The 65,991-nt window shown below is 39.9% G+C and overlaps 1 protein-coding gene and 1 non-coding gene across 7 annotated transcripts; one reads left to right on the forward strand and one right to left on the reverse strand.

Annotated features, from left to right (window-relative positions):
- Positions 1-9,362: 9,362 nt before the first annotated feature.
- Positions 9,363-54,841, reverse strand: axin1 (axin 1). Of its 6 annotated transcripts, none has more exons than XM_033645813.2 (12): positions 54,774-54,841; positions 47,471-47,656; positions 39,198-40,169; positions 28,607-28,747; positions 27,400-27,496; positions 26,101-26,238; positions 20,101-20,630; positions 19,841-20,005; positions 17,962-18,156; positions 17,688-17,795; positions 15,733-15,882; positions 9,363-14,196 (listed from the first exon to the last, which is right to left on the reverse strand). In XM_033645813.2, the coding sequence occupies exons 3-12, from the start codon at positions 40,091-40,093 to the stop codon at positions 14,070-14,072; spliced, it is 2,547 nt and encodes an 848-aa protein (XP_033501704.1). In that variant the 5' UTR covers positions 40,094-40,169; positions 47,471-47,656; positions 54,774-54,841; the 3' UTR covers positions 9,363-14,069. The 6 variants fall into 6 exon arrangements, with proteins under 6 accessions (XP_033501704.1, XP_033501703.1, XP_033501705.1 ...); XM_033645812.2 differs by lacking the exon at positions 54,774-54,841 and adding an exon at positions 53,862-54,155; XM_033645814.2 differs by lacking the exon at positions 54,774-54,841 and adding an exon at positions 53,850-54,155.
- Positions 54,842-60,021: 5,180 nt separating this feature from the next.
- On the forward strand, positions 60,022-60,093 carry trnat-cgu (transfer RNA threonine (anticodon CGU)). Its single transcript has one exon. It is a non-coding gene; the product is annotated as a tRNA-Thr (tRNA).
- Positions 60,094-65,991: the final 5,898 nt, after the last annotated feature.

Below are 65,991 nucleotides of genomic sequence, written 5' to 3' on the forward strand. Positions count from 1 at the left end.
TATTTTCAAGTAAAAAAAAACCCACTGAGCTATTTAACATGAGTTAACAACCTGTTCTTCTTTCTCTCCGTAAGATAACTGTTCATGATGGGACAGTTTTCATCGATCCCCGAAGGCTACAAACAACTGAAACGTATGGAAGAAGGAAGCTTTGGTTTTTCGGTCCGATGCATCAAAAAGGACACCAAAGAGACTGTTGATCTGAGGATCCCATTCCCATGCAGCGTGGACACTGAAGTAGGTCCCTTTAATCATTGGCATGGTTATATGGGTTTTAACTAAATATCAAAAATGGTTTCCTGCCTTTAGTGCATGTAAACATGTCAGCTGTGTGTCAACAACTAAGCATCAAACTTGTCATGTATTTTGTTGTCTCCAGTTGCCTCTCATGACTTTTTTCAAGAAGAAAAACCTGGACAAGTGTAACATTGTCAGGTTCATTGAACCTGTCACATTACCAGACAACCGCACCGCTCTGGTCTATGAGTCACTGGATGTGACTCTACGAGACTACATCAGCACCAACGCCAGACTGAATGTGCATGAAGTCAGGAGTGTGGTCCAACAGGTAAGGTTACAGTATTATCAGACACAACGCTAAAGTCAAAGAGCTGTCGGTGTTGCTCAATTGTCTGACTGTCATCGTTGATCTTTGCACTCACAGTTGGCCACAGCATTAAACGCCCTGGAGAACATCAAAGTGATCCACTCAGACATAAAGTTGGAAAACATCATGCTGGTGGATGGTTACACGCAGCCCCTCAGGGTGAAGCTTAGTAACTTTGGGAGGGCTCTTCCATCCAGATTGGCAAAGCAGGGACGAGTTTGCCAAGCAGTGAACTACAGGTGAGCTACACGAATCACAATTCTACTAGTTTGTAGGAAATTTCTGCCATCTGCACAAATATGACAATGTGCCTAATTCTGTGTCCACATTTGTTTCATATTCAGGGCTCTGGAAATATTTTTGGGACTGCCATTTTCAGAGTCCATCGACATGTGGTCTCTGGGAGTTATGATGGCAAGACTTGTGCTTGGTTATTCCCTCTTCCCTGGACATGTTGACTATGATGTAGTAAGTCACTAACTGCTTTCTTGTTTCTGTCCTTCTAAAAGATCTAGTACTGCTTCACTCATCACTTTGTGATCTAAAGAATGATTGGCTCTAGATCTTAAAGATGCCCTGTGAAGTTTTCTTGGAGCTAAACACAGTTTTAATTCATATTTGTTTCAGTTAATTTACTGCTTCAGAAAACATTTACAAAGCTGTCTGTTTAAATATTTAGAATCCTGCATTGTTTACATTTACACTAGATGAAATCCTGATAGTGAAACAAATCATTTTGCAGGGGTTGTGATGCTCAAATTTTTTTTAATTTGATTTACAGACGTCTCATTTCCAATGTAAGTCTATGGGGAAAAGTCTGGCATCATGTGACAGACCCTGTCGTTGTAACTTCACTTTTGGCCACAATATACAATTAGCTTCAGAGCCCGACACACTTCCTGGGAGCTTGATACCAGGAGCATATCACTACCAAAGTGAGCGCTGTGTCCGCATACTAGGCGTTTTCAGTGGGTGTTGGCCTCTACCAGGGTTGTCCCTTGTCACTGATCCTGTTTGTGATTCAGGGGGAAGGAAGGGGTCTGGTTTGGGACCTCAGAATTGCATCTCTGCTTTATGCAGATGATGTAGTTCTGTTGGTGTGACACTGTGACCTCCAGCATGCACTGGGGCGGTTTGCAGCTGAGTGTAAAGCAGTTGGGATGAGGGTCAGCACCGCCAAATCTGAGGCCATAGTCCTCTGCCGGAACCCTTCTGGATTGGGGGAGAGTTACTGCCCCAAGCGAGAGAGTATCTCGGGGTCTTGTTCACGAGTGAGGGTAGAATGGAGCACGAGATGGATCAACTTCTGCAGTGAGGCAGGCACTGAGCCAGTCCGTCGTGATGAAGAGGGAGGTGAGCTAGAAGGCGAAGCTTTCGCTTTACTGGTCCAGCTTTCGTTTTACTGGAGGTGTTTCGGGCACGTCCCACTGGTAGGAGGCCCCGAGGTAGACCCAGAGCACACTGGAGGGATTACATATCTCATCTGGCCTGGGAACGCTTTGGGGTCCCCCAGGAGGAGCTGCAAAGTGTTGCTGGGGAGAGGGACGTCTGGGGTGCTTTGCTCGGCCTGTTGCCCCTGCGACCCGGCCTTGGCTAAATGGATGGATGGATGGATGGATGGATGGATGGATGGTACAAACAAAAAAAAGACTTAAAAAACAATGCTCCAATGTGCAGGGAGGACTTGGTTTCATTAGAAATGTTTAACACTAGTGCAGATACACCACCTCACATCTGGTACCAAAATGATTTTTGTGATACCCTACTTAAAGCTATAGTTGGTAATGTTGGAGAGCTAGCAAGATTTGAAAGCGGCACCTCCTCTCAGCTCCACCCCCTCCACCCCCTCCTCCCCCTCCCGTCAGTGCTCCGTCCAAAGCCACGGCCCCACAAACTTGAACGCGCATCCTGCACTGCAGTAGGAGTCAGCAGAGCAGAGGAGAGCTGAGTAAAATAACAAATCCCCCCTAAGCAAACAAATAATTACCTGTCCAACAGAAAGACAGCAACCTCTGCATCACTTTTCAGGCCCTTCAGATCCCTCAGTTGTCTCCACTGTTCAAAAGCTGGACTGCTGTTGATGTTTGGTTTGTCCTCTCGCTTTATCCAAAGCCTTTTTTGTCACAGTCTTTTCTGCCTCCGACTTTCTTTTCTCAGCCTGTTTAGCGGGCCGAGCCGTTACAAGTAACACTGGAAGTGGTACTTTTGGCTGCATTTTCTCTGCCATTGTTCAGCAAACTCCTGCTAACTCGGTATTTCTGCTGAGGAGTGTGCTGAATATTTCCGGCAACGGTGACAAGTGATGAGTGCACAGGGAGGAGGGAGGAGTGAGGGAGGGGGGCTCGGGCAGGACGAGACATGAAGGCATCTGATTGGTTCTTTTTCGCACCGAATGGCAGGGATTGGTCAGAGTTTTTACAGGCCTGCAGCTGCCACAGAGGTCGGATTTTTTTCATTCTTTTTTCTGAACACATTATGTATTGACTACTCTAAGGATGGAAGGACCATTTCACCCAGTATAATAAGAAGTGTTTCTGAACAGGATTACCAACTATAGCTTTAAGGAAATATAAAAGCAAACTTCCTAAATGAGACACAGTCTAAAAAAATTTTGATTCTAAGTGCTACAGACATTTCAGCAACAAAATATATAAGGGTTTGATACCCAGCGGAAGCTCCACAGGGTATTTTTAAAAAACACAGTGAAATTGACACTTCCTGGAAAACAGTTAATCACAGAGTAGGTGTGGACATAAGATCTAACCAGTCATAAACTTTTAGGTAATCCTGTATTGCATGAAGCAGCATTTGGTGTGCTGTTAATGTTTTGGCCGCATTTGTGTCAGATGTAATTTGTACTTTGAGAGATGCTGTACAACATACAGAGTTTATTACAAATACTACTTTGACAGTTGGACAGCCATGAAGAGATTAGAAGCATCCTGTTGCATATATTGATGTGATGCTGTGTTTTTCTTCCAGCTGAGACAAATATTGGATCTCCTGGGTTATCCCCCGCACCATCTTCTTGAAGCTGGGATGCACTTAAACAGATACTTTGCGCAAAGATGTAACGGCAGATGGAGAATGAAGGTACGACAAGATTAGAGTCATTTCATCCACAACACTGTCTTATGTAGTTAAGATGATACTTTATAACATTTTTCACATCTCGATCAGATAATGTGATGAAGAAGTTCCTGACATATTTTTAATCTTCTTTTAGACATTTAAGGAGTTTGGGTATCATTGGACTGTTGCCAACAAATGGTACTCCAGAATCAGCAACCTGGACAGTCTGGACACGGTAGGAGGTTACTTGGATTGTGCTGTAGCTGCTGAAGATGGACTTTAATTGATTCTCTTTTCATGAATCATAAAGTTTACTGGATTTGCTTTTGTTTCCCACATTAGTTGCAAATAGAGTTAAGGGACATGATGGAGCCGGCTGAGAGGATAGAATACACAGATCTGCTGAAGGCAATGCTTCGGATGGATTCAAGCGAGAGGATTACCCCCAGTCAAGTCCTCGCCCATCCATTCATCACGAGAGGCACCCTTCAACCTAGCTCTGAGTAAGTGTCTGCGTTTGCACAAAATCCAACACAGATTAATACTATTAATTGCATTTATTATCTTTTGTGAGTTCTTTATTTCAATTTAATTGTGCCTTTTAAATAACTGCTGCCCATCTTCATTCAGCAGCATACATGAAGCCTTGGCTCAACCTCCACAAACGCCCTCCGTCAGCACATCGTTGGAGTGTAATAACTGGTAAGACTATTCTCCTCATTTCAGACATGTCTATTTTTTTTAAACATTAAATGTTGGATACGTTCTCAGTCAGCTGTTTGTTTAACTCCGTGTGCCTTAATTCAACAGGTTGGGTTCTGACAGTGAGTGTCATGAATCTGATTCAGCACAAATACCTCCAGGTGTTATCTTGGTGCAGCCTGCACCACCTGAATGCCGCCTGGCGTTGGTGCAGGACAGCAGGCAGAGTGAAGGAGCTTGGTAAGAGAATTTGTACATGAGTTACAATGAGTTTGGAAGGTGATGCAGCTAAAACAAGAAAGCATTTATGTATTTTTTGCCTTTCCAAAACCCAAAACACAAAAGCAAAAGTGTAAAGAATGGGTCAGACAGTGTTTATCTGCTCTAACAGTAGCCCGTAGAGTTAACATGTTTGGCTTAGTAGCTTAATATCTACAGAAACCACACACACACACACACACACACACACACACACACACACATTTGTTGCTTTTTAAACTAGTTATGATCATTATCAAAATCCAACACTGATTAATACTATTAATTGCATTTATTATCTTTTGTGAGTTCTTTATTTCAATTTAATTGTGCCTTTTAAATAACTGCTGCCCATCTTCATTCAGCAGCATACATGAAGCCTTGGCTCAACCTCCACAAATGCCCTCCGTCAGCACATCGTTGGAGTGTAAAAATTGGTAAGACTCTTCTCCTCATTTCAGACATGTCTATTTTTTAAACATTAAATGTTGGATACGTTCTCAGTCAGCTGTTTGTTCAACTCCATGTGCCTTAATTCAACAGGTGGGATTCTGACAGTGAGTGTCATGAATCTGATTCAGCACAAAGTGTACCTCCAGGTGTTATCTTGGTGTAGCCTGCACCACCTGAATGCCGCCTGGCGTTGGTGGAGGACAGCAGGCAGAGCGAAGGAGCTTGGTAAGAGAATTTTCTCTGGACATGTCATTCAGAAGATATGGAGTTAGGCCATCAGTAGAGCAGATTAGTGATAAAATATTAACTCTGTGTTTGTGTGTTTGTGTAGCCCATTGGATTTTCTGGAGGAACTATTTGAAAATAGTTCAACTGAGAGCTCTGACATGCCACAGGAGGACACAGAATCCAGCGACACCACATCTGGTAGGAAATGCTAACCTCCACTTGTGTCTGACGTGTTCGGGTCTTTCACATTGTTGATTCTACCAAGGACAGCTGAGTCATTAATGTCCTTTTGATTTCCATCATCATTGTGCCCCAGAAGAAGCAAAAGAGGAAGAAGAAGAACCGCTTCCAGCGACTCTGGGACTGGACCAAGGCGACCTTCACCTGCCATGGATGTTGAGTCTTAAGAATACCTCATGAAGGTGTGTTTTCACATGCATACACACTATTGACACATCTGTGTGAAACTGATGTCAGCTGTCAGGAGTTGTGTAGTTACTACTGCTAATATTATTAGTCATACTGATGCTATTATAATGCACATATGATTATTATTAATGTCACATACAGATACTATTATATGATAATATATACATGTAAAATACACTGATCTGCCAAAACATTAAAACCACATAAAAGTAATTCACCTCACCTGTCAGTGGTTTTAATGTTTTGGCCGATGAGTGTATATACTATCATACCACTATTATTATTATTATTATTATTTGTATTATTGTTCATATATCTATTAGTATTGTTAACTTCTCTCTCTCCCTCTCCCTCTCCCTGTAGGTATTTTGTCCTGTAGGACATCCAGGCTACCGTACCACTCAAAGGTTTGGACACACTTTCCCATTGACTTGAATGAAAAAGTGTGTCCAAACTTTTGACCGGTACGGTACATAGGACATCTATTGCACGTCTGTCCGTCCTGGAAGAGGGATCCCTCCTCAGTTGCTCTTCCTGAGGTTTCTTCCATTTCTCTCCCTGTTAAAGGGGATTTTTTTGGGAGTTTTCCTCATCCGATGTGAGGGTCAAAGGACAGAGAGATGTCTTATATTGTAAAGCCCACTGAGGCAAATCGAATCCAATTGAATACAAGTGAATTGAATTGGATTTGATTGAATTGAATTGAATACAAATGAATTGGATTGAACAGAATAGAATCAAAATTTAAATTGGAAAAAAAAACAAAAAACAAAAAAACAAAAATCACAAATCTGTGTCATGACTTCTGAATATGCAAGGGGAAACACTACTACATTATTCTGTGTATCTGTCTATTGGTGAGGAATCATTGAAATGTAGACGAGGTTGTAACTTATCACACAAAACAAGACACTGCATCTTTTCTTTTTTTAAAAAAAAGAAAGGAATTTATGTTATATTATTTGCCAACATCCACCAAAAACTCTGGTGACATTTAAGAAAGATGATATTTTATTAATTTCAGATTCAAAATAAAAGTATTCACACAAACATGTTTTGAGTAAAAAAAAACAAAAAAAACAAAGAAAATAAAAACAAAAAGGATAAAAAAAATAAAAAACAAACAAACAGTGGCATTTCCCACCGCCACTTCACTGTTACTGTGGTTACCGGGAAACATCCCATTCATCAAAAAAAGGTAATTATTTATAGAAAAAGGAGGAATAAGCACACATTAATAGAACAGAGTGACAAACGACTGGCAGTACTGACAGTGGTACTAAGAGTGGTACGACTACTTGTTGTAGTACTTAGCTGTTGAGCTAGAGGTTACCTGTTGATGCGCAACTAAACTAAACAGCAGATGTGTTACGAACCTGTAACACGGAGAGAGAAACAGAGAGACAGAGAAAGACACCCCAGAGTCCAAAATAAATCTCTGTCACCGACCACAGTGATAAATATACATCTGCTTCTTCTTTGTTTCCAGCCAATATAATTATATAAATATACCACAGTACTTGTGGAAGTGATAACCAATCTGAAGTACTATACCGGTATGTTGGAGTTCATTTCACTGGTGCCCACTTTCAAGCCATATTCCAGAGATACTCTGTTAAATGAATCTTAGTAATGCAGGTTAATTCATACAACAATTGTCAAAGCATATTGCCATTTCTCATTTTCCTTGCCCACAGTCCCCCTGATGGAGGTAACGTCAGTGGTGAAGTTCAGTCAAAAGCCCCAAAACCCCACATGCACCTTAACCCGTAAATGTTCCAGCAGGATTTCCATGTCTGCAGCATGTGGGAACAGGAGTCAATTTTCCATGCAAGGTTTTAGGAGGTCCTTTAGCTACAGGTCTTTGAGGGAATCAAAGCAGCAATGTTTCAATGTAAAATGCTTGAAAGTTATGACATAGAGCGAGCAAGCTGACCACAAGAGACTCAGAGGGTTTGTGCTGATTGGGATTCAGCCCCTGGAAAGCACTACGTTTACTACCTTCCTTTAGTCTGGATATCACACTGCAAGGCAAACAAAATGCATTTTGTATTGAGAATGAGATTAAAAATGTCATCTGCTTTTTTATAACACCTTGCATAAAAAAAGGGTAAACAGCAACAACGCTGGAGACAGTGTGAGCAGGAGAGTGCCAATCACATGTATAAAAATACAAACATTCTGGGACAGGGTTGTTCAGGGTCTTGAGCAGATTTTATGCAACAAGGTGGATTGTTAACCTGGGATTTTTTCCTTTATTAACTGCCTGGTCTTTAAGTCGGAGCTGCTAAAATAAGGCTATTAATGGATTAGTCAACAGACAGAAAATACATCACCAACTGTCTCCATACATCCATCAAAATATGTCCAATACTCTCCAGCACAAGATTACATCAGTAAACGTCTTGTTTTTTTTTATGACTAACAGTCCAAAAAGTTTACCGTAAAGTGAGACCAAGAGGAGCAGCAAGTTCTCACATTTTTGAAGCAGGAGCCATCACAAGATGACAGCTTTGCCTAAAAACTGACTACAACAATTTATTGTTCAGTCTCCTCTGTGGTACAGACATCAAGGCCAACCTCTAGTTTTTTGGCGCTTTGTCTTTTTGCGCATCAATTCTTACAAATTGATCATAGTATGTCTATGTTGTTTACATCCATGCTTCATGCCTGCTGCGTCGCTCGAAAACAGTGTGTCACGGTACGTAAGTTACCCGTATTGTGTTTACTGGCCAGTGGGGTAACATTATAAAAGCAAATGTGTTGATTGCAATGATATAAACCCTTAACATTACATTTAGTTTTAGTTTATTTATTTAGCTGCAGGTTGCTAACTTTGCTTTGTAAGGTAAGGTAACTTGGTAATTAGAGTATGCTAGTAGCTATCCCTATGACTGGCTGGCCAGCTAACGTTAGCTAGTCATTCATTCATAATATTAGACAAAGTGTACAACTTTGTGAAAGGAACTTTATTGTAATCATGACAGATTCATTTGCGCAACAAGCGTATATTTTTAGATTACTTACGCATTCAGTCAGTCCGCAATTGTCAACCACACGTGCACTGAACTGAATTGCACTTAACTGTCTGCACAAGTTGCACTTTTAATCTCTTTTTATTGTTATTTTATTTATGAATGAATGTATATATGATGTTTGCTGCTGTAATTCTGGAGTTGCCAAACTGTTTTTCATTGTTTTCTTCTGGAGCAATGACAATACATTTCTATTCTATTCTCTCTACTTAATAATTGCTGCTGTGTTTCCTTTTTTAGTTATTATGTGTTTAACCTCCTCTTAAGTCTCCATAATGACACGCTGCTCACTAAGCGAGAAGCAAGCTGCGCATGCCTTCTCATTTTTTCATGTTCCTAAGATAAACTGAAAAAAACGCCCAGGCCTGCAGGAGCTGATAGACAGCTTTCAGTTGCGTGAGTAATATCGCTTTATGATCGTCCGTGTCGTCTCTTTGTTTGCTTTTACCGAGTGACCTAGCTTACCTGTCCCAGAGCCAGCTGCAGCTGTCGCTCACCGGTGTATCCCTCCGCGCAGGGCATAGACACACTATAGTTCCGTGTATCAAACTTCTTCTAAAACGACTAAAAAGGACTCATTTTTTGAATTAATGTTTAAACACGTTTATTTTAAATGCACATGTAGAAATACCAGCTTCAGGGTTTCTGTAACGTTTATTTGTTCACTTTTACGAGTAGGCTACTGACCCCCTATAGACTTCAACTGTATTCGCTAAGCTAAGCCGCAATGCTAACCGCTGAGACCCAGCCACTGGACGTAGGCTACAGACACAAAAAAGATATCGATCATGTTGTCTCAATATGAAAATGACAGAGAAAGGGCATAACTCCCAAATCGTCAGAGTATTCCTTTAACAGTGACCCCTAACCCAGAGTTACAAAGAATTAGTTGCATTGTTTGTAATTTTGTTTTTGCTCAACAATGTTCAGGCATTGAAATAAAGTTTTATAATGTATTGCACACTTGTGGCTTTTAAAAATAAACCCATCATTCCCATATGAGGACATCTTTTTTCCCCAAAAAATACTTACTGTTCAAACACAACGCTTAGTTTTTTTATACTTATCAGGTCCTATATTCCCAAATACCTTAGAGAAGTTAAAAATAAATACCAAACAAAAGCTCAGCACTCTGGGGGAACCTTTAAATTCTGATCCACATAAATAAATCTTAGCAGATACCAAAGGCAAATCATCTGCCGACACATTATCCATGTTTACTTGTAGCAAGTGATGAATTTTCGGTTAATTACACTCTGAACTCAAGCGCTGGTTTATTGCATGTATTTATTGTCCAGGTACCTTTAAACGGTAACCATGCTAGTTAGTGAACAGAAACAGGTCCAGGGTTCTGAATGTGCGGACTGGGCTGCTGGTTGATGACAAATTTAAGTTGTACATATTTACATAGAAAAGGTGGAATAACATTAAACAAGAAAAAAAAGTCTAAACAGACAAAACACAAATATATATATAGCAAATCCCTGGTATTTCTGTCTCCCCACATCTGTCTGAAAGTCACACAGCAGACATCATTAGCATAGCAATAAAGGCACTCTGATGTTTATTATATACATTTCATTGATCTTAAATAAGGGAAACTTACTTTTGGGGGTTTCAAGAATCAGGACAGTTTTGATACTCTACTGTATATTTCAGAAGAAATAAACAATGAAAATCAAGCTAATACTTACAGTATTTCACTTGATCAAGTGCTCAAACATGTATAATTTAACAGACACTGGAGGCAAATGCAGTGAATATATATATATGAATATATAAACTGATTTAAGTTAGAAATCTAAAAAAAAAAAGGCAGCGTCTCAAAAAAAATGAGATATTCTCTATGCAGCAACAGATATGATACAGCACTCCGGCCTCATGGTCAACTTATCCTTCTGCCTATTCCATAACAAATAAAAGGGTTTTATTAGAGCACGTTCCTCACTATGGACTCCAGCACAATGACAGAAAAAAAAAAATCACATTGGCCTTGAATGTCATGTTGCTTCCCCAACATGATTCTTAGTTTGATTTCAGTTTGTGCTATTCCAGTGCAAAAGTTTCATCCACACTGGCAAATAGAGGAGACAACAAAACTGGCTGACACATATTTTTTTTCAGTGTGCAATAATAATAAGGTCTAAATGTCCTGCAAGTGTTTCACATGATGCTTTCAGAGCTGATGTTCTTAACAAGATGCATTAGAAACTGCAATCAGAGAACACCACGTCCATTGCGAAGAACATTCTGAGCTTCAGTGTTTATATATAAACAAATTAATAACAAGGACACCGAATAAAAAGTGCTGCCACAAAATTAAGGGTAATACAGTATCAATGTGAAAGGGTAATTCAAGAGCGTGCCTACATTATCAACCATCTACCTTTTTATTTTCTCTTTGGTGTAACGTGATCTATCAAAAGTAGATCATGTGCACTAAATTCATTCCTGCCAGGCACAAGATGTCGCTGTGATAAGCTAGAGAAGGCCCCTTCTTAAGTGATCGATCAACTAAGCATTGATTAAAAGTAGGACAATAAGTCTTGGGGGGGATCAGAGAAACTAACATGTACGGACCTCGAAGTCAGGGGGGAAAAAAAAAAGATGTAAACATAAACGTTTCAGTGTCTGTTAGCCCTCCTCTTAATAGTAGTACGTGCAGTATGTTTAAATATGCCTTTATGTGATCTTCATTGCACAAACATATACATGTTTGATAGTACTCTGATGACATTCACTGGCCTTCTCATTCAAAATGCTGTGATATGATCTCTGTTGAACCGCTTCAAGGAGCCTCTCCGCACTGCGAGCGTGACCTTGAGTGTGCAGGTCCACATGTGGGAAAGCGCCTGCTTCATAAACAACATTAACCTTCAAAGCTGAAGGCAGAACTTGACTTTAGAAACTGAACCCGAAACTGCATCATTCAGTGTTAACTGGAAATATTGAAGAAAATTGGCAAGACTAAGTGTTTTGCAAATTTTCATTGGCACTGACGATTTAAAAAAAAAAAAAGGAAAAAAAGAAAAGAAAAAAAAAGGTCAAATTACTCACCCGCAATCAGGATTAATCACCAGAATTGGAAAACCTTTAGAGAAGATTATTGGCTGCGACCCAACTGAAATATCAGCCAAATATCATCTAAACACCTAAATTAAAACAAACAAAAAAAAACAGGCTTTTATTAATAGACTGATTGTTCTTAACTGTTTTGAACAACTTTTGTATTTAGTTAATAAATTTAAATGCTCAAAGTTGTTTTTAGATTAGGGGACCCAACTTGCATAGATGTTCACCTTGCACTTTCCAATCACACCTATTTTCTAAACATTATTGCATCTACTGTTTTATTCTTTTAGTCAATTTTCTTAAAAGTTCAACTGGCTTGGGTAAAATCACTGCAATAAAACACTGTACATGAACACAGCCAGTGGCTACATTCACATCCAGTGTATACAAGATAACCAGAAAGATAAAACAACCTGTATAATATGCAGTAAAGCAACCCAGTAAAGCAGCCCTACAATGAATATCATGTATGATCTTTAGTTTATGTTTGAGAGAGTGTGAGTGAAGAATGGATGTCACGCTATGGTCATTTATTGCCCGACCAGCAGCTCTAGAACTTGCTCTGCTAGTCGGTTGTTTGGTAATCAAACATTTCCCCACCCTTTGCAGGCACAGTTTTTGCCCTAAGAGGCTAAAATTTGGCAGGCAGGTCAAGTGTGTTCAAGTCTTTTCAAATTAAAGTGTCTGCCACTAGCTCCAAAAGTTGCTAAAGGTCACCAGATGCATCATATGCGTATTTGCATATTGGTGATGTCATCAGGCAGTGATTTGCATATGGGATAACTGAAGCATTAAAACGTCGCTAAATTAGATTCAATAGAAAAATCCTCAAAAAAACATCTGGATGATGACAGCCATGGCCCTTACACTCCGGTGCACCACTTTTTCACACTTCCAGTCCAGAGAGCAAGAGGGTCAATGTGACCATAAATACCCCCACTTCCTCCACAGCACAAGGGGAGAGGCCAAAGAGCTGTGGACTATGCTTATTCTGAGCATCATACAGTAAACTGAACAACAATGTATCCCTGATGGTCTGAATAAGTTGCTAAGCCTCTAAGAGGGTTTGAAAAGTTGCTAAATCTGGCGACAAAGTCGCCAAGTTGGCAGCACCAGCAAGGGTGTGGCTGGTGTTCACACCAATTGGCTAAAAGAAGGCGTGCAGTGGGAGGGGCCTATCATAAATAGTGCATTACTTTCTTAGAGATTCACAAACTTAAGGAAAGATTGTCATGAGCCAAAGGACAGCTGCCTAACTATTAGTCACAGCTATTGCAAATTAGAGCATGTTTAAGGCTGAGTTTGTGATGATGTACTGAATTGTATTCTACTTCAAACTGTTTCCTAAATATATTACACCACCACCATGAAGTTTGAGCCCAAAAAATCAACATAAATCCTCTCCTACAGTGTCATAAATCATTATACTTTTCTTAAAAGTACAATCTGGGCTGTTGTACTGGATTACCGTAGACTGCACAGGGGTTTCCATTTTTCTGGCCACCACGTTTGGTGCTTTACGAATTCATGTTGCAGCCTACACTGGGACAAAGTCAGTGGTTTATAATACAATGAAAGTGCAGCCTGACTGAATGCCACAAAATAAAGTACTTGCAAGTGAAATATTAAAAGCACTAAGAGCAGAAACATTAAGAGTCCAGAGGGCTCTTGAAATTAATAAGAAAAAACAAAAAAGAAAAATCAGCCCTAAAAAGGATTTTGATCGTCTTCAACAGGGGCGACACTCCTGCTTCAATAGAATTGAAAATGAGCATCTTAAATACTTAAATAGATATAAAATTTTGTTATCTTTTAACACAAACTGTACACATCTGGTACCAATACATATAAAAATTACAAGTGTAGTTACTTTAGAAAGGACACCCTCTGATACATCATATCAAAAATATGTAGCTTTAGTAGCACTTTTGTTCTTCATTTATCTAGTAAACTTTACAATGCTACATTACACTCCAAAGAAGCGAATGAGGTCTTTTTTTTTCTAATCCAATGTCACTGCAGTGGTGCTACCAAGCCTCAAACGTCACAAGTCGTCCGCCATGACCACTGCTTTACCCCTCAGCTCTAGATCCACTTGTACTGTATCACTTTCTTCTCCAGTCTCAGTTCTAGAACACTTCCTCTTCACCATCCGATTGCTCCTCACTCCATCACGCGCTGCCTTTCTGACTCCTTCCTCTTCAACGTGACATTTAATCAATTTTCTCAACTTTCCCGATAATCTTCTCCTCAAAGATGGGCAAGATAGCGTCATCTTCTCGTATCTCTTCAAACACCACCCCACAGTCAAACTCGTCGCTTACCTTCTTGAAATAATACCTAAAAAAAAGGAGAGGAACAAAGTTAACTTCTCCAGGTTGGAATCTGTGACCTTTACTAACACTGTACCCAGCAGTGGAACTGTATACCAAAGGATCCCCTACGACCCATCCTGGGACCCATGGAGGTTTGGGTCCATGTTTATTGTGATCAATCAAGTCCGGGTCGGATCTCGATCCCCTAAATCTGTAATTTGTCAGATTCTGTGATCCGGCACCAGACAGAGTTTTGAGAGTTTCAGTAGCTAGGGTTCGGGGTTAGGGGCTGGGTCACGGAATCTGATGGGTCACAGAAGTAAGGTTTTGATTGCAGGACTTTTACTTGTAATATGGTGTAGCATCAGGTCTGTTGGTGGAATCTGATGATGATTAGGCATGACTGGGCTAACTTAGGATCAGATTATTTAAAAAAAAAAACATAATGGGCTGAAGGCGGAGTGGAAGAAACATCGATAGTGCGCCCCACAATATTCCCAACTTGGATTCATTCTATGAAAGAAAAACCCCTTTAATCCTTTGGATCCGTGGACCCTTACGGAGCAACAGAATATAAATAATTGAGGAATGGAGACATATTCAGACTTTACGACTGTTTCAAAGGTAGGGCGTCACCACATGTTTCATTCGTCTCTGTTGTTTAACACGCCAGTAAATCTGAAGAAATTACACTTCAGTATTCAAGGTTTCCGAAAAGTCAACTGAACAATGAAATTGTGGAGAGAACAGTACTGATGTGAACATAATATACCACCACATTTGACATTATAAACAGCAATATGGTTAAGAACATTATTCAACATGACAATCATTTTTAGCAGAATGGGATTTTTAGAAACAATTACCTGCTGTGCAAAGTCCAGAGCATCGACCTCAGTCTCTGTTCCCTCTACTTTTGGACATGCACCCGGCTGGGTATATATATATATATATATATATTAAAAAACTATCAGGTCTAATTGGGTCTCGGAATGAATTCCCCAGGTCCATTAGGGTTTGTCATTTCGGACCAGTGATGACCTCTGGTTTATACTCCAGCAATTCATTCACCATGCACTTAGAATTTGATGCAGGACTGTCTTTCAGATAGAAATTCTTTAATTCATTTCATCTACTGAAAGGCAATCACAAATGTGTTACAGCTATCCCCTCATTTGAAATAACCTGAATGAAAATCTATTTAATCATAAAACCCCTACAGTTAGTCAGTGTTAACAGACATAGCCTGAACCATGGACCCATCAACACTTGAGTATGATTTTAAGGATTTTAAGCTACCTGATAATATCATTTCATTAATTTCGATGTACTTAGACCTAATATTCACTCCCATAAATCCCCGTATCTACTATAGCTCTAACAATGTTTTAAAGACTCCAAATAGCATATAGTTTTGAATCTAAAGGCAAGCTGTGTTATAGAGCCTATAAAACAATACATTCTTAATCAATCCTGCTTCTTGTTTATTAAAGAATACATTCAGACATTTTGTTGTGATGTTGTAATGTCCACTGACAACAAACCCCACCATAAATCTCACCTGTAATTCCCTTTCTTTGTCAGCAGTTCTTTAAACTGGCCCAGTGTGACGACTCTCCCTTTGACAGACGTCCTGTACGGTATCAGCTCCTCACAGAAGTAGTACGCCACCGTAATGTTTTCACATGGCTGCTTTTTAGTGGCTTTGTGTCTGCAAATGGAGAGGACAGAAAGCCATTTAGAACATTTGAAACTTTTCCATTAATAAAGTCCGCACTTCTCAGAGTTATGTTGAATAAATTTCACCTGTAACAGGAATCTAGCTTGTAAATTGTGTTTTTAAAAGTGATAAAAAAAAAGTCTTGACATTAACAAGCGGATGTCTCAAGTGACAGTTGAGTGCTGCACTTTGGAAAACATTCCTAAAGGTCAAACTTTCTAATCATTATGTGTAATTACAGCAAGGGACTGGAGAGAAATACAATGTGGGCTGATGAGAACAAAAAGTGTCTTTCAATAATCAGTTCTGGGAAAACAACACTGAGGCTTTTTAAGGATAACTCATTTGGCTAGAAAACAAAAATAAACATGGTGAACGTGGAAACAACAGGATGTACAGGTGGAGAGGACACAAATGAACTGAAGTGGAGCTGCAACACAAACTTAAAAAAATGTCACCAATATTGCAGTAGACAACGTTTGTTACTGTCTACTTTAGGGGGACAATAGATCCACATAAGAAGTGTTGACAGTGTCTTTTATCAATAAATATATAAAAAAGAACCCAGAAATATCTGCAGTACTGAAAATAAAGTATATTTTGGGTTAACTGAACCTTTGAGATGTCTGTTGATGAAGGGTAATAAGAAGTCAGCCAGCCAGCAAGTAAATGGGTGTACTCTCGCTTTTATGACTTCCTCTGAGTGGGAAAGGCCACGAAATTATGATGTTACCAGCAGCCTTTGGGTGTGCCGTGATGCGCAATGAGATAATGTTAACCTTTGTGATCACAAAACTTGACCACATACATAACTGTCTATCTTTGTCACTGGAAAATAATTGAATTCTCTGTAACATAAGTTAAATAACAGGCTGGTCTGATAGTGATCAAGTTGCTATAGGTTTCAGATATGAGTGTATTTTTCCCAATTGTTAATTGTTACTACATTCATAAAGTTATCCTGATTTAGCTATATTTGAGCTAACTTTCAGACACAGGAAAAAGAGATGACTGGTTGCTCTGTACAGTCAAACGAAGGCCTACATCCAAAATGTGTCTTGGAAAGCAGGGAAAACAGGAAGGCACTCCAAAGTACCCCAATGTATCTTTCAGACATTTTCAAGGTTGAACACTATTAATATTGAAAGACCCAGTCAGTCGTGATCCAGGCACACACTAAGTCCTGAATCCAAGTCCTCACAGGTCTGACCAGAGGCTTCATCCACTGGCAGTGCCACATAATCCGCCTTTCATCCGCCTCGTACACAGCTTCCCCCCTCCATCAGTTAAGAACCCATCTGAGAGGGCACTCAAACATCAAACAAACCTGTATCTGATAAAACATGAAAAAGCTGACCCTCTCCCCAAAACGTCTGCCTCTGCAAGAACACAGAAATCATGCACTCTCCTTCCTCTGCGAGCCTCTGTCTGGACTCCATGGGAAAAAAACAGCAAGGGATCTAATATGTTTTCTACCATCAAGTCTGATTCTAGTTACTTCTGACTTTTCTCACTGGCTTCCAATACTTGCAACCAAAAGGGGAAACAAGACAAGAAACTACAATAAAACAAACTCAATGATAGAGTATGGGACGCTACATAATGACACAGCACACAGAGGAGGGAAGATGGGAAAGGGAAGTGCTCATTACTGATTTCTAAATGTGTTTTTTAGTAGCTCAAAAACACACAGTACTGGGTGACTAAACTACCAGTGATGAGAGGGTGGGTTGCTGTGAATTATGGGGAATGAGGATATGGTTGGAAAAGTTACTGGTAGTACAAGATGGACATACTCGGACTGGGAGAGCTCGCTGTCAGAGACGGCGGGCACCACGCTGAGGGAAGGGAACAGTGCAGGCCTGACTGCGGTGCGACCCCTCTGGATCACCTCCATCACATACCTGAGGGACCGAACAACCCCGGCAGTTAGAAACAGTAACTGTTTCATTTTGACTAAAGCAAAACGATAGATCCAACTTCTTCCCCTGTGGTTGAGTTTAATAGATTCTGTAAAACACTGCACTGTTTCACTGGACAGATAACCGGTCATAGTCCATATCCACCAACCTTTGCTTGGGTTGTACGGTTCCAGACTTTATCTTCTCCTCCTCAAGCCGCCGGCGCACCTCCTCTAGTTGGATGAGGGGGCTGGGAGCTGGGTTTGGTGGCATGGTGGGATCCTGGATAAAAGGGTGAGACGGCTGCACGTTGTTCCGCAGTTGGGGCTCGTGGCCTGTGGTCCTCTTGGACCCAGTGGTACTCCTAAAATGTAAAGACATGATGTTTTAAAATATCAACAATCAAACTAAACAAAGCAAGAGTATTAACAGAAAGTGGCTTTGACACTTGTCAGTGTTTACTCTTAACACTACAGGTGAATTTCTAACAAATTGATTTCAACATGAAGCTTCCCCAGGTGATTACTTATATTAAGACAATTATTTTTGTTGTATTATGTTATGTATAAAGGTTCCAGTTATGCATATCTATTTTGAAATATCTATTTTGGACGAAGCCCAACAGAGCCAAAGTTCTTGTTTCATTGTGTTGACATATTTGAGTCAAAGATTTTTACAGTGTGTCCAGATATCAGATATTTTGATTGTTAAGGCCCCTGACACACCAAGCTGACAGTCAGCCATTGGTCAATGTGGGCCATTGGTGAGCATCTTGTCACCTTTGTCACAGTTTTTGCAGCGTGTAATGCACTGTTGGCACTAATTTGATGTTTTTAAGCCTATCCAGCAAGTTGAATCATTGGCGGAGCTGGTCTGAGACACTAAGTGAGTGAAATCATTCTGATTGGCAGTTCAGCTCAGCGCACGAGAAGAGAAACTGAAGTTAGAAAAGCAAACAAACGGCTAAAGTCTTGAATCAAACTTACTATATGAGAAAAGATTATGTTTTAAGCCGGTTCCTAACTGTTTGTCATTGTTTATTAGGACACGATAAATATTCTTTGGTCTTTTTTTTGAACATCTGGTTGTGCTGTCAATATGCTAACTGGCTAACTAGCATCCTGAATCCATTCTGTTGGTTTTCCCATTTCCCTTTACAAATAACAAATACAGGCTAACTCTGCCTGCTGCTTGAAGAGAGTTATCTCCTCTAACTCAGGTGCAGAACATGTGTGCTAGTTGGCTGTTGTCTATGCAGTGTGTTCAAGTGCAACTTTCATCGCCACACGTTTGATGTTGGTTTATAAAACTGAATTTAAGACATTGTAACACTTTATAAGGACCTGAAGACGATGATGATGAGCTTTTGTGGTTGTGGTATCTGTTTTTATCACTCCATAAATCAAAAAATAAACTCCACAGCCACAAATAAAGTTGTCGTGTTTTTAGGAATGTAATGCAAGTATAAATCAGGCTATGAATAATATAAATACAAACCCCTCGGTAAAAACCTTTAGAAAACAGATAAGAATAAAACTAGAATGTTTGGTGTATGTTAGTGCTGATAAAGTGGACATTTATGGCTCAGAGTACGAGAAAAAACTCATTTTGAGAAAATGGCCTTTAAGGATATGTAGCATTTTTAGACAAAAAAAAAGACAATGCAGATGAATAGGGTAAAAAAATTAGTTGGTAGTTGGTACTATATGATATGATTGTCTTAATGTTAAAACTTACATTAAGACAATCATATTTTGTATTACAAGTTTTCTGAAACTTTATGTGTAAATATGCATGAGGCATTACCCAATTAAATATGTATTCATTGCATGAGTACCCAAAACAGAAACATGAACTAAAACAAATACAGAAATTCATAGTTTTCTGTAGTTTTTGTTTAGTTTGTGTAGTTTTCTTTCCACTAGTCTGAGAGAAGACATATTGTGGAAGCAAAAAATATCAAAATCTCAAAATTGACCAATGCATTAAAAAACTGTTTACACCTTTAGCGTCTCCCCTTAAAAAGTGAGTTAAATGTCATCACTGACCCATATGGGCTCCGTTTGTGTTGAACCATTTCTTTCTGTCCTTCCATCAGCCACAAAAGGATCTTCTGGTTTTTCTCCATCTCCTCTGCAGGTGCTGGCATGTCATACGGCCGAACTTCCTCGCCTTTCTTGAATGTTCTTTTAAACTGTGTGCCACCTTTGCTGCTGAATAATGGAAGAAAATAATGGTAAGTACAAAAAGTAAGAAGCAATTTGGGTGCATAAATAAGAGGCAACTACTGCTTGAGTTTGGTGCGTACCTATACCCTGTGTGCTCCATGGGGTTGGATCCCATGCCATCTGCATAGCTGCGACACTTTGATCCATAATGACTTGTCTCCGTGCTCCAGGGAATGCTGCCGTGCACACGCATGGCCGCCTCAGCCTCCACCTGCTCTTTGGGCTTCCCGATGCCCGCGTGGTGGATGTGGTGCACGTGTTTGTGGTGGTACAGATGGCTGGCGTCTCCCTTGACACCATGCCTGGATGGATGTTTACCCTGTGCCACTCCGAGTCCTGTCCATTTGCCCCCTGGGAAGCCGTCTGGTGAGCGTGACTTGGGAGAGTGACGGCCCGTGCCTGGGGACTGGCAGCCAGGAGTCTTCATGACCCGTTGGACGTGGTCATCAAGGATGCTCTCAGGGTTCTCCTCGTGAGCATCTCTCAGGAAAGGACCACTGTAGGTGTTGTCAGCATAGTGGGAGCTGTAGTTCTGAGAGTAAGCACCAGGGGGGAACCTGTGACTGGATAATGCTGTGGCTGTGGACACCACTTCATCACCTTCCTCTTCCTTTAAAACAAGAATACACAGACACAACACAAAACAACATTCATTAATCTGGAATAACAATCTGGCAAAAATAAATCCAGGTTTTAAAGATCTGATATGATTATACATCCAACACTGATGATAAGCCAACAAGGGTGCATGTGTTATATTTATTTCACCCTGCAGATGGCAGATTTTCACCACATGCCAATATGTGTCTTCTCATTCTTACTGCAGAGGTTTGGACACAAACCAAAAAACACAACAGTATCACTCAGATTTGGGGGTGCTACATGTGCATGCAGCACATTAGCGTTATTCCATGTGAGGACAAGTGCAACCGATACAGCTTGAGCTCTGAGTGACTGGGACAAAAATCACACTCTGACTGAATCTGCTCCAGAGGGAATCATGGGGTGGGGTGCTGCAGGCTTTCACAATAGCTTTTGATAAGCAGGCATTGTGGGGAGTGGAGGATGTGCAGCAATGAAACGAAACACAGAGTGGATGGAGAAATTCAGTCATCTGAAACTGGTAATAATCGATCCTCGTTTCACAAGGACCTCACACCACAAAGATTTTAAATAAATTTATTCCTAAATCAAATACTTTCCCACTGGAGCTGCACATTTGCCACAGTTTGTTGTTTCACTAAATATTTTGTTTTGAATATTTAAAAAAAGGTCACATAACAAAGGGCATGAATAACAAATTCTGGAAGTAAAAATTATATTTAGCAGGGTTTTCCATCAAGACTCAAACCATCAGAAATGTTTTTAGCAGAGAGAGAAGAGATGGGTGGGAACAAAGAGATATAGTGGTAAGTAGGGGTGTTGTGATTTCGATTCTAAATCGGAAACAGATCAAAATCGACCAATATGAGCTTTTGATTTCCATTACTGATACAATAACAAAGTGCAGCGATTCCCCCAGTATTTTTTCCCCCAATCCACGCCTATTAGCGTGCATCCTAAGAAAAAAAAAAAAAACAGCACTTCAAAGACGACACAGTTAACTGTAACCTGAAGTTGTACTTTCCAAGACCCATGGCCACTATCGGAGTCATGGATGATGTGAAAACAACACAACTAGAAAATCCTCCTGCGTCACTGCAGTCAGTGGTGTGGCAACATTTTGACATTCCTGTGGGCTATGTAAACAACAAACGCACCGCTGACAGAGAAAGTAAAGCAAAGACCTGGTGGCTTTTTGAGGAAACTTGAGCTGCTGATGTAAAGTACTGATGTGGCATCTAGTTGCTCTTCATTTTGTGTTGAACAGTTTAGCCCCAATTGTCTGGTGAAATATGTTAATGTAATTACATTACTTTAATTAATTAATTAGTGTGGTACAGTCCCGCAAAAAATATGGCAGTTGTAGGGATGCACTATAACATCGGCACGTCATCGTTATCGTCCAATTCTGGCGTTAAAATGAACTATCAGAATTGCCCAACATGCTTTTTCTTAATTTGCACAATGAATGAATTTTACATACATTGGAAGGTATTGTATTTCATGTCTCCATCTGCTGGTGGGCTATCATGATAAGACTTAGTATGTATAATATGATGTTAATTCCCCTACAGTAATGAACTGATGATCACTAAAATCAGGTGGGGATACAAGTGGATATATCAATACTGGTATTGGTTATCGGCCAACTGAGTTGCTTTATATCGGCATATCGGATATCGGCAAAAAATCCAATATTGTGCATCACTAGGCAGTTGTATCACACTTGATACCATGTAGCCTTTCTTTCTAATGAAGAATTTGAAAATGTAAATGGTAGTTGTCAGGGAATAAAACCTATTATCTGTTGATCTTTACCAACCAAGTTTATGTTACCTTAGAATGAGCCACATAATGGCTCTAGATTTGCCATTCGCATTTTCGCACCGACCACTGCAGTTAGTATCATTTAATCACTAGGTCTGTTTGTTTTGAAGAGTTTCGGCTTCAATTAAAAACCTCCAAAACATCTGGATCTTAAGTGATCAGAGAAAAAAGGTGCGCACACATCAGCAGGAGCTGGGCTACCGGCCCATCTCCAACATGCCAAAAAGTGTTGGAGAAACGCTAATTTGTAATGTGAAACTGCTTTATTCAGCATTTTTACCACTTTAAACCACCAGGTCTCTTTGTTTTGGAGAGCAACAGACCTCTGTGGATAATTCAATGACGAACACTGAAGGAATTTTAACCGGGAGAAGTTTCAGCTGGTTGTAATCTCCAATTCTCACCACTAGATACCAATAAATCCCCTAAAATCTTACACACTGTTCCTTTAAGATCTAAAATCAAATCAAATCGTGGATTTGGATAACTGTCACACTCCTAGTAGTGACAGCAGTAGGTAGGGGTTTCACTTTCAATTTTTTAGCCAGCTCATGCCCAAACCTTTTATGTCAGTTATGTTAATCATTAAATAAACCTTTACTTGTGAATGTGCCAGACCAACTGGCCCTGTGCTCACCATCCATTTACTATCACTGTACCAAAGAAACCCTGTAGGTTTTTTTTTTTTTTTTTTTAAATCAAGCTCCTACATAAACATAACTTCCCTGTGCCCACTGCTTTCTTCAATATAGCAACATAGCAAAAGATGCCGCAAACAGCCAAATATTTTTTGGCATGTTTTTAAATAATTGATGCATCTTCGCATCTCTGCACCAGATCCAGATATCTGTGTTAGCTGAGCCCACAGGAAGTTATTCATGGACATCTTCATTTGAGCACATTTCTTCCACCGGCTCCCTCTTTTCCATTTGAAAATGAAAATCCCTGGCAAACAACAGCAGATTCTACAAGTTAGCTTCGGTGGCAGATGGGGATTTACTGATAACAGTCTACAGTGGCTCATTTATATAACATGGTGCCTCTCCTTATGAGGACTAATAGTGTACACGGTGGCACGCTCTGCTATCTTGTTAACACCAAATAAAAAACCTATTCAGACAAGCAGTGACCATCCTGCTCACATGAGTGTTTGTGCCATTGATTTACTTCCATGAACAGCATGCTGCTGCTCGAGCATGTGAATTATCCTGCGCAAAGCTGAGCCACATGGTCCATTGTTCCAAAAAATTACATTAAGTGAAGCCATTATTTCACTCTGAGCAGGCTGTGTGACAGAGCTGTGGCAATACGTTACTCACTTCCTCATGAAATCATGTGAACCTTCTCCTCGCAGCAATAAAATGATAACATCAGTTTTTTTAACCACAAAAAACGTATCATTTTTAATACCTGTGATATTATGGTTAAAAAGCTAAAAGCCAAGCTCACATTTCCTTTTCTAGATACTTGATGAAGGCAGTCATTTCATGCTTGCCTCCAGGTTTAATAAAGCAAACCTCGAGCTGTGTGATGGCAGCTCCTCTCCTTTCAGGGCCAAACCACACAAATTGTCTGCCTTGAGACTAAGTACTTGGGTCTGTCTACTGAGGGGGATTTCATTTGTGGTAGTGGCAACCATTTCATCACCGTTCAAGTGACATCAAACAGGCGGCACGCTGTTCCAGGCTTACAAGTGGCCGAGTGTGCAGGTGCTCCATCTGATTCATCGACAAAGCCAGATCGCTGACAGGCCAAGGATGGAAATCTCCAAGTGATTCATAATGTGTTTTTATTCCCCATTCAAAAGGCTGGCCTCATTAATTTCATTAAGGCCAGACGGATTTAAGTCTCCTTTGTTACGGGAAACTTTAAGCCCAACGGCCAGACACACATCTCGCTTTTTGGCTCAGAAATGGGCTTTGGGTGGTATCTCTCACACATTACTGATAGCGATACTACTGGTCTGCTTTATAATACACTGTCTATGGCCATAATTTATTCTTTTATTAAAGGAAATCATTTTTTTTCAGGTGAAAAAAGGGATTTAAAATAACCAGAAGATGTTCCAGGAGTCCGAGAACACAAAAACTATAGCATGATTAAAATATAATATTAAATATAAATGTTGACTATATAATACAAACTGCTCCAGAGCTAGGTTTATTACTTAACTAAATGAATAACTGGTTGACAGAAAATGTATCTGCAGCTATTCTGATAACTGATGAACCGTTTCAGCCACTTTTCGACTTTATCTTAAGGTTTTTGTACTGTTGCTAATATAAAATTAGGAATTTGAAGATAGCATGGGGTCTGGGGAATAAGAAAAGGCATTTTTTTTTACGTTGTTCTGACATTTTATTAAGATATAATCGAGAAGATAATTGTCAGACTTTTGCATCTAGCTAATAACGTTATTTTGTCAGTATCACCAGAAGCCAAGATGACGTCATACGACTTGATGGTGTAACTGAACTGAGTGAAAGCAGCTTTAAATCTCTCTCGGGAGTCAATACTGTACATACGGTTTTCTTTTGTTGCACTGCCTCAGTTGTAGTATATTAGGATTCATTTAGTTTACAGACCGTATTCTCCTGTGTGAAGCTTTGCAACAGCTCCTGAAAGATGCTGCTCATTCACACGTGTTAAACCAAATTAAAATCCCCCACCAGACACATTTTAAAGTATGTAGAGATATGCTGCTATAATTTATATTTTTTGTTTGACATTGTTTTCTCACATAAAAAAAATGAACAAATAAATATAATTCAAAAAGGTTCCAGAATATAGATGTATAATAATAACTACATACCAGATGTCAAGATAGCGACTATTCATTCCAATCAAGTTGCTTGCTCAGCGCTCTACTGGGTTTACTTCTAAGGTTTATAGGCCACTGAATATGCGGAGTAGTGTTAGCTCATAGACTACTACATAGACTACACTGTGATGACATTATGGATTTTTAAATCACTTTTCTCAGCTTGAGAAAAGTTTTATAAATATAAAACCACAATTGCTCAAAAATTCATAATGAAAAGATTAATAAGATTAATAATTGACCTTGTTTGCAGTTTAAGGTGTCCTGTCAACAGTTTCACAGACATCTCTTTTGTAATGGTGGCCAATAGGAAACCGGCTTTTTGGGCCGCAGGGGATTGCAATACTACAAGTGACCACTGGAAAAACTGGAAGCAAGGCTGAGCAGATTTCTTGGGGCCTGGTCCAGAAGCAGATCTCCTCTTTCTCCTTCATTGAGAAACTCTAGATGTAGCCTGAGCCTCACCCACTGTCAAAACTGTCACTATGTTAATGCAAACTCTACTTTCTGTACTGACAAGTCTGCTCTGAGCCTGAGGGTTCAGGTTTCTTTGCTGGCATTGTTATGTGTTTCCTGTATTAGACAGCAATTGGCTTTGGAATTAGTGATGTACCTAATCTAGCTTGCCTGGTTTACGGCTCAATCTCATAATCCCTTTCAGTAGAGGAATGTGAAAACACCTCTGTAGTGACAAACCTTTCACAGATACAAGTCAGAATAGTCAGGGTCAGACATTTTAGGGGGCATAAACACAAGAAAAACACATTTTTGAGTGGAAAAACAGTGGGTCTGCTTCTGCTTTAAACAGAGGACAATAAAGCGAACCTACCAATCGTACTCTCTTCAGCCGTTCCTCTAGCTTCTCCTGAGCCTCCCTCTCCCTCAGCACTCCCTCCAGTCTGCTGATCAGCTCTGCAGCAAACCTTTCTGGCTCCACATGGATATCCTTTGGAATCCGGTTTGTGCGCTGGGGGGAAGAAATGTCAAACTGTAAACTGCTCTCTGTGAGTTTTTGTCTCTGCTGTAATACTGTCAGCACCATATGGGCAGTTTTACTATCCTGACCTTTTACTACATCCTGCCAGTGACCGTATGAACGGACTAAAACATCAGCAGGAAACAATCAAGTAGACAGTGTCAAGTGTTAAACATCCAAAGGGATTACACATTTAAATTTGAATGAAGTGGAACAAAATAGACTGAATACTACTGAATCTGATAGTGATGTTTTTAAATTTCCCCACACGATGGAGGATGTATTATTAATTATTGTTATAAATTTTATCAGGGCTCAGTGACATTTCCATCCCTCCTGTGTGCTTCTGAAATAGGATGGAGCTACACTTCCCATAAAAAATGCATCCGTTGCAAGCTTTAATAAAAGCTATATCCATCTGATAAGTGTGTCTCAGCAACAAGAACATATAGAGGATAACAAGAGCACTGTGATTTTAAATAACACACATAATCGCCTTAATGAGGACATAAGTGATGTTTATTTCCTTGCCTAATAGCAGAAGCTGCTGCACTTCAATCATGACAATTCAAAGCTGTTCACTCTGATTTGGAACCAGCGTATAAAAAATAAAAATCAGAAAGAAAAAGGCTGGAAAACAAAGTGACATTTAAAAGACGACCTACAAGCCCTGTTAATTTTCTCATTGCAGATGAAGTGAAGTCATGATTAATTTGTTGGGGCAGGGAAACGTGAGAGTTACGCTTTGGGGATTTGTGCTCTACTATACAGTCAATTCATGCATCCTAATAGGATGCTACGTGTGAAGTTTTAATTTGACTCTTTACTCCGAGGCCTAATTAGGGCTGGGGTTTTCCTACCGAGAGACAGCGTAAGCTGCAGAGGGAGGCATCAGGCTATCACAGGGGAGGATTCATATCTGCTAGGCTTCAGTGCTCACAGCTTAGGAAAGCATCAAGCTACATTTAGACAGCCTTCTCTTTCACCATCAGCTATTCTTACACTCCATCACAGGCCCTGCGACACAGCCGAGCTTAAATATGCACATCTCCGATGGTGCAGCGGAGGAAAAATAAGGCAGAGACAGACAGTTAAAGAGAGGTGTGAGGCAGAAAGTGAGAGGGAAGCGAGAGAAACCCATGAATAACTCACTGGAATATGAGGTAGTGGCACTCGCCCATTCGCTTTGGCACTTTCGTGCATCTCCCGGCGATGCTGTTTGCGGTATCTGTAGGGTGGAACCCCATCTCTGGAATTAACAACAAAGACATTTTCATAAAACATCCTCATGAATAAACAACACAGGCAGCTTTGAAGTTGAAAGCTTTCCACCGCATTTTTTTTTGCCTAAAACGAACACCTTGTAAGTCTTGATTAATCAGTGCAGCAGGACGGGCATTCTCACAGGCTTATTGTGTCCATCCTGCACCACAAGTGGTCTGGCAGATTACAGTTACATGTTAACACATCCATCAGTCTGTAATTCCATGTGGTATTGGTCATGCTGGGTTTCACACTCTCCCATGCTGGAAGCTCTGGACCAATTAGCTGATAACTGCCTCTAATCCATTCAGCTTCAAACACATTTTTGTCCAGTTGTGCAAGCTTTGAAGTTTCTTTGGCATACGTCCCCAGTGCAATCTCTGCACCTAGAAAACACTATTTCGAAAATCCTCCCTCGCCAGCACATGCCTGGTCTGCACACTCGACTGAAATACAAGTCCTGTTCGCAAGTGATCCCAGATGGTACAAAACATTGCCTTTGGTCTCATGTTTGTGCCCAAACAAAGTTACTCGTGAAAGGAGACAAATTCTGCTTTGTTCCCCCCAAATTTAGAACTGCGACTATAAAGAAATCGCCTTGGAAGCACTTAAAACCCATTTGTGTGTCACAATTGCAAAACAGGTCAGTAGGGTAGTATTCTAATTTCTGCAACTTCTATCAAACACGATTTTATGTCTGCTAAGAGTGAGGTTTTAGGATTCCTAATTAGCATTAGAGATCAATTCTAACAGCTTTTACTGGACTGGCTAACGAGCAGATGGGACTTTAGCTGCTGCTCCCATTAAGTTCAAGCACGAGTAAAAAACAGACAAGTGCAATTCTGAAACCAATTTAACTCTTATTTCTGTCTCTGAGCAATGCTAATTTATATGACATGCCTTTCTTTTTAAATAATAACTGGGAATACTAAGTATCATACGGGTTGTGTCGTTCATTTTGATGATAGAAATCTTGAGTTCAAGCTAAAAATGCAGCCTGGCGTACCCGTTATGACCTGACATAACACCTTTAAACATGAAATGTGTGTATGTGTGTGTGTGTGTGTGTGTGTGTGTGTGATAAGAAGATACATACACACTGCTGTCAGTGAGGGAAATTGTTTCTGCGTCGCTGGACATACTCTGCTGCTCACTATCGTTGGCGCTGGTGGCAGGAGCCAGAGCATAACCAGTGTTGACATAGTACGGGTTGATGGGCTCCCGACATGGTGCATGCCTGGAAAGATAAAGACGTACAGGAAATGCTGAGAGGGATTTACTGGAATAGATCATGACCTGATAGACATGCTCGTAAAAATGCATTTATAAACAAAGACAGTACACAGCTCTTTGTTATTATCCGAAGAACATACAGTGTGGTTTGTTTTATAGCCATGGATAGCAGACTCTACTCTGTAGTGGAAAAATGCAGGCTCTATGAATATGCTTGATGTAACTGAGCCTCGTTACAATATTCAGCCATGAGCCGTTTTCAGCTGGAGTGTAAAACATTTAAAAATTTAAAAAAGATTTTTTTTTAAACACCAAAGACACCCCAGAAGACGGGTCACTCAGGTGCATCTCCATCATTGTTCAAAGTCAAGAAAGATCATACTTTATCATGTTAGTTTTATATATTATAAATGTTAAAAATCAGGGACATTTCTCCTGCATTCATACTTTCTTGCTGTATCAAAAATGTACCGAACCTTGACACCACTGTATCGATTTAAACTGGTCTACAAATTTTGTGAACCGTTACACCCCTAATGTACACGTAGGTTTTTAAAACACTAAACACAGGCAACAGTCTCCTTTTCCATCGCCAGCAGACAAGTATGCCTTTGTATGTCACGTTCAATGTCACAAATGCGCCAGAAAACAAGGTAAATCTTAAAACTCGGTGGTGGTGCCAACTAATTTGGAATGATGTTCGAGCAGTACTTGGGGAAAGACTTGTGGCTGAGATGACAAAGTGCAGTCACAGAAGTTACTGACAGTCTGGTGAAAGGGCAAAAATTAGCACGTGTGTCCAATCAAGTATCAAATTTCCATCACAGCCAATAAATACCTGCTGCGGAATGAATTGTAACCTTTCCTACTGAAGACAAAAGCCAGGTGTTGGTGGGTGCTTGTGGGTTTTTGTGTTCTGAGAAAGGGGCTTTGGTTACAATTTCTAGATCTAAGGAAGCTAAGGATACATAGCAACTTAAAAACTCATATTTATAGAGCTTCCACCAAGTGGGACTCATTACCCAAAACATATTAAACAAAGAAAAAAATAGGTATTCAAAGAAACACTCAAACTGAAACTAACAAGAGGGACCAAACAATATGAAAAATGCCACCACTATGATGTTTTTTTTCAGATGGCAACCAGTTTGTTTAAAAATCTGTACATACATCGTTTGTGGGATTGATATCTGATTGCATTGGTGCTAAAAACATAATTTTGGGCTACACTGATGGAGTCCGTCTATGTTTGTATGTCTGTGTGCAGTCACTGCTTGTATTACTTTATGTGGACGATTAGCAACCGCTGTTCTATAAAGGATCCATATCAAGACTGTGTGTTAGCCCTCAGGCTTCCAGTATCAGTCGGGCTATAGGAGCCAGGCCGGCTAACAATGTTAAATGTGCACACAAGCTTATTACCCAGAGCCTGATATTCTGCTGCCTGCAATTTGTCAGGCTTTCAGGCTCTGCTACTTCCTGCATCTCCTCTTGCTTCTGTTTGTTGTAATCCAAGCAAACCTACAGCCACAGATCATAAACTGCCTAGCAACCCTGTAATTGATAGCATTTCAGCAGCCTTTGTAAACACACAAATATTGAACGGCAGGTCTTATTCTGATACACAACCTTCAGCAGCGTCTACAGATACATGAGAAAGCTTCACGTGACAACCTTCTCCATTTCCTCAGTCACTGGCTCTGCTGAAGACGCTTCTTGCAGGACTTCGTACACATGAATTAAAGATGTTAGGCATCATCTCTTTTTATTCAAATTGGAATTCCCTGAAGCTTTCTCCCTGTTTGGAATGCAGAAGCACCCAGAGTTCAAAATGAAACCTTTGTGACCAACTGATTTTCATTAGCATCTACATTCAACAACAGCGAATAATTACAGCGCCAAGTTAGTGAAGAGCTGGGAAAAATAAAAATAAAAAACAAAAAACGTGCAGTCAACAGAAAATGAGTTTGAAGTTGTGATTGTATGCAGAAACATTTCTGATGATGAGAAATGAAAGGAAATGACAAGGGAAGGAAGCAAACATGAATTCAATCTGTCATTTGATGAAAGACAGATGAGATGGTTCCTTGAGCAGGAATGTAATGCAACAATGCCCATGGTTCCTGGTGCCATTTTGGAAACATTTATGTTTTGTAACCACAAGTAAATGATTACAATGGTGCAGTCAACTTTCCTTTAGCATATAAAGTCACTGGACAGTCACTTGAAAACTGGCTCAGTGATGAATTTTTGCATAACAACACACATGGAAACATAAAAAAACAATTTAGTGCAATAGAAGTACAAATACCATGTTTCCTGTTATGTAGAGAGCCTGAACAAATTTCCATTTAATTAACTTGCAATAAAAAGAATTACAGCTTGGGAAATTATGGGTTAATTGTTAGTCATTTAAATGCAGAGAGCATTTTTGACCGGTTACCATTACGCATGTTGGTATATAGATTAATTTGGCTACTCTTCAGTTAACTGTACTGCATAGGCCAGTGGTTTTCAAACTTTGTGTTATCACATAAATGTTTGTTTTTATTTACTAATACCAAATAACAATTGACAACCAACTATTACTCATGAAATTTTGCTTAACAAAATGATTCAAGAATTAATTTTAAACATTTTAAAATGACATCAAAGCACCAATAACACATCAATTTAAACAGGAAATAATGTAATATGATGTGACGTGTTGAGGTTTTTTAATTAATTTACTTTTTGTTAGGTAGAGTTTGCCTCTTTATTAGGAAATGGGTGTGAATGACGTATAGGCCCAGTTGAATATTGCAATAATAATGGGTGGTTGTCAAAAAAACCCATGTCAAACCTTGATCTGTATTGGAGATGCATCGATCCGATGTCTGGATCGAATATCGGCCCCGATATCATCAAATTAGATGGATTGGGTATCGGAAAATGCAACCTATACCTGAGGCAATCCTTTCCCTTTAAATCTATTGCAATGCAAGCTACATCACATGTCATGGAGCGAAGGAGAGAATCTGCTGTGTGGAGGTGCTTCACACTATTTCAACTGCTGTTGCACAATTGTTTATTTTTGTTAAAAATAAGTAGTTCATCATTGCATTAATCTGTTTCATCTTGTTTCATTTTCTCTTAGGAAAGAACTGTGTAGTCATTAATGCCTGAGGCCTCTAGTCTTTTTTGTTAAGGTTGTTTAGGTAAGGTATATAGCTTTTTAGGTCAACCATGGTATCAGATCGGTATCAGCTGATACTCAAAGCCACAGCATCGGGATCGCTATCAAAACTGAAAAAGCTGGATTGGTGCATCTCTAATCTGCATCCCAGCACACCATTTGAGGACCACTGGTGTAGGCTACCACTCAGGTCTGGTGGGAGCTTGATGTATGCACCAAAAACCAAAGCAAATTCCTTGTGAAGTGAAACCCTACCTGGCCTATTCTGATTTCGGAGGACATTTACATCACAAAACATTTGAATTTCACCACCTCTAAATAAATAGCACTTTCAAAAGCGGTCCTAAAGCTCACTGAGGCGATGAAGTGCCAGACTGAAAGGAAAGCCTATTCATGTCATTTTTCTTTTTTGTTTCCTTAAAATTACCCAGGGCTGACATCCTTTATTTTAACTGTTTAATAAAAACTTTTGTTTTGTGAGACATGTTTTATAAGCATTTTTAAAGGATAGCCTGCTGGCCAGGGTGTCCTCAGTTGCCCTCCATGTGTAATCAAACGTCCACATGCCATTCCCTTCTCCCTCCCTTCATCCTGCCTGTCTCCCTCTCACGTCAACTGGCAAATACATGCAAAGGCCAAGGAAATCCTATACAAAAGAAATGTATCCTTTCCATTTCTCTAAAAAGCTCAGACTCCAAACCCAACATTGTTCCTCAGCTTTATTAGCAGTGACACAGTCGTTCATCCATATTATTATTCCATGTTTGTCTCAACTCCATCCCAGCGTGCAGATTGATAGAAGCCTCAAAAAGATCACTCAAAGGAAACAACTTTCATTAAAATTACAACGACCATGAAGCCTCGCCTTTGAAGTACACGACTTACTTGAACGAGGACAAAACTGAGCTGTTCACATTTCAAAAATCTCCCAAAACATTAATGAACGCGTAGGTCATTCCCTTTCAAGTCATCTGATTTCTAAAAGCTGATCTGAAGGACTATTTAATGTCTTTTGTTGCCTGTCTCTGAAGAGATCAGACACAACTGATGTAAAATTTAGTTTCAGAAAAAAACCCAACGGGTGCTGCTAAAAGGCTTTTTAAAAATGAAGCGTGTCTTTCTGTAATTCCAGCCAAATGCTTGATTGCTGAAATAATGATGTGAAAATACGCCCAAAACTGTTTCACTCTCTAATTAAAACTGCACTTATATTTTTGAGGAGATTTCAAGCAAACATTGATCTCCAAGAAAACTGCCTTTAGTGATGTTTCCCAAAGAGAAAAAAATCAAACACAAACAAACATTCAGTTCATCTTGCGCCCTGCAGATATCAACCAGAAAATCTGCATGCCAACACTGAAGAATGCAACGAAACACAAGACAGTAGCAGAAGTCTGCAGCTGCCAAAGCTATGGCAGGTTTGATTGGACTTCAGTTTTATCTGGCCAAAGTGTAATCAGGATTTGTTCTGTCTCCACTGCCTGGCCTGAGCTGTGTCCAGTGTTTTAGTCACAGAGAGGATCTTATCTGGAAGGTATTGTCTGTCTGTCAGCTGATGTGAATTCCTCTACGTCCTCCTAACACTGGTGCTGCAGCAGCAGAGGTCAAATATGGGAAGGTTTCTGGAGTGTCTGACACTGACAATCATTCAATTGAGGAAAAACATTATTGCAAACTAGAGAATCTGAAATGTTGACGGGTGCCTGCTACTGCCACCAAGTACTGAGGTACTACATACAGCAGGTACGACAGGTACTGTATACTTCAGGTACAACATACTGCAGGTAATACATACTACAGGTACATGTGCTGTATAATGCAGGTGCTACATACATGTTCTAAATACTACTGGTATTACATACTACTTGTAGTGCAGGTACTGCCCTCTACGTCTGTTTGGCTTCTCTCATGTCTGTATTAAACATCAATAGGCCAAACAGTAGCAGTAGTAGTAGTATTATTACTACTGGGGCTGCAACGATTAGTCGACTAATCGATGACTAATTGACCATTTAAATAATCAGTGACTATTTTAGTAGTCGACTAATTGGTTTGAGTCATTTTTCATTGAAAAGTACTATAAAAGTACCCAAAATTAGTCTTGCAGCTTCTTACGTTCTTACGTTCAAATATTGGCAGCTTTACACATTCTCCTATAACTGTGAACTAAAACCCTTTGGTGTGAGTACGAAACAAGACATTAGATGATATAATTTTAGGGTTTGGGAGAAAGAGACTGACATTTTTCAACATTTTAACACATTTTTCGATAAAATGATTAGTCGACTAATCAAAGAAATAATCGACAGGTTAGTTGACAATGAAAATAATTGTTAGTTGCAGCCCTTATAACTACAAGGCTGTAGTAGTGGGTAATAGATGCTGATATATAATGTTTACATGCATTTAAAAGTTGCTCCAATGATGTCTGTATTTGACATTCATAGCCCAAACAGTAGCAACAGTAGCAGCAGCAACAGTAGTAGTAGTACTGTTTTCATTTTCTATTAATCAGTTGATTACTTTCTCAATTATTCAATAAGTTTGGTCCATAAAATGTCAATAAGACTTTTGCAAAGTCCTCGAATGTCTTGTTTTGTCCACAATGCAAAGATATTCAGTTCATGGTCATAGAGGAGTAAAGAAACTAGGGGTGGGCCTCACGATACGATGTTATCACGATACTGAAGTCAAGATACAATATTATTGTGATGTGATGAGTATTGCAACACCATATATTGTGATACATAGCAATTTAATACCTTTGTTCAACTGCAAATTATGTCCTCAAAGAAAAACTTTGTCAATATTTGTTTGATCTAATAGGGTTTCAGTCTGTTCATCTAATGTCAGTCATTTTTATGCAGCAAAATGTATCTAGTGGATTGAAAAAGCATTTGATTATATGATTGTAGTATTCTACCTAACGTTTAATTTGTTTTTGTCGTATTAATAATTCATATAATAAAAAATCGATACTAGTATTGTGTGACGATACGATACTGCCACACAAAAATATCGCAATACAATGCTGTATCAATTTTTTCCACCCCACCTAAAAGAAACCAGGAATAGTTCACATTTAAGAAGCTTTTTTCCTTCTTAAAAAATTACTTAAACCAATTAATCAATTATCAAATTAGTTGACGATCAATTTAATAGTAAACAACTAATCAATTTTTCCATTAATTGTTGCAGCTTGATGTAAACAACAGAAGCTCACACATTAGGATCTTAAATCCCTCTTTTAGGTTTCATTTGCAGCAATGTCAGCGGCCTACATTATGTTCCTTTCAACATGTTGTTATTGGACTTTTTTTGCACTGCTAGTGGCCTTAATCCTCAGTGGAAGATGTAACCGTATTACATAATAAGCTTCACCAATTTAAATCAGCAGCAATATTAGTCAAGTTGTGGTAGCAAGCAATTACTAATGTTTTCATTTGATCTTTCATTGTTACGCTTTCATCTGCAAAGACACTTAAACCATAAGCATGTAACTAATGCTAAGCCACTTTTCATTTGTTTAACATGATTACAATTTCTCATGCAGCAGGATCACAAGTATGCCGAGTGAACGAGCATCCACAGTCTGATTACTCAGAGCCTTTTAGAGTCAGTCAGTGTGTGTTCTCTCTGTCATTCTACCGGCTGCTGCATATTAAGCCGGGCAGACACCGCGTGGATTAAGCCCAATTTAGCCTCGAATTTAGCCCCTCAAACTAATTTTAGAATCGGGGCCGAATTTCTGCCGGATCAGGTGTCGTTTGAGGGGACACCTGATTAACTTCTCTGATCTGATGGATTTCTGGCCTGTCGGAAATCTTAGTCGGCTGTCGGATTTGTCAGAAGATCTGTTACAAACTGCAGGGAGCTTGTTTTAATGTTATCGCAGTAGAATTCTACGTGTTGTGGATAAACTGTCTTGAGACTGCTCACAGACTCTACATCTGCAGCTCAATATCTTTCTTCTTACTTCACGCTCATAGTAAAACTGCACAAAGTAATGCTGCCTTTCTCTCTTTTTAGTAAACACAGAGTACTCAACCATAAACTTTATTGAAAATGTCACTGGACAAGACTCACCAGGCGTTTTGTGATTATGTTTAGGGATTGCAGCCACATCATGGCCTGTCAATTGATCCGAACAGTGTGAGCAGAGAAGTTGCAGCTTCTGACAGATTAAAATGTGTGCAACATGAAGAGTGTCTGCTCAGCTTTAGACAGATTCAATGCAAATGACCGTAACAGGCCGAACAACTATCCAATACAACCAGCAATGCCTAAAACAACAGTAAGGCGGATGGAGAAAATCAAATATCACAATATCTTTGATCTAATATCTCGATATGGTGACAATATTGTAGGGTTGACTATTGGTGCTTTCACAAAATATTAGCACAATGAGATTTTTGATGAATCGTCATTAGTAATGTGGATATAATCATTAAGTGAGTATAAATAGAACAGCCGGGATAGTCTGGTGAGTTCAGATGATTACATCACTTTACTGTGATGTAGCCTTTGAAATCAGGAAAAGACAACACTTCCGACATTATGATATTCAAAATCAAAACCATATCCAGTCCCATATGATATTGACATTGTCAAGCCCTACATTAATGTCTTAAACAAGTATTGCTTTCCCTCATGCAGTCTCTTACAATAGACCTTCTTTACAAGACTCAAGCTATAGATTATTATTATTGATTGATTGATTATTTTATTTTATTTTCATAATAATACATTAGGAGATGCTATAACATTAATACAAAGTTTAAAGCAACCTGTGTAATAACCGGCTTCACTTATACAGGTGTTACTAACATTAATGATGGCTCCATTATATATTCCAGTGTCATGACAATGAGTCTGCATGCACAACACCAAGACCCTGAAACTGAAGCAGCTAAATATATTCGCCCATTGTTAATTTGATCATTTACACCTGTGCTCTTCCTACTGTGACATGTCAAAGTGTTTTCCACGAAAAAGCAAACATTTTTCTACATTCAAATGAAAACAGATAAATGAACTGCCCCATGCAATAACTAGAAGAGACACTCACATCTGTCTTTTGTCCACGAGGTACTAAGTAAAAAAAAAAAAAAAAAAAAAGGTATATTCAGGTTCGTCCTGCCACAGCCAGCAAAAATATGCAAAGCACCAACTTAAGATTAAAAAGAAGACGAACTGGATCTGCAAGAATCACAAATATCCACAAAATGCATCAGAGGAGAAGAAAGAGAAATGTAGTGGGACAGAAGCTGGTCATTCTGTTCAGCATCTGCAACATCAGCATTTATGCTACTGCATCAAACCACAACTGAACAATGAATTTCAACGTGAGGACAACCCTCTGATTGTGCGTCTACATGTATCAAACTGACTAAAAGCTTGTGTTTCTGAGCATCAATCAGCAGATTTGGTACTGCAATGATTATGACACCTTGAATCGCCTTTGAACACTCACATTGAGAATGAAAAGCATTTCAAATGTAAGAGGCCATTACTTTAATACTGCTGTTGCGCACACACACATACTGTAGGTGGCCAGCACAGTCACCCTTTGCACTGCAGCAGAAAAGTCACCAGTAATTTTCTACACTTCCACTTGTTTTAATTGACAGGTTGATCTATGTGTTAAAGTGAACATGGGTACCAAGTTGAATGTTCTACTTCAATTCAGGAATAATGAAACATTACTTTTGTATTGACTCGCATACAAAATGCATGACATAATAGCCTGGCATCACGTTATCATTGGCCATAGATAAAATCTGCATCTAGACACAACTGAATGGACCTACAAGGAGAGCAACATATGACGGTGCACTGAGCGATAGAAAAATGTAAACAGACTGCAACGTGCAAAACTGAGTTGTGATAGTGTGACATCAAAGTGTCTATGAACGAGTGCTGCCGGTTTGACCCTCAGAATTTAAAAATAGTACTTTAATAAAAGTCCCACATCAGCTGTGGCCATCTTGGTTGTTGACATCATCACATATTTTACATTAAGCACAAAGTAGAGCTGGGCGACGTGGAGAAAATCAAACGTCAAGGTATTCTTGACCGAATGACTCAATATCAATGTTGTGTTGCTTTCACAAAATATTCACACAATGCGATTTTTTGATTAATAATAATCAGTTATGTGAATATAGTGCCTAAAAACAGTGTGGTAAGCTCAGACGATTACATCAATTTACTGTAATGTAGCCTTGAAAACCAGAAAAAACAATTACGATGATATAGAAAATCTAAGTCCACAACTACTCTCATATCACGATATCGATACAATATCGATATATTGCCCAGCCCTATGTGAAGGCTCTGTAAGCTGTTGGTCACAGTATCAAACCCGCCCCCATACTGGAGTAACAGTTGTGATTGGCCAAACCAGGGCCTGTTCAGCTGAAAATCTTTTTGAATAAGAGAGGGACCAGACGTACCTGCTGGAGCAAACAAAACATGACCTTGCAGATTTGTCTAATCCTCATGTTATTGAAATATTACACATTTCCACCTTTAAGGATCGTGTCATCCTTGAGTTTAAGTAGTGTAATAGTGCAAATTAATGTAAACGTTCAATATCAAGAAGAGAGTGTACTCAATTTTCAGCTACACTGTCTCATTGCTGCAGTGCTTTTCTTTTTTATTTAAAGCATGTTTGACACGATTGTCATCTGAGTTTATATCATTTTCATGGATGAAGAATCAGCAGAGCAGCTATCAAATCAAATCACTATCCATGGCTGGGACTCGTCGACATTATAAAACAAGTTTGGAATCTCTAGATTGAACAGTCAAACATAATACATTTTGTTATGGGGGGGAAAAAAACTATATAAACGCAGTCTTAAAATTCTGAGGAAGAAGAGGAAGAGGGAGGCAATGATATCAGTTTCCAGAGTGAGTGATTTCAGAAAGCTCCTCAAACAAAATCATATTGAACTCTTTCCCTGTCCAATGGGAAAACACGATTCCCCCCAGTACCTGCACAAGAAAAGCCGAGAACACTACTTCAACCTTCTAACAACAAGTTAACTTCTGCAGCCTTTTGACATTTTCTCAACACCACAGGTGTAAATACACCATCTTCCTCTCATCTCAGCTGTCTCCTGTGCTACACTCAGACTCTGTTTTCATCTCACACTTCAAGCAGCATTCATGGTATTGTGGGGTTTCAGGTTTATTTCTAATTCAGCAGTTTGCAGAGAAAAGGCTGTGTAGTTAGAGCTGAAGTGAAGCTTTCTAGATGGCTGGGAGGATTTACCTGTACTCGTGACTGTCCTGGAATCTCGCGCTGTTGGCAACACGCTGTGGTGCCGTCTCCATTAGGAGCTTCTGAGTGAGCCGGTTGCTCGGCGCGGGGTCACACTCGGGTTGCTCCTCTGGCTCCTGGTCACATCTCCACTCCTCATCTTCATTTAGAGTCGGTAAATAACCCGATAGCCCTTTTCCATTCCCAGACACAGAGCTCTGATCGCTGTACAGCTTGGGACTCTCTCCTCCTGTCCGCGTATATTCCAAATATATGTCAGATTTAAGAAATAAGGGATATGTGTTTTCCTCCATCATTGTCTGTATCTCAGTCTGAGCCTGGTCGAACATTGCAGGATCAATGTGAAGCTTCATGACGCAGTCTTTGATGAAGGACTTAGTGGCTGGTTTAATCTGTCGGGAAACAATCCCGTTGTTGTCCAGGATGTATTTCTTATAGATGGCTTTCGCCAGTTTGACCTTCTTCTCCTCGTTACCCTCATTAGCTTCAAGTTTGCGGAAGCCACTGCATGCAAACCAGAAGTCCAACATATCCGCACACTCCTCCTGCTTGAGGAACGTCCTAAACAGATGGATGCCATCTTGGTCATCCAAGAGAGAGTGAAGAGATTCGGCCCACTTTAAGTAAGGCGGCGTAGGGGAAGCGCTTCCCTCCGGCTCGTAGCCCAGGTCCAAGTCAGGTCGCCTGGGCGTCGCCACGGACGCCTCGCATTTGAGGCTCTCGTTCCTCGCGGAGAAGCCAAGGCTGCCGTACTGGCGTCCATCACTGCAAACCAGCTCGCCTTCTTCTCCTGGAACTGGAGGTCTAGGAGCATCCTCAGTGAAGCTGCCACCCAGGTCTGCTAAGTAGTCCCTTTTGTCGCTTATGCTCATAGTCCCAGCATCCATAAACCACGTCCCCGTAGAGCCCACACTGCACAACTATTAGATCCAGACCTCTACTTATGCCACTGCAAAAAAACTCCTGCAAGGAGGAAAAATATAGAATGAGACGCAGCTTTATCACATCATTGAAAGGTGGAGTAGCTCTACCTTGACAGGGCACTACTATAGGAAGATAGTTTAATACTTATACTCAGATTAAAAGCTAAAATCAAACTGAAGAAATGCATTAATTACAAGAATTGATTTACAGTATCAGTTTATCAGAGAAAGGTTGATATGTGCCATAATCGCCATATGCCTGATGAGAAGAGGACTAGTACCTCCTTAGGGACTTTTGCACTTTTTTGCATTTTTATCAGATTTTCACGACAAACTCATCATGTTGCCAGTTTCCACATAAACATTTAAATTCATGCAAATTCTGCAGAAATCCAGAGGATCTCAAACGTGAGGCAAGCGACTGAAATGCTCTAAAACTAGAGAACAGCTACTGGTTTACCTTTGAACGCAGCTTGAATACACTGAAACAATCTTTGGCAACTACCATACAGTCAACTTACATCTGAATTATCGAATAACAAGAATAACAATAGAAATCGGTGATGAAATCAACTTTAAAAGCAATAATACATGTACACACTGAAAAAGAATTTCACGCTCCTGATCTGTGACCGCATATTCTGCATAACATCTGCAAACCTAAGCAGAATCTGGAGTCATTGGCTTATCATGTGGTTTTGATAGTCTATAATGTGGTTTTGATAGTCTATAATTGTGCCTACTGAGTCACAGTCAGAGTTATGTGGGAGTGTTGTGGTAATCCAAGCCAAGAGTCATGGCTTCAGAGCTGTCTGGCCCTGGAGGCACTGGTATGAATATGGTGTAGTGTTAATGTAGTTTGCAGTAATAATATCCTCTGATTTATATGCATAAGCATATCATTACTTTACACTGCTACTCCAGTTACATCCAAATTAGTATGAGTGTATCACCACAATGATATATTCACTTAAGGCTTACAGTATGAACTCAGTAGTGAAGCAGTCTCTCTACTATGTGATACTTTATTGATCCATGTATCATATTCTCTCATTTCATGCCCCTGCTATCATAATGCAGGATCAGCTGCAGAGAGAACGATTCTAGGGATTGAATGTCTCGTTCAAGGACATGTCCTGCTCCTAAAGCATTGTCCCTGAGCTTTCTTGCTGAGCAAAGACACAGTAGTAGAGAACATACAGATCATGGTTAAGCTTCCCAGATACAGTTCCAGAAACCATTTTAGTGCCGATTCCCCAGTACAGCCACAGCGTAGGAAAAAATATCCAATTTCCTCTGACTGTTTGTTTAAATGCATACATCCATGCAGCAGCCGATATTTCCTGACAGATGAGGCCAGGATGAAATCATGGTGACCGCTAATGTCTCTGACCAATCAAAATCCTCTTCATAGCCCCGTGCAGTTGTTAATGGTTTTGGGATTAAAAATATATCTTGAAGAAAAGTAGATTTAGAATTTTCAGAAGCGGCTGACAGCTGGGCTGTGATTTCAAAAGAAATATATATTTTTTTAATGGTTGCCATCATGTTCCCTTTAGGGCACACCCACTCTCTGTCTTTTCCAATACAGATACAAATCATTTTCCCTGACTGAACAAAGACAGCAAAGACAAAACTGGCAACAGTGCTTTTCTCCCTGCACAATCCTGAAGTGTGAGCAGCACGTGCACTGTGCACAAGGCCAGGTGTGCTAGACTCAAATGATAACCAGAGGAAAAATATTTGAATACAAGCACATTTCACTGATGGTGTATCAATGCTAAGGAGGTGATGTGTTAAACTAGCAGTCATGTTGCTACCTGTGTGCGCTGATGCATCGGCACGAGAGATGTTCGCTCAGCGCATTGATATTGAAATTAGCGGTTCTGCGGTCACAGGTGTGCGGCTGCACAGGGATATGTAAAAAGGCGTGATTTCAGCCGCGTTCAGGAAATGTCCCCTCTTTTTCCTCTCAAACTGTATCCGCTTGTTCCTTTTGAAGTGAGCCTCTCATCACATTCATGTCTTGGCCTCTCCAGAATGAGCAGAACAGCAGCGGCGAGTGGGGGAGGGGAGCCAGAAACAAACTCCGTACACACACACACACACACACACACATACACACACACTCACATAGCCAGGCCTTTCAGCAGCCGACCGACAAGTGCACAACTTTGTCACACTATTCACCTATTAATATCCGCCCTGTCTCCGCTAACAGCTGCTAAACTAAACGAACAACAGGCCGACCGCAAACATTTCCCCTACCGTCAGAGGACACAGAGGGAATCCCACACCAATTTCCGAATAGATTTACAAGCAGCAAAGCGATGGCACATATCTCTCCCCGACTACCGCAATCCCAATCTCTGAGCTGTGGGGGGAGAAAAAAGTGACATATACTTAACCGGTGAAAATCTTCTTGCTGCTTTCGAGTGCATCGGGCGTTTGGACCGGCACCAGTCACCGCCAACAGTGTCATAGTTGCGAATTGCAAGACTTTAAAAATAACAAAGACAACAGTCCGCTCTCCACCTCTCCATGACTGTCTCTCACTGTCTGTGCGGAGCTCAGGCTGCACGGCGGATGATGCACAGCGCCTCGCCCGTTCACTACACACATTACCAGTGTTTAGTTTGGCTACATGTGGTACACTCATTTTTTTTTTGTCTTCCTCTCTCTCAAGGATTGAAATAAATATATTAAAAATGAAGTTGTGTTGCATTTTGGCTCAAAATCCACTGAAATATGGCTCAACATGAAAAACATTTGAATCAAAAATATAAAAGACTGTGGATCTTTTTGTATTAACCTAATTCAAACCTCTACTGAGGGAGGAAATCAGTGCTTTCAACATATAAATCCCAATGCCGTAGTAAACATTACATATAAGTATATTGTTTATATCAGGGGTGTCAAACTCATTTTAGTCCAGGGGCCGGACCAGTAAAACCACTACACAATAACCTATAAATAACGACCCCTTCGATTTTTCCCTTTTTTTTAGTGTAAAGGAGTTTATTCCCTCAAGAATTAAAATAAATATATTAAAAAATGAGGTTGTAGCATTCCCTTTATTGCATTTTGGCTCAAAATCCACTGAAATATGGCTCAACATGAAAAAATATTTGAATCAAAAATATAAAAGACTATGGCATACTGGCTGATCTTTTTGTATTAACCTGATTCAAACCTCTACTGAGGGAGGAAATCAATGCTTTCAACGTATTAATCTCAGCACCATAGTAAGCATTAAATATGGATCACAAGGAAGTATAAGTATAGGCATTCTCGTGCCTATATTCATATCAGGGGTGTCAAACTCATTTTAGTTCAGGGGCCACATACAACCCAGTTTGATCTCCAGTGAAGCCATTGCATAATAACCTATAAATAACGACCCCTTCAGATTTTTCCCTTTTTTTTAGTGTAAAGGAATTTATTCTGAAAACGTTCATAGTTACAAAAGAAATGATAAACAGCCTGCCATATCCTACGAAAAATACGTGCAAATTCAACAGCATGTCTTGGGTTTTCCACATTTAGTCAGTCGACCACTTGCTTTAATTACGTGTGCATTTTTTTCATAATTTTCCTCTAAAGTGGAAGCTATTGAAGCAGCAGGTGAAGTAATCCCCTGCCTTACAAACCATTTACAATCTGAAATTCTGTCAGTGCCTTAGCAACAGGGTTGCACCCATATTGTTTTATGATTGAAGTCTGATACAGATTCTTTTGTACTGAAGCTGCTGGTTAATAATATTTTGCACATTCTTCAGTATCTTTAAATTGAGCACACTAAGTATTCATTGTTATCTCAGAGAGCTGTATTCTGGTCAGGGTGGCAGCATTTTACACTAAGTATCTACTCACTGCTTAAACCTGACACCTCACCGCCTTCGCAAGTACACCAATATGAGGTGTGGACCCTCTGGCAGCCCGGTTCTTGTGTGTTTGACATCCCTGGTATGCTATATTTAAATGAAGATGTTTGTGCTAATGCAAATTACAATATTGATTATGTCAGATCTACAGCCCACATCAAATAAAGGTGTGGCCTACTGTAGCGATTTAAAATTCCATTTCCATACACTTGGTGGACATGCAGGACACTGTTGATGCAGCAGAGGCAGAGTTGTCCTGATTTTTAAATCCCTAGTATGGGTCAAGCTCCAAAAATGCTGGGTCCCACTTTTCCCATGATGCAACTCAATTGCTCCTTTCTTTAGATAAACACATGATATCATCAGTGGCTTCCTGCACAGCCACAGAAAACACTGAAAAACTTGTTACAGGCTAGATAGTACTCACTGTGACAGGTTGACACTTAAAGGGACAGTTCACCCCAGGTCAAAAATACATATTTTTCCTCTTACCTGTGGTGTTATTTATTAATCTAGATTCTAGAGTGTTTTGGTGTGAGTTGCTGAGTGTTAGAGATATCAGCTATAGAGATGTCTGCCTTCTCTCCAATATAATGGAACTAGATGGCACTCAGCGTGTGGTTCTTAAAGCCCCAAAATAACACATTTGGAAAAACTCAACAGAAATGTCTCTTTCCAGAAATCATGACCTGGTTACTAAAGGTAATCCACAGACCTTGTCCTGAGCAGTTTCATGTAGGGACTATTTTCTTTCTACTGAACTACACCCGCTATCTGTGTCACTGCGCAGAAGGAAGTGTGCATCTACTAATGGGCAAGAGGCTTGTGCATGTGACAACAATTATATTCTAATAGTTTGATACTGCACCACATCTTACTCTGACCTGGTCACATATTGACATTTGGTCATGGATTTTCCATGTCTAGACACAACATGCGAGGTACCCTGGGTGCGTTGGTTTTTGATTTTCTAGGACGGCTTGTCAAGTTCTGCCTGTTACATGCACTGTCTTCTTTCAAAATACACTTAAGTTTTCACAGGAAATTTACCTTTACATACAGTCTCTTTCAAAATAAACACACATTGTCTGTACAACTCCGCCAATATATATATATTTTTTCCTTCAACAACTAAAACACATTGTTGGGTTTAGGAAAAAAGAACAGTGTTTGGTTTTATAATCTTACAGTATGTGAACACTCTCCTGGATGAAAATGAGGACCCATTCACCACCCCTCCTTCCCACCCCACTTGGATTTTAGCCACCTTAACTTTCATTCTTGTCCTGCTGTGTTTCTCCCTGACGTCGCCAACCGTTGTTAAACTATGACAACGACCAACCGTGTATCAAAGGATGACTTTGTTCGTCAGCGTCTGATGCCGAAAGTCACTGCCCAAGTGCTGGATTTTGATGATTTCGGAGTGAGACTGGGTTGGATACTGCTAGCTCACCTGTGCTAACTAATGGTACAGCTCAGCCAAATAGGACACTTTTAATGTTTATATCTCATGCTGTCATGAGTAAAAGCCTCTCATCTACGAGTAGATGCTTACTTCCCTCTGCACAGTGATATGGTTGGTGGTTGTAGTTCTAGTTCGGTAGAAAGAAAATAGCTGCTACATAAAAACTGCTCACACCAAGGTCTGTGGTCAACCAATGATTTCTGGAAGGGGATACTGTTGTTACGTTTTTCAAATGTATTTTTTGACACTTTAGCACCAACAGCCAACTGTCAACTACAGCTTATATCTCCAAGACTTAGCATCTCACACCAAAACAATTTAGATCAATAAATAGCACAACAGGTAAGACAGAAAATGTGTATTATTGATTTGGTGTTAACTGTCCCTTTAATGCATGAAACCAGTTGTGCCCCTTTACAGGTCCTATCTATCATGGCTCACATTGCAATGTTTGGGGCCCCATAAGATATATAAGACACACAATTGCTATTTGAGTGTTGCAAATGCAATGTGGTTTTAAAGTGGAAAGTGTGTGTTTGCAGATTTTCATTCCAACCGGAGACTGCACAAGATGACTTCACTGATTGGGTTACAGTTGAATTAGCTTACCATAGCACATGTTTCACCTTTCCTGTTAGGTGGTGCATTCATACAGCCTTTGTCATGAATTTTACTACCAGGAAGTCCCAGAACAGCTGACCAAGTCATAAATACCAGCCGTAAACTTACTAACACCATGATAGCTGTGCTTATGAGTTATATTTTACTTCAGCACATAATGGACAACTAGCCACAAATGTAACTCCCTGTCTCTGTCACCACATGCACAGTGACACTGTGATTTACAACATTTGCGTGCTTTCAACAAAATTCAAACAGGGAAATTCAAGTCTGCTGTCCAATATAGAAAAATTACAGTGATGTGACCACTCAACACAAACAGTTGGGAAGAACTTAATGTAACAATCATTCTCAATAGCTTGCAACCTTCCTCTGTTTGAATGATCCTAGCTACTAATGTTGCCCAAAGTTTTGCAGCAGCCTTGAAGATGCATTTGTTAATTTCTGGTGTGTTTAATGCATCTATAATGAAAAACAAACTAAGCACTGATGTACAACTTCTGTATAAACACTGCAGTGTTATAAACACCCGGCAACATGCCACTTTGCACCATTAGATGAAATTTAAATCTTTATTTTGACTGTTCTGGCTGAGAGTATGTCACACAGCTGGTGAGCAGAACTACAAATATGGGCCTTTATATGTTGTAAGAACTGGTGCTGAAGCTTTGAAACAGACATCCAATGCAACAATGTTCCTCTCTGACCGCACTTTAGCAGCACCGTTAGAAACACTTGATCATGTCATTACTTTCTGACTTCACAGTACAAAGACTAAAAGGATAGACTAAACGCAGCAATAAAGGCTGTTGACAGTTTCAGAGCTCTCATTCACGGCAATCATTTTGTCACACGGTTTTACTGAGTCTAAGATGAAAGGCAGATGGGACACACCATAAAAACATAAACACATTTGATTATGTAATTACGTCAAACCATTTGGGAGCACAAGAAAGAGCAGGACTGTATATTTCACCGCCTGTCTCATCATATCACCTGAATTGCCTGCTCAAACCTAGAAACCTGTTAAAGTGTGCCGTGTATGCAGTGTGTACAATATGTCTGCCAGCAAGATAAACCATGAATAAGACCCAACACACTGCAGCTTCCTTGAGGCAAAATTGATTTTGGGTGGCAACAATTTAAACATCCTGATACTCTCACATTTTATAGGATCAATTATTTTCTCCAACCATCTTCTGTATTTCAATGATTACTGTCAGTTCAATGTGTCCATGTCAAAGGATTTCTTCCACTCAAAAACCTCAACAATGTTTCAGAAAGTCAGATTGAAGACGTGCTGGCCCCTCCAAAACATGACATGAAGACTAAAGAGAAATGCTGATTTACATGCAAATCAACATGTTTTACCTTGAGTTCGATCGTCTTCTTCACACATCCTCCAGCAGTACATCCATTCACTGAGGATTCCATTGCACCATTGTTAAACACATCAGGCTGCAGTAATGGGAACATCTCTCTCATCACCACGACACGAGAAGGCCCGGCCAAAGCAGAATGTCGCCATAGTAGTTTGTCTTTGCCATCCATTTGTTTCTGAAGAAGAAGAAGAAGAAGAAGAAGAAGAATATTTGTTAAGTCAACTATATACACAGTAAAAGGAAAGAATATGTATGTTGCAACTATTGTATGATTTTATTTCTGCAATGTTAAAGACATTTCTTACCAATATTGATTTACACAGTATATACTCTTCTACTCTAATTCCCTAACAAGTCTGCTTTATAGTTTACCTTTGATGCCATAAACTGACTGAACTCTACTGAGACAGAGTTTTCCCAACAGGAGCTTTCTGAAAATAATGATTTACTCTTTTACGATAGCATGTGACACTGTTGCTGTTAAAAACACACACAAATCTAGACGGAATCAAACCTGGAACAACATCCAGGATGATTTCATTGCATGAGAGTAAATTTTCTGTTTGACAACAAAGAGGGCATACCAATGGAGATAAAATATACTGCCTAATACCACTGCTCTGAATGTAACATCTGGGGACAAATAATACATGAAGTCCCACTGTTCACAGTTTAGAGCTTTGAGATTGAACGCATCATGAATATTTTTGACCCACCCTACTTTGCCTTACTCTGCCTCTGATTGGCTTACCCTGAGAGTCTTACCCTAATTCTTACCAATGCCACTGTTCTTGCCTAGACCTAATTAACGCAACCAATGAAGACAACAAGTACTAGCCCATCTGAGAGAGCAAGTAGGGTGGTTCATGCCTTTGTCAAACTTAAAGGTGCTATATACGACACTCACAGTCTAGGGTTGCATTGCCTGCATTCGGTGGCTGAGCCGCTAAGGGTGCTAACAGCGCTAACAATGGTAACAGCGCTGACAGAGCTTACAGTGTTAACTTGGGGTGGGAGTTAATGCTGTGTTGGTGATAAGCTTGCCAGTGGGACATGAAGGAAGAGACTCACATGTCGGCTCAGATGATGGATAAGCCACTAACTATGCTAACAGCGCTAACAATGGTAACAGCACTGACAGAGCTTACAGTGTTAACTTGGGGTGGGAGTTAGAGTAAATCTCTCCCGGGACACAATTTGTCCCGTTTTTTGGGGAAAATGCAGCAGCAGCAAGCCAAGGAGTCCATCCAGAATCAGTGCAACAGGCTCAAGAACATCTGTGTCAGAGAGACAGCAAAGAGGTAAAAGGAGCTGTGGGAGGTCCTAACAGTTCACTTAGTATATTTGCACATCCAATCATGTTTTAATTTGTATTTTTACCGTTTATATTTAACCCTACGGCCCGAACGACGCATAGTGCGTCCAAATTCACACCTGTTCTTCTCTATGGTTTTTCTCTGCGACCGTGCGTCATAGCGAGAAGCCACGCATATCACGTGAAACAGCGGAATCGTAGCTTTCCGAATGTTTTCACAGCGAAAAAAAATGATAAAGTTACACTAAAATGATGTATAACAGAGCTTTCATACAGCTTTGCACACACATTACTCTTGGACGGATTACTCGCGAATGCAGGGTGGCACAGAAATGCCATGCATATCACATGAAAGTGCAGGAGCAGAGCTTTTCAATGATACCACACACATCACTGTGCTGTCATCCCATCACACTATAAATACAGATCAATTGCCTACCAAATAAAATCCTGACGAATTTCTTCACAATCCATTATACAGATCTTGTTATCAGTCACTTCATATAGTGAGGAATATCGTATCTTACCACGTCTTAGGCTGGCGTGTGTTTCTCCCTGTCTATGCACATTTGTAGTTCAGCTTTCAAGATGCAAATATCTCCATATTGTCCAGTTGACACTCCATCAAACTTTGTATAACAAGACCAGCCACTTCACCTTTGCGCACCCAACTGCAGCCTAATTATGCATGCATGACAGGGCCGTAGTCACCATATACATTGAGGGGGACACGTGGCCCCCACCTTCCCACCCCCCCACCCCCCCCACCCCCCCACCCCCCACATGCCCAATTTTTTTTTACTGCAATCAAAGTGGCAAATATTATTTTGGAGGACATCATTGCACTTGGTTGACTACTTTTCTATGATCTTAGATGTAAATATTGCATGTTTCTTTCAGATAAAACACATTTTTGAGTTGTGAATGAGTCAATGGAATTTCTTGCAATAATGAAAAAATACTGGCAATCATGTCCGCCTGGCACAAACCACATGTTTTGGACAGCTGTAAAGTGACAGAATGTCCCAGCATCGTGGTTCTTATATTGCCAGATTCCAGAGAGTCTCCCCTCTTCATATATGGCAGAATATGTCAACTTCCAACTTGCTATGGTGAGATACATGTAAACATGTAAGAATTTAGTAACACAGATTTGTTTTTTTCATTGATATAAAAATTAATATAAAATACAGGCACATAGAAGGACATGAAATGATGGCAAATCTGGTCTCCTATGTCCGAATTTCATGTTCATTGGTCAGTCTGAACTGGTATAATGGCCGAGCCCTCCGCCTCAAACATTTGGTCGAGTGTCCCTTTTTTTCACAAATCCAAGGTGGCAACCCTAGTGGGAGTTAATGCTGTGTTGGTGATTATCTTGCCAGTTGGACATGAAGGAAGAGACTCACATGTCGGGTCAGACAGTGGATAAGCCGCTGACGGTGCTAACAGCGCCAACAATGGTAACAGTGCTGACAGAGCTTACAGTGTTGACTTGGGGTGGGAGTTAATGCTGTGTTGGTGATAAGCTTGCCAATGGGACATGAAGGAAGAGACTCACAGGTCGGCTCAGACAGTGGATAAGCCGCTAACGGTGCTAATAGCACTAACAAAGATAAAGGTGATGACAGAGCTTACAGTGTTAACTTGGGGTGGGAGTTAATGCTTTCACAATGCGGCTGTCCAGCCACCTTGGGACGGCAGTGCAGTGTGTTGGTGATCAGCTTGCCAGTGGGACATGAAGGAAGAGACTCATATGTCGACTCAGACGGTGGATAAGCCGCTGACAGTGCTAACAGCGCTAACAATGGTAACAGTGCCGACAGAGCTTACAGTGTTAACTTGGGATGGGAGTTAATGCTTTCACAATGTTGCTGTCGCGCCACTGTGGGACTGCAGTGTAGAGCGTTGGTGATGAGCTAGTCAGTGGGACATGAAGAAAGAGACGCACCTGAACTAACATGCACATGTTGGTAGTGGCCCAGCTACCAAAACATAGAACAGAAAAGCTCAGATTACAACACACACAGTACAGAGGGAGCGTGACTTCACTTTCTTCTCAGGACGTCATTTCTCTACTATATCTTTACATAGCAAATAGTTGTTTGATGCTATTAATGTACAAAATCTGATACATAGAGCCTTTAATGTGATATAGCTTATTAAAGAGCAGGAGGAAGTTCATGTTTACACAGCACCCTCTTGTTTTTTTAAACATCAAAATGGTGGTCAGAACCTGGCATGATCAAATGGACGGCAGTTCTGATGAGGAGAAATAAGAGGAAGGAACACATGAATGAGCAGGCGGCTAGTGTGAGCCACAAAGCGCCTTGACACTGCCCCCTCACCAGTGGCTACAGTTTCTCAGTTAATCAAAAGAGGAAGGACATGAAAATGACAACACAAACTATAAACACAGCCTTAAAATGGATGAAGCTGTGATGACCAGTTAAAAGCAGTGTCTGATACTGATTGACTTCTCACACTCAAAGATTCAAGGTTACATCACTAATGATATACTCATGTAAAGGAGGAAAATATCTATATGCATGGGGTTGTGCGTAATTCCATTTCAAAGTACTCCATACCCACTCATATGTCAGCTTTTATCTATTATAATGCTTTTTTTCTGTGGCCTCCTGGGCATCTAATGGACTTCTATTTACAAACTGCAGCCACTTCTTTGTTTTGTGTCAAAACTGAACCAAACTGTCCAACACAGTTTACTTTTTTGTCTATTTCTACAGATAACTTTCTGGGCATTTGGGCTTTTTTCATCATTAACCATGGAGGAAATGCTGCTCATACCAGTCCCTGGCCATGTGAAACCAATTATATTTTGGATCCTGATCCAGACTTACACAGACAATAACAGCTTTGACACTGCAATAATCCCAACGCAGTTGCCAGAATACATGTTAGCATTGTGCGTTTCTGCAAACCACAGACAGATAAGTTACATTTGTACATTTCATATGTAGCAGATATGTTGAAACTTTATTTTCAATGTGGTCAATGTGTGGCTAGGGTTAGGCACAAAAAAAACATTGGTTAGGGTTAGGAAAAGAGTAGAAAAGATACCTGGTTATGGTGCAACAAACAGGCTGGAAATGTCCCATGTTGTGTATATATATATATAAATATATATGTTGCTCTCTGCTGCTTGGCTTGGCTGCTGTCTGGCCTAGGTGTAACGCCATCAACCATTCCCTACTTCCTCTACGAAAAAAACTAAACTCAGGTCATATACAGTATATGTAATTTAATTTATGTCAGTTTAGAAATGTTGATATGATACGAATGTAGCATATCCATGGTTTGCAGAAACGTACAATGCTATTATTTAATTCTGGCGACTGGGCTGATAATCTATTCTTTAAAGCTTTATTTGCTCTACAAAAACTACAGAAAAACATAATGGATCCAACCTCTCACAATTTTCATAATTTTACCCGTCACCATATCAAATGATAATGCATTCTGATATCTATTGGCATCCTATTCTAAAACTACCTTCACAAACATTTTTACAGTAAACTACAGTAATGAAAGATTTCAGCAACACAGAGGTCACGTGACCAGAAGGTCTGTAAATTGAATCCCTCGAACAGCCAGAAACGGCCGGGTGCTGAGGGTGAATGAAAAATACTCTTCCATTCCTCAGCAACTACAAACAAGAAGCCCTTAAGTAAGTGGCCCAGTGGAGCTGCTCGGCAGACACAAGAACAATAGAAGACGCCTCTGTGTTCAGCTCTGAGGTGTGACTGTATGAACCAGACCCGCTGATTTATGAAATCAGGCTCAGCTTATGTAAAAGTAGCATTTTGTGTCAGAACTGTAGGAGAATTGCAGTTCAATGGGAGTTACTGAGAGTTATTTGCTAATTCTTTATATGTTCACTGATCAGTGATATTTATTTCTGCTAAAACAAAAATGCTAATTCTGTAGCTTGTCCAAAAAGTTATAATAATCATGGCTCCTACAAAGATGTGTGAATAATTTCAGTTTCTTTTTAGGGATTAAACTGATGCTTTAAAATATTTTTTGAATTCTCAAACATCCTGCTGCAGTTAAGTGTTACTAGAGGACAACTTCATGTTTCCAAATTCAGTCCTTTCACTCGTCTTTTGTTCCACCTGTCAGTGTGGATTTAGACTCCCTAGTAGGCCTTGGCTGAAATAGGCTTATCTCTGCTGAAGACCCTCTGATGAACAAAAGCCCATTAAGACGTGTAAATGAATGCTCCCATTCTGTGTGCACACAATAAAGATTTCTATTTTCCAAATTCTTCAAAGAATTCAATAAAAGTTAAGGGGGACAAAAGGAACAACAAACAAGACAAGGTATCTTTCAAAGCCCTCTAAACAAAACCTATACAACAAACACAGACTAAATAAAGACACTTGGAGCCGTTGATATGATTAACCAAGTTATTACAGATAACTTTAATAAAAATGTATCCGGCATATTAAAGTTATTCAGTATCTGTTTCAAGTTCTGAAATGAGAGAGTAATATCAAAAGACTGTCAGAAAATGTATTCTGGAGTCCTGCTGATGTCCTTTGTCCTGGCTGAATATATCATGACTAACAAGCCTTGGAGTGGATTAGGCACAGAGGATTGAGCAATTTTCAGACTTGAGTTTATTTTGCTGGATATTATAGCTCACACAGCAGCACATTCCCACAAGAAGGGAACAATCTTATTAAAAGGCCCATATTTCCTATGGTGATATAAGACCAAAGACATACATCCGTAACCATGTACCAAATGTCGAAAGTACACTGTCAGACATCTGCTGGCTTGAAAAAAAATTCAAATTAATCGAAGCGTTCAGTCTATCGGGGTCTTCAGTAGTGTGGTCATGGGATGCACATTCACTGGTCAAATCAAATGATGTGCTTCGGTTTTGATGAGAGGGAGGACAGAACAAAACCAGTATGGCACTGACATGAAAAACGATAACAGACATAAGAGAACGATAAACAACACAATGGAAAGTTACTGCTAAACATAGTTTTCATCCTCAGAGATTCAAAAGCAGACATCATACCTGCTGGTTTACCTTACTGTGTGGTTCCTGGTTTTGTTGTGTTGAATCGCAGACTACTCCCACCGCTTTTCTATGGATCGAGTATAGTCCTTCGTAGTCTGCAGTAAAGGCTGCCGCCATCTTTAATCACAACAGAGTCCATCTGTCGATGGTTCTTCCCTTTCTACCCTCTCTTTCTCTGTTCCAGTCTCTCTGTTCCAGCCCTCTCTGTTTGTTGTGGGGGGTTCTTATTTTCCATCCAACATCAAACCACCATATCGACAGGCTCATGGGCCGCCCAGTAGGGGGGCAGCATGAACATGCTGCATTGGCTGTTGTCCTTTTCCAAGCCGCAGATTAACTGACCACATTTATTTTTTCTCAGAAGGATACAGATAGCCTGCAAAAAATTATTTCAGCTCTCAGGCCTTTGATTTCAACAAGCCTGGCCTCAAAGCTCCTCCATGATTGTCCCTGAACGCATCTTTTCCTCAGATGTTCTGATTGATGGGATTTGGAGCTCTCTTTGATTGAGGCCACATCTGTATAACTACTTTAAAATTTGTGTATTCATTTACGACAGAGTCTAAGGGTTTTGACATTTTTTTTTCCATCTCCACCTTATCCATCACATGTAACGTAAAAATGAGAGCACCCTTTAAAAGCAAAGCTCGGCTGGAATTCTTTGATCTCACCAACTGAAACTAAATGTGACCTGAGCAGCCTCAGACTACATTTATAAGTGTAAGCAGACTGTCTGTCTGCAGTCATCCAACTGGTGCATTTCATTTAAAGTGACACTTCCTTTTTGTTCCTCCTGGTCCCTTTTTGCATTCAAAGCCTGGATGCAAAGGCGTATCTTGTTTACTGTCACTGTTTTGTTCCGCCAAACTCTTTCAATGAACAATAAGAGGAGTTGAATTTCAAAATGGTAGATGCTCTCACCTTCCTCTCCTGCTGTGTGGCTCGTCGGATCTTGTTTCTGTGGTCCGCCATGACTGGGCGCAGTCCCCTGCCTGCCACTCTGCAATACTTTCTCTTACTCATGAACCTATTTCTGATTCTTACTAGTGTGTTGCTGAAAGATGAGCATCTTTACTTTATATTGCAGCTTCAGCCGTGCGACCCTATTGGAGGAAACAAGGACCAGATGATTGTCTGCACAATCGTATTGTAGCTATGGTAACAGACCCAACAGGCATGAGTGATGTGCACCTAATTGCTCCGTACACATTAAGCAGCAGCAAAAACAGAAGAACATAAATTAGCAGTGTTGTGTCAAATCACATCAGTTTCTTAGACATTACACATTTCAGCCCCAAAGGCTTTTCAACGAACTGCATCACAGCGTCATATTTTATTAAAACTTACATCTATCTGCTGTATGAAGTTGTGAAACAGCCCAGCAAACGAGGAGACGAATGCAAAGAAAGCGGGAGAAAGATGGATGAAAAGACATTTTAGAGAGAGGGGGAGAGATGATATTGCCTTTGTTATGTAGCTTCATCAGCTGCTTACCTTTCAACTGGATTTCACACTTGCACGTCTGCGTGTAGCCAGGGTCAGATCCAGCACAGCCTTCCCACAATGACTAATTTTCTCCTCACACTGCACCAGCTAAGAGCCGTTGTGTCGGCTGCCACTTGCATTTGTCTGGATTATGATGCATTTAAACACATTTTATTTTCAGATTTTAGCTTGTCAACGCTCTGTACAAACATGAAGGGTAATGTCAAAAATAATATTTTAGACAAAACAAGCTGCAAAAGACTAGCAGGAGTGAGATTGTAGGATAAGGACACAGCAAGATGCCAAGGAATGAACTCTTCAAAACTTCTTATAACTTCAATGGGCCGAAAAACCCAAGGATGCCTGAACATTGCATGTTGTAGGCTAGGTTATCGGAGCAAATGCTTTTAAGTAAGTTTATCCCCTTTTTTTCTTTCAGTTAAATCCTTGACTTTAGCTAAGTTCTTGGCCTGCGAATAGAAATTTGGCTACAAAGTTCTGCAGCATGGCAGCAAAACTTTCCAGTCTATTTAAATAAATAATGGCGCATCAGTAGGAATACAATGGAGTTGCTCTTGTGCTACAGGGTGGATGGTCCAAAAAATGGTTCAGCTTGTTTCAACACTAAAATTATTGACAAACAAAATCTCAAGATAAATCCTACTGTGAGCATTTTGTTACCATTAGCATTATCTTTCCCATCAGCTACTTAGCACTTCCTTTTTTTTTTTTTTTTTTTAAAGTTGTATAGTCTCTTAACTTTGTAAAATAGTCTACCAACACAAGTTCTGCATTTGCTACAGTCATAGTTTGTATGCTTGTGTGGATTAAGAATGTTTAATAAAGTGATCTCATCCCTCCTTGTCAGATTTTGCCGGTTGGGCAGAAGCCCTGAGCATTACTAAAATGACGCCTGGCACAGTCTTTTGCCCATCTTAATGCAGACTGGGTCGGCAGTGAGAAGGACTCAGCGGTTATGTTTAGGCAACAAAACTAATTGGTTATGGTTAGGAAAAGATCATGGTTGATATTAATCACATGTAGCGACTCACGAAAGGGGTCAGGGGTTAGGCTATAGTCAGGAAAAAGATTGCGGATGACGCTAAAACACACCTGTCTTTGAGTAGCACAAACGTTGCAACCAATGTTGTTGTTTGGTCTCAAACACCAGTCTGCAAAGTCAAAGTCAGATGTTTATTGGACCCATCTGGCTCAAGCAGTGTATTTTGATGCCCTAGGAGTGAGATCAGACTGGTTAAAAGTAAGACCAAGTGAGGGGAAACTTTAATTATAACGTTGCTTAATACAGGACTAGCTATAAGTAGCCTCACTAACTTTAAAGGTATGCTAGGCAGGGCTGCTGTAAAAACTGAGGAAAACATCATCCCAGCTTTGTCCAGTTGGTATTTTGCCCCCCTGTATTTGCGGTGTTTTACTGAGTCCGCGATTTTCATAGCTTCTTCTTGGGTGTGTGCTGTTTACAGTCTTGCACCTGGTCAACACCTTTTTTAAAGTCCCAACCCCATTTGTGCGCTGTTCCCACGAACGTCCAGAAAAATAGCAAAATAAAAAGACAATAAAGAAAATACATCACATTCCTTAAGGAGGCTTCAGGATAAGAAAGTTACTCCGAAATGTCAACGGGAGGTTCCAGACTTAAAAGCAAATTCATAACTGATGGCAGAGAGGAATTACTTGTTTTGTTAGGAGAAACCTGCATAATATACAGTACCTTTAAGGCTAACTAATCTGTATCAAAATGTGGAAACCACCATACAAAAGCACATACTCTTTAAAAAATATTGAAGGCATAGGTTAGTTCGACATTTCGGTAAATGATTGTCTTTCTTTCAGAGAGATGATGGATACCATTTTAATGTCTGTATGTAACGTTAAAGATGAAGCTAATGCCAGCAGCTAATGTTAGGTTAGCATAGTATTGGACTGGAAACAAAGGGAAACAGCTAGCATGACTTTAGGTAACAAAGTCTGTTAACCTACAGCTCATAAATTAACATGTTGCATCTTGTCTATTTACGACATACAAAAACATTGTTTTACTGGAGCTTATGGGCCAAATTTCTTGAATCACTGTTGCCAAGCATTCAGCGGAAACTCCACTACTGGTCCCTTAGCTAAATTTATTTGTAAATTGAAATTAAAATAGTGAGATCTTTTCTTTCTGAGAGAAGATGGATAAAATTTTCATGTCTGTGCGTAACGTTTAATTTGAAGCTACTGCCAGCAGCTAACGTTAGGTTAGCATAGTGCTGGACAGGAAACAGAGAGAAACAGCTAGAGGGCTTGGTCAAAGGGGAACAAAATCTGTTCACCTGCACATCTAAAGCACCCAAATTAAAATGTTTTATCTTTTCTATTTACCACATACAAAAATGTGATTTTACTGGGGCTATGGGCCGAATTTTTTGAATCAGAAACAGTTGGCAGGCAACTAGCGGTAACAACCACTGGTCCCTTAGCTAAATTTATTTGAAAATCAAAAATAAAATTGTAAAATCTAACTAAACGAAGACAGTTATTGCTGCGGCTTTAATTGACAGTAGACTGTATGGATCTAGTTTGCTAGTTGATGATATCATGTGATGAATCAGTTGTAGCCATAGCCTCATTAGCTGCCACTGAATATTTGTGACTTCCATAGTGTTTTAGCATGAGCAATACTCAATGATCACATTAACTGCTGACATGCTCAGAGAAATATAAAGCAGTCAGAGGAGGTTTGCCAGATTAGTGCAGTGTCTATCAATTTGCTGGTCAGTTATCAGAATTCAGTTATTGAAAATGTACTTGAGTCTCACTCCTGTTTACAGAAGGAAAGAGCAAACTGTACAGAAACAAAGAGTTATATTCTTATAAATATTATCACACATTCAGGACACTGGGGTATTCCTGCACAAGCACAGCAAAATAAGATGATTTTTCAAAGCAATAGAGTGATAAATAATTAAATAGATTGCTATAGTAATACTTCTTATTCTCTCAGGGAGTGAGCTGCCTGGTGTTCCCCACACGAACAAAAAAATCCCCCATGTGATCTCTGACTGGAAGATATTGTATCTGTCAGGTTGTGATGTTGCAGGGGTTTATGATAAATAAGCAGAGCTGCTAAAAATAATCAATTCCATGTGTCATTATGAAATAAACTATAAGCACCTGCAGCAATTTAGAAGCACTCAGATTCACTCAAGGATGCTTATCTGGTTTTATCACTGATGGTGCAGTAACTTGGTTTTAAGACGGCTACATTTTGCTCAGTGAAGCTCCATCCTAAGGGCACGAGGGGCATAAATCCTAAATAAGAGGGGGAAAAATCCCAAGTAGGATTCAGCATTCATGCTTCCCCAAAAAAACCTAGCATGGGACTTTGTTTGTAGGATGTATCTGCAAATTATAAACAAAAATGCTATCTAAGAAATATTGTTTTAGATAAACTAGATAACTATCAGAGAAACTGTCACATTTCGAGGCGCTCTGAATTAAATCTACCTGTGTGGCTTATTCAAGAGAAGCCTTTTGCTGACGTCTTGCTATAAGCAGGTCAAGGTGAGCACTCCACATCTGTGATTTTCACTGCTAACTCATTCCCAATGGAAATGAGTCTTATTCATTTTTCAAACAGCCTCTAGGATATCAGATCCAAAAGAAAAGGGGAGGAAAAAAAAGCCCCTCAGGCGAGCATTCATCTTTGATGTTTTGAAAAGAAAGACAGTGAAAAGCTGCAGTCTGTGCTTCATGCATATTGTATTGCTCAGAGAAGAATTACAAGCAGCGTGCCTGGTGGTTCTCATAGTTATTAGCTATGCAAGATCAATGTCAGCCTGTTCGATACTGATTCAGAACAAAATATTTGGAAGGTACTGAGCAGATTGCCATTAAATTTCATTTGGATATTCCCAGAACATTCCTGTGATTATGGTGACCTCCTGACCTTTTCCCTAGCACCACTGTTAGGCCACGATATCCCCTTGAACAAATGTTGTTTGGATTATTATACATTATGGAAGTATCTCAAAAACTGATCATACAATCCTAAATCCTCTAAATCTTCTACTATCAGCCTTGTAGACAGGACATGTTGAAATCTGATGGGTAGACTGACATAAATAAAGCTCCCATGAAGATGAACTCTTGACCAAATCCATCCCATCCTACACTTTTGCATTGCGGGTATGATCATTACAGCCAATAGGTAGCATTACCTTGACTCTTGTTTCTCAAGTTCAATGTAGGTCGGGCACATTGGTTGTAGCAACATGAGCATTTTTTCAGTTCCTATATTTAACAAAGGGATAAGGAGTAAAGATTGTACAGGGCGAGCTCTCACCTTCTTTGTGCCTCTTTGTTGTTGGCACTGAAGGTTGGAGAGCAGAGACCTCTGCTTGCTAAAATCTGCAGCAGCTAAAAGCACATGCTGTCCACACATGGAAGATAACAGCTCCCCCTTGTGGCCGAATTACAGCAGTACATTTATTCGAGTAGTGACGAGTGTATCTCAGCAGTTTATATGATTCATGTGTGTTTGAGGGAGGAAGGCGAACCCCGGCAGTAGGTAAAGGACAACTGTTCACCTACCGGACTCTCTACTGGTGTACTTATAACATTTAAGCATAAACACGGCTAGTAGATTGTCTATAAAATCGATCAAGACGAAGAAATCAGCGCAGGCGCGGTGGCCAAGTGGTAAGGCGTCGGTCTCGTAAACCGAAGATCGCGGGTTCGAACCCCGTCCGTGCCTTTTGAGGCGATTTCAACTTGCTTGGTGAATAGTGTGTCCTGTACTGCGCGGGTCCATAGACAATGTATATGTAGTCAAGTGAACTGCAGTGTTCTCAAACGTGCACAAAGTCACACTCTGAAGTTCCCCTCATCTTTGGCAACAGTATATCATCTTGAGGTGATGCCTACATTCAGGATCACGTGGGATTTATACTTGTGTGTGGCCTACCCCGTTATGAGCACTTTTACTTGTTCCATGGTGTGTCTGTGTCACTCTGAAGTTACACCTCCAAAACACTAGTCAGCGGTGGAGTCTCTGTGAAGTGCTGTATGCTTCAAAATACACCCAAAACTCACAAACATAACTTAAACATGGCTTAATAGAGACAATTTCAAACACAAATTTACAAATCAGCTTCACTATAACTCGCACCATTCGCAGACAAAGCACTTGTCTTTATCTTGACACATTTTCCCCACAAATACAACATGCTAATGTTTTTAGCACAAGCTTATGGCATTTTACATTGTATAGATTAGCCTAGCCAACTTTTACTCTACTCATATGAACAACAGCAACATTTGACAAAAGTTACGTTACAAAATTCTACTTAATTCCAGCTCACAAGGTTCACCAACAAAACAACTGTCTTATACTAAACACATTTTCCAAACAAATATAACATGCTAACGTTATTAGCACAAGCCTATGGCATTTTACATTGTAGATATTAGCCTAGCCACTAGCGGAGATTTTCTCTGCTCATATAAAGCCAGGAAAAATCACATACAAGACTTAAAATGCTTTTTTGTGGAGGCTTTATTGTCTTCACAATTTATTGTTTATGATCTGTGAAATAAAAGTAAGTAAAAGTTGGGGAAATGGTTTCAGCTTACAAAAATAGACAGGAAGTCTGCATCACTGTGAGGTGTAGTTACATTTCTGGGGAGGTGCGCATCGAAAAGAGAAACATTACCTGCATGTTCTTCCTGGTAGATGTAGTTTCCCAATTTATTTAATAGGGACACTTTATTTTAATTAACTTGATGACAGGGTCTTTTGGTTGTGGAGTAACCCAACCATTCCTATCTACATCAAATAGATGTACAGTATAGTAAGTAAAAAGAAGTCAGTGGTGATGGAACAGTTGCACCACAGGAGGCACTGTGGGCCTCACCTAATCAGGATGATCCTGATGTACAGAAAGGTCCAGTGCAGTCATTTAATCCAAAATGAGACATAAATCTACTGCTTCAAAATGTTGTTTTGAGAGGTTTGTATAAAAATATGTGTAGCCTATGTAAGAAAAACATTGTATCTGTAGTGGATGGATTTCTCAGATTATCATCAAATGTACTTCATTGATGTTTGTCACAATATTTCTTCTCTGAAAATGTGTTTCCACATCACATAGTAATAATGATCACTATAATTATATATTCTCAGTTGACCCTCATCCAACAGACTGCTACAGTTTCCCAGGTAACGCTCTATGTTGCAGCATCAATGATTCATATCTGGTTTACGCTGCAGCGTATCATCATGTTCCATCTGTTGAAGTCACCTTTTGTAAACTCACATGTGATGATGGGGAAGGAAACAACTGGAAGCTGCTGCGGTGGTTTGCAAAAGCCTTAGTCAGCAGCATCCACAGCACATCGCTGGTGGATAACCTCCAGCTGCTATTACTGTGAGATGAAATGCTGCATTTAGCGCACAAATCAGTACCTTGGTCATTGAAAATAAGATCCAGATGGCAAAATTGCTGGTTCTGAAGTGCACTCATTGTGATGGTGTAAAAGAATATTGTCCTTTATGACACTATGAGCAGCTCTAACCATGTAAACAAACAGAAAGCACACTGAAAAATGACTCACATGCGTCGTGCAGTCAAGGCCACGATGATTGACATCTATTAGTAAGCTCATGCTGCAGTGGCAGAGGCTCATTGCCATGGTAACCTGTGATTTCTTGTGAATCGTGTCAATAATAATGAAACATACTGATCCTATGATCCATGAAAGTAATATGAGAAAATCTAAGTGCTGTATTTTTTTTATTGATTTTTTTTTTTTATTTCCCAGCAGGATTTGCTGCCATTAAGCTTTTCATAGATGACAGATGTTGAGGGGAAAAAAATAAAGTAAAATATTTTAAAAACCTATCAACCTTAGCTGATATTATATTCAGTTGTAGTTGGTCAAACAGATCTAGAGGCAGTTTAAACTGGAGAAGAAAGTCATCTCAGAAGAATGTGTACCATAAAGGTGTAGGTATACCTACGTAAGCATGTGACACATTAGTGGAAATGAGTGTGTCTCATACCGTTTCCTCCCTCAAGATTAGGAAAGCAATTATCAGGAGCCTTCTAAATAGTTTTTCCCTTCACAGCTGCTATTTAAACTCCACATATAGCAACAGAAGAAGTGTCTGCATTCCTCGTGTTTTAATGATCAAACTTTTACTGCCTTTTCCCTGTGTTTTTGCAGCACAGTTAGGGGCTGTGTGGTGCATTGTCTCTCTTACCTCTCCAGGCTGGTTAAAAAAAAGAGCAGAATAAGAGCTGCCCTCCCAATTAGGCAACAAACACAATGCAGGGAATATGCAGTCTAAGCAAAACAAAATATAAAGCTGGAGCTAATTGGCCAGATGGTGTCACTACAAGCAAAAGTTTTAACTTCCTCACCTTAGTCATCATTCTTTAAATATTTGACACAGTTGGACCACAGTTCCCATATTTCTGGCTGCTTCCACTTTTGCACAACACACAACACTGTAAATTCAGCCCCCTGGTGGAATCCGTATGATAGATGATGTCCATATCATTATGTATTTTAAAAAAACAAAAAAAACAAAACAATTTTGTATATCAGCATTGAGTACAGGCCAAGATATATGGAAGCCCATTTCTACCTGTGTGATGAAAATATATCCTGTAAGTCACTGTAATGAGAAACTTTCTTGAAATAATGAGCTCGTATCTCAAAATATTTAGAAGATTTCTAAAAGGTAATGTCAAAATTATGACTTAACATTTGAAAATACTGAGACGCTATCTCAAAGATAATGAGAAATTTTCTTAAAATAATGACGTATTATCTCAAAATGATGAGAGACTCAGTGAAAAAAATGACTTAGTCTCTCAAAGTAATGACAAACTTAAATAACTTTTCTATCATTTCTTGTTATTTTGAGAAAGTTTCTCATTATTTTGAAATACAAACTCATTGTTTTGAGAAATGTTCTCATTGTTTTAAGATACAAAGTCATAGTTCTGAGATAATGTCATTACTTTGTGACAGTTTCCCATTATTTTCAAATACTAAGTCATTATTTTTGAAGAATTTTCATCATTTTAAGGTTTGTCACTATATTGAGATATAAATTCATAATTTTGAGAGAGTTTCTCATTATATTGAGATACAAACTCAGAATTTTGTGAAGGTTTCTCGTTATTTTGAGATAATAACTTATTATTTTGAAAAATTCTCATCATTTTAAGAAAGTTTGTCATTATTTTGAGATATAAATTTATTTGTTGGGAAAGTTTGTCATTGTTTTGAAATCCAAACTCATTATTTTAAGTAAGTTTCTCATCATTTCGAGATACTAAGTAATTATTTCGAAAGAGTTTCTCTGTGACTTATGGGATTGTTTTCCATCACACTGGTAGAAATGGGCCTCCATATAGACATTTATCTTGCCATTTAAATGAGCTGCTGAGTACAGTTCAGTTCAATTTTATTTATATAGCCCAATATCACAAATCACAATTTGCCTCAGGGGGCTTTACAGCATATGACATCCATCTGTCCTTTGGACCCTCACAGCAGATAAAGAAAAACTCCCTCAAAAAACCCTTTAACAGGGGAAAGAAAATGGTAGAAACCTCAGAGAGAGCAACTGAGGTGGGATCCCTCTTCCAGGGCGGACAGATGTGCAATAGATGTTGTATGTACAGAACAGTGTGTACAGATTTTGTGAAGCATACCCTTTCTAAACATTCATTTGACCAATAGTGTCAAGACTATGTGTACATTTAAATAAAAGGACCTTCAGTCCTGAGCACTGATACAAGTATTTCCACCTTTGGGATTGACTTGCATTCTTGTTTCTTTTTTTATGCCTCCTCTGCCACCTGCAAATAACACGAGTCTACAACCACACAAAGGAGACTAAAATAGGAGGAGGAGGACAAAGGAGTCTGTAACATGCAGTGTTTACTGGCAGCAGGTCCGCGTCTGCTGTTGACTGCACACACATTGATTTCCTTGTTTGTGTGGGCAGTAGTACTCTGAACTCCACATGGATTTTTGCACAGTAATGCAAGGTATTGTAGTGAATCAACATCATGCATTCAACAGCATTCAAGTTGTCAGTTATGAATCTGAAATGTGAAACACAACAGTCCAAACACGCATACAGATCATCTGCTGATAAGAAGTCATACTTTGTTGTACACATGGTTGTTATTGTTTATGTATTGAGCTGTTTAAGCCAAGACTTGATTGTGTGCCATCTGGCTCTCGGCTGGGGAGCCAAATAGTTGATTAAAGAACGCAATTAGCGTGGAAGAGCCTCTGTCAGCTCACCCGGCAGGGATTAAAGAATGCACTCATTCATTGTGACAACAACGCTGTCATGCATACGTGGGACCGGTGTTCCTTCAATCCCAGGATTTCCTCAAGAGCGCCACACTGCTCCAGAAATGTTAACATGAGGTCAGTTTCTAACCAGGGTTTGTTTTTTCAGCTGCAGCCAGTGTGAACTCCTACAACTTCTCAGTCAGCACTGACAGACAGAGGGTCCAATCCCATGAAGGTTCTGACAAGATGTTTCAGTAGCAGAAACGCAGACTGTGTGATGACGGCAATTGGCGAAACTACATAAGACAAGTGTGAGATCCTCAACAAAAAAGTCAAGAGCTGAGATACTTGAAAGGCCAGGTAGCAGAGAGGAGTGTGCTGCCAGAGAGCCACTCTGAGGAAAATCCTCATCAACCTTCACAGGCGGCGGGGAGAAGAAAGACTAGACTAGAAATCAGGCTGCTTCCAGGAGAGTCTCGTGGGTTCACGAGGCAGCTTCATGGGCGGAAATTAAATGGAAACCTTGTGCGGTGCAAAGACACTTTCAGAGATTTACCATCTTCATCAGTTTCACTAATTATGTTGGTGAATCTTAGCAGCCATGATGAATCAAACTGCTTCTCCTCTGCAAACCTGCAATGTTACTTTAGTATGTTAAAGGGGAAATACGCCCATTTTAAAAATTCTTACATGTTGTTACTATGGTCTAAGACAATCCAAAAAATATTAGCAAATATGAACATGTCTCTCCAAAATCCAAAAACTAGAGAGTTAAAATTTAGATTTGTGATGTCATCAAGCATAAAGTCTGGAACTGATCCGTAGACAATGAATCGGGTGAAGACGTTACGTATGATACTGAGGCTCTGTCCAAATACACATATTTATGAAAGTGGATATTTTCCTCTACATTTTGGCATCACTAAAAGACAGATAGTTTAAAACACTGTGATGGCCGTGCCCACAGCCACACAAAAGGTTGAATGACTCACCCACACCATTACCACATGTTCCATTACCTTTAATTTGCAGTCACTTAAAATACATACAATACCAGTTTGTCCATGTAAGTTCTCTCCTTTGTGTTTAATTCAGCCTAGTCTCGCCACCAGACAATCAGAGATCTCCAGCTTCTGATAGTCTGGGGACACTCCTTTCTAAAGTGTGTTTAACACACCAGCGAAAACAGCCGGCAACAAAGCAACGCCTCTTGCATTTTTGAAAAGGACACGCCCTCCCGGAAATGTGCGCTCCCCCTTTTCTCGTCCGCAAGGAAACAAACACACAGAGAGCTTGAAAATGGATGCCAAGAGATTTAACTCTGTTTTAT

The sequence above is a fragment of the Epinephelus lanceolatus genome, chromosome 18, assembly GCF_041903045.1.
Source record: "Epinephelus lanceolatus isolate andai-2023 chromosome 18, ASM4190304v1, whole genome shotgun sequence".
In the NCBI taxonomy this organism is placed as follows: Eukaryota; Metazoa; Chordata; class Actinopteri; order Perciformes; family Serranidae; genus Epinephelus; species Epinephelus lanceolatus.

Coding starts and splice junctions, on each gene's coding strand:
- axin1 (XM_033645813.2), bottom strand. CDS start 40,093: ATGGATGCTGGGACTATGAGCATAAGCGACAAAAGGGACTACTTAGCA. Junction 18,157..19,840: donor CACAAACGGAGCCCATATGG/GTCAGTGATGAC, acceptor TTTACATTTTAG/GAGTACCACTGGGTCCAAGA. Junction 15,883..17,687: donor AGCGAGCTCTCCCAGTCCGA/GTATGTCCATCT, acceptor CTCCATTTGCAG/ACACAAAGCCACTAAAAAGC.